Source organism: Anastrepha obliqua, chromosome 2, assembly GCF_027943255.1.
Source record: "Anastrepha obliqua isolate idAnaObli1 chromosome 2, idAnaObli1_1.0, whole genome shotgun sequence".
Lineage (NCBI taxonomy): Eukaryota > Metazoa > Arthropoda > Insecta > Diptera > Tephritidae > Anastrepha > Anastrepha obliqua.
The window spans coordinates 89,775,716-89,847,804 of NC_072893.1; the positions used below are offsets into that span (position 1 = coordinate 89,775,716).

The window sequence follows — 72,089 nt, forward strand, 5'->3', positions numbered from 1 at the left end:
CTTTGTTTGAATCACTAAGTGCTTCAGAACCTGTCAGCGCTCGGGGTCTCCAGCGAGCGCAGGACAGGAACAGCTGGTACGTTATTTTGGCCCCACATAAAGAAGAAGAGAAAAAGAAGCAAGGCAACACTAATGTGTGGCCTGACACAGCTGGATTTCAATAAATCGTGGGTAGGTGAGAATAAGTTCCCTAAAGGCGACTCTCTGCGATTTCATCGACTTCGCGACCGTCAAGGGTATTTCCAATCCTATAGCCACCAAGAGTTTGCTCTTGTGCCCACTAAGTCCAAAATTCAGTAAGTGTAATCCAGTCGTTTGTTTTCAATGGCTTTCCATTGGAGTTTGTGAAGGACTTTGTACAACATTTTGGACTCTGCTACAGCACACAACAACCCACTAGCAGGCAAATCTCATGAAATGTTTTGGTGAATGATTCGTTTTGGCCAAAACTCCTTTCCAATAAACGCAATAAGTATTTAATTTTTGCCATCCTCTATTTTAAGGGGGTATTCTAGTCTAGAAATTTGAAAAAATCGAAAATTTTTTTTCTTCAAAATTTGATAGTTTAACTATTCAAAAATATCTCCCTAAAAGGATTTTTCAAAATTCGAATTATTTTCGAAGCTACAACTATTTTAGTGACGCGACAGCTTGACTGGTTTGAGCGGACGCCGAACTTCAAAAGTGTTTTTCTGTGAGTATGAAGCTCGAAAAACTGGAAATTTAAATTTTTTAATATGTGTAAACAATTCGAGAAAGCTTAAAAATAAGAGAAAAATCGACCTCAATTTTTTGAGTAGCCGCCATTTTATGGAAAAATTTGTTTTTTCCGTTTTTTCTGGTTCATACGATAATGATTCATATTAATTAAGAATTTGTATTTTTTTTTTTCAGATGACTACAAGGGTAGAAATCGTGACGACGGGGACACTGCCTTTTTTTCCCCCCTTCCACTTCAAGGACGCATAACTCCATGAAAATTCATTTTTTTTTTCCAAATTTATTTTGTGTGCTCCTAATATATGAATAAATAAATGATAAAAAAATATCAAAAAATGCTCGAAATTCGGGCCTCTAGACTAGAATACCTCCTTAAAAAAGCAATTTTTATCGCCCTAAATGAATTTATGTAAGTAAAATACCATTCAATAAAATATCATATGCACGTTTATTCATTTCAAATCTCAAATACGTATTTAGTTTTAGAAGTTTAACAGTTTTCCTTAGGTGTCAAAATTAGGTTTCTCTCCTTTCGTTTTCAAAACTACTTTTCTAATCGTATCTGCTCGTTTTTTCTGGAATTTTTCAACCAGCTGTCGCTTACACTAAATTTAACCTAACAGCAATTTTGTATTTGGGGATACCACTAGGATATATGTGTGTATGTGTGATATAGTGCAATGGTGTGCACTTAGGACTTAACAGCTACCTACTCAGGGCATTTGTACAGGCGCAAGCACCCTGTATATGTACGAGCGAAGTACAAAACGAATTGGTTTTGTATGCTTTTTTTAATTTCAGTTTGCTGGGAATTACTCTAAAATTTATGCCACAAAATGTTCGTACATAAAATTTTGTTTTCTAATTCTTTTCTATTGGGACTGCCTAAGACATTCATTCAATTGGGCTTAATTTGTTGCTAACTTAAACTAAACGTTGGTAAGAATTCGTACCTTAGGTATTTATGTTTTTCATAGTATTAGCTAAGGATATTGGATTTTTCAACAGTTTTACGATTTCGTAATTTTTATTAAATTTTGGTACACTTTGAACTTTTCTTTGAAGTTTTCAACCACATCCACTGAGCTGGCAATAAACTCGTGCTTTGATATTAATTTTTTGTTTATTTTTTTTTGGTTTTTTTGTTTTTTTTGTCTTTTATTAGGAGCTTAATAGTCACAATTTGGGTTGGTTCTCGTTTGGTCATTTTGCAAATTTTACTAGTTCTTTTGCTAAGAAATTGTTTAGATTTCACATTTTTCGCATCCATTGTTCGTGCGCTAATTCTTGGGACACATTTGGTTGGTGTGTTGTTTGGAGTAGAATTTTGGTTCTAAATTCTTTTTGATTCGATTTTCTCCCCTTAGAAATTTTGTATTGGATTTTGATTTGAGTTGTTGTGCTTTGACTTTTGGAAATTTCGGAATTTCAGGTTCTTGTTGCTCGCACACTACACACTAACTAGGGTTCGTCCTATTTGGCGTGAAGTGTCATCAGGTGCTATCATTCCAGAATGTAGAACAGCCAATATCCCAGGTTGAAGGCTAAAAAGCTGACTGGGAACACCATGCGTGAATATTTGTCGATAATGTTGACATCTTTGATTTTTGGTATGGTGGCTTTGAGGGCGGATGCGCCACGTTTGAGCGCGTGCAGCATGCGTGGCTTGCCTGAAAGTATGTAAAGTGTTGTGAATAAATAAAATTTGGAAAATTTTCAAATGTTAAAAAGAAAAGATGTAATAATTTAGTGACAAAGTAAGTCTATATAGTTTATGCAATTTATGTGCTTGACAAGTATTTTGGATAAGTTCCAAAATTTTTCTAAAACAACTGGTTTATTTGTAGGTTTGGGTATAATAGTAAACTGGAAAATGTTTGAAAAATGTATTTTTATTATTATTAGTATTAATAGGCTACTGCGCACTGTGACCCAAAGAAATGTGTTGTACAAAGCCTGCTGGGGTACCCCATATTTAAGGCTTTTTAAAACGTTTAGCACATTCCGTAGTTTATTGTTCCATAATTTATATGAATGCACGACAACACCACCCAGTTGGTGTAGCCTTTTTCTGCCTAGTGCATGACATTCACAAGAATGTATTCTGAATTTTCAATATCCATTTCACAGAATCGACAGCTGTTGGTCTCAGAGAGACTAATTTTGTTAATCTCAGGCTATCGTGTAAAGTACCTGTAAAGCAACCAGTTAAAAGTCTGGGGTCTACTCTGCTGAGCGACTGTTAGCTTATCCAAATTCTTCTGTCCGGCGTTAGGAATTGTTTACTTGTCGCTGAACGATAAAATGTCGGCAGTATTCAACGAATTTTTTTTCCTCCCCCTTTCTGAGATATTCCTTAATGTGGCCTCTTGTAAGTCTACAGAAATGGTCAGAACCAATTAGAGGCATGTTTTAGCTAGATGATCAGCCATTTAATTTTCCTCAAATCCCTCATAGGCACTCAACCTAGTAATGTTGTATTGAAGTTCCCTAGCATATTGAGGAGGTTCAAACTGCCATTTACCATGGTGATTTTGGCCATTTTGAGGTGATTCCAGTTGTTAGACGCGTTTTCAATGTCGCTTCACTATCCGTAAGCATGTAAATGTGGGTTCCTCTCATTGAAAAAAGTTAATAATTTTGAGATTTATTCTATGTATGTTGAAAATTTTTGTAAGTAGTTTTTTAAATACAAGTACCATCGGTTCTTTTTAAAATTAAAAAAAATTTTGTATTATTATGGCCACGCTACCCTTTTATTTAATGAAATCATGTTTTGTAGTACAACTAATGTAGGTATGTACTAAATTTAAGAACTTTATTTCGAAATTGTGAATTTTTAAAATTTTTGTCAGTTTTGTCAGTGCTTTTGGAAGATATAGGGAACTTTTGCAATATTTTATGGCATTTTCAAACTTCTTATGATTGTTGAAAGTCACTGAGATGAACTGTAAACCCCAACTCTGGTGTGGAAAAGTATTAAAAAATATTATCGTAATTTTAGCTCAATTGAATTTCTTGTGAGGTCGGTAGTCGTCATGGCTTAAGCTTGCAGCCTGCTTAACGCACCTCGGAAAAGTTTGACTGTAAGTAGACCATTTTAAATTTTCAGTTACCAAACAAGCAGAGATTCGTGTGAAGTGAAGAAAACATAGCCGTTGCAGCAGCCAGTATCGAAGAGGACCTAGAAATCTCGATTCGGCGCTGCTCACATTGTGTTGACCAAATAATTAAAGTTGGATAACCACAAATAATGCCTTGAGTTCGCTAATTGGGAAATATGGTTTAGAGACCCCGGTTTTTGCCAAAAAAAAGAATCGGTCCCACTCATGACACATGCCCACCTGCTCAGCGGTTCACCGAAGCCTACATGCCCTTTTTGTGGCTCCAACGAATTTACTACACTTTATCTGATAGATACTTGTCCTTCCCTACAAAATATCAGAACATCCTTTTTCTCAAGCATCAAACCATCGGAACTCCTCAAACAGACAACGGTATGCAATTTAAATAAGATTTGTGATTATGTATCTAGATGTAAGTTAAGGCTATAAGACGCGCTGCCATTTTTATTATACTAATAGCCAAAGGCCATAGTAGCCAGTGCTTTAGCTCTTTAAGTGGAATAGTTATTTTTAATTGTTACTCTTTTAATAAATAAATAAAAATAAAAAAACGCAGTTTTAGCGCAACGGCTGTCTTAATAACCAAAATTTGCACTGACACAACCCACAAGTGTTCGGCCAAACATCTTTGCATCCATAAATATTGATTGCGAGTAATTTGATCTTATTTCTGCCGAAATGAGGAAGGAGGCACTGCTAGCGTTAATGGCCCTCAGTTAACCGACTTTCTGTTGAGCATATTGGATATCCCTGTATTTGGAATTAACCTTGAAAGATAAGATTTCGTTTTGACTCAATTTTCTGGGTCAACGTTTGGCCTTTTATGCACAGAAATTTATTAAACTTGTTTTTAATCATTTTTTAAGCTTGATCTTGGATCCATAGGTTGAACTCACATAGCCAGCCGATATTAAATTTAATTTTAGCTAATTTTAGTACGAACCTAGTCCATTCTTTCACAAGAACCATAGAACTAAGACCACGAAATTTTGTACAAAATTCAAAAAATTTCATCAAGTTTTCGACAAGTTCCAATTTTTAATAAGAATTTTTAGAAACATTCTGACTATACACATTTGTAGCTCATAAAAGTTTCGTTTTGTAAAGAGAAAGTTAAAGGTGAAAAATCGCGTTGATATTTTAACATTTTTTTTGGGTACGTTGTGGAAGGAAGTACATAGTACAGGGCCAAATTAGGCCTACTAATGTTAAGCATAAATATCTTTTTTATTTTTTAACATATTTATTTTTCTCTGTTTGTAGGTTATAAATGAATTATTGGAAATTTATTATGGAAACCAACAGTACAGCACAACGATAATTTTAACGATCGAGTTTTTCTATTCTTGTCAACGATCAATTGTTTTAACGTAGCGTAAAACATTTTAATTCCAGATCAGCTCCCACAGCCTTCACGATTAGTTTGAGTTTGGTCGGTCGTTTTGAGGAACTGGGTTCAGTGGCCGACCGTCCTGGACGAGGTGCCCATCGAAATATTCGCACTGAAGACAACGTGGAAACTGTGCGGCAGAATGTTGCAGATGATTCATCTGTCTCAACTCGCCGTCGTTCTAGCCTATTGGGCATTTCCAGAACGACATTGCACAGAATTCGAAAGTTGGATCTTAAGATGTACCCATACAAAATTCAAATTGTGCAAGCACTGCTACCGCAAAAGCACCAACAACGACTACAATACGCTATTAGTTTTACGCAATTAGCGAACGTCTGATTTCCAAAAATTCAGATTTCCCTTGGCCACCTCCTTCGCCAGATTTGACTGTGCCCGACTTCTTTTTATGGGGCTATTTAAAAGACAAAGTGTATCTTAATAAACCAGAGACTATTAGACAGCTGAAGCAAAATATTCAAGACGAAATACTGAGCCTTCAACCCGAAACATTATGTGGTGTAATGGAAAACGCGTTAAAAAGAGCCAATCTTTGTATCGAGAGAAATGGTGGACATTTGTCTGATGTAATATTTCATACATAATTTCCATAAAATATATTCAATGTATAAAAACAATTAACCAAAATAAATGATTACTGCAAAAGTTATTTGTATTTAACATAAGTAAGTCTTATTTGGCCCACCCTGTAGAATTAATGAAATATATTTTGTAAAATCAATGCAATTTTTGAGGAGTTTTACATTTTCTTTTTATTTTCCGAAAATTAATTGGACTGTTAAAGTGCGTACTGAAATATTTTCTAACGATTTTGATTAGCAGTTGGAAATTTTAATCAATTTTTCTGAATTTTATACAAAATTTGGAATTTTTGATACAAAATCACCAGAGCAGTTTTTTCAAAAATTTATTAAATTCACATTAAGAAAACTAAATCTCGAAATGTATAATCCCAAGACGTGCATAAGTTTTCTTTCGCCGGGTATATCTAATAAAAGGAAACACTTATTCAAGTCTGATTATCTTCAACAATATCCTAATTTTATAAATATTCAAAAATAAGCGCTGTTTTAAGACTTCAGCTCTCATTCGCAGTGCGTGGAACACTTTTAGTTAATGAAGTGCAAGCACAGGTTTCAAAAGTTGCGATAAAATATTAGAGAAAGGGCTAAAACCCCTACAAATTGAAGTAAAGTTTTAAAAACTCAGCAGCAAATAAAGAAAAACTTTAACAAATGTCCACTTTATGACCCACCTTTTTGACCTCTATAGCGCAAATGTGTACGATTCGTGCCATAGTTGCGTGTAATTCTAAAGCTCGGTGGAAACTTTGCCAGGTCCACAGTCTCGGTTCCTATGGAGCCGAGCGTGCTATTGTAGTTGCCTTTGCGCAGTGAGGGTATAGGACTCATGCGCACATCCTGCAACTCGATGATGTCCTCGGCTGTTGAACACGTTTCGGATTTGTCGCCTTTGCCTGGTGGAATAGTATTTGGTTTACATGCAAGAATACATATCTACACATACACAAAATAATAATATTTATTCCACTTTATTATTAACCTGTTTTTCTCCCTTCACCATCTTTGGACTTTTTCACTTTCTTTTTTGCCCGTTTGCCCCAATATGTGTAATTGACAGCTGCATATTCGAGTAGAGCAGCAAAGACGAACACGAAACACATCACTAAGTAGATGTCAATGGCTTTGACATAAGATATCCTTGGCAAGGAACTACGCACTCCGGTGCTAATTGTGGTCATAGTGAGCACGGTGGTTATGCCTGGCGGAATTAAGGAGTGAAATGCGTTAAAAGGTGAAATAAAATGCTAGTCCTTCGTCACGCTCTACTCACCTAATGCGACGCGCGCACTCGTTGCTTCGTGGTTGATCCAGAAGGATACCCACGAAAGCATCACAATCAATATGCTTGGCAGATATGTTTGAAATACAAAATAACCAATATTCCGTTGCAATTTAAAGGAGAGCGATAGACGCTGATAGATGCCAGTGGCCAAACGCTCTTTGCGATCATTCGTTCCATAGCCGATTATCGTGAATTGTGGCAATTCGGCGTCCATGACACCACGCACCGGCGTGGGTTTCCAATACATTACCACATCGCTGACGGTGTAGCCATCTGTAACAGACACAAACAAGCGCAAGACAAACAAAAAACAACGAAAACAACAAACAAAATTTTCTTTCTAAAAATCTACTAAAATCGTCTGTGTTGCGCTTCATTTACTTACAACTCTCAATTTCTACTGTACAATTCTGCGAATCCAACGGATAATAATGCAAATCCATCATGCAGGCGAGTGTTGTTGTAAAGCGCATGCCGTAAGTGACAGCGCCGTCGCCACCTAAACGCACTAATTTGTTACGCTCGGTGACGTCATGTAAGAAACTGTTCAAATGAGAGAGAGAGAGAAGTAATTTGTGAGCTTTAGTAATTAGTAGACGTTTCGATGAGTAACTAAATTCATGACATGCACCTATTTTTATCGTTCGCAAAAAATGTGTCTGGCACCCATATTTTCTCTGCGAAGTCCCCGGAGAGCGTCAAGACATCATTGACGCCATCATCGTCGGCATCGTCATCATAGTATGGGCCGTATGCATTGAATGCTAGTCGCTCGTCGCGCCAATACTGATTTAGATACATGGTGATGGTGTAATCCTGTATTGGAAAGAGGCAGAGTGCATTTATGTAGTTCAAATTATAAACAAAAATGTTAACTTGTGAATGTGTATGTGTATCAGTTTTGTGAGCAGTAGAATTTAGGTGCGATATTTCAGCGGTCGACAAGAACTGGTAAGAGAGTCTCCTTCTTTGCTGAAGCAGTATAAAAATGGCAGGACCTCCATTTGTAGAACTTCATTACATAACTTTAGATATTAAATTGGCCCAAGGTGGTACACAAGGCATACAAGGTAGTATCTATAAAACTGAATACAATTTTATTTAAGTGATTCATCCGAGTACCTATGTTTAATTTCAGGACAATCAAACCTAAGGTGGTATTCATGTCAATATGAAATTGATTCGTATCTCAAGCGCCCTATGCTGGAAAGGAAAACATATATGAATATGTACGTATATGTATATGTACGCATATATATATGTATATATATTATATTTATTTGTGCGCGAATGTACTTGACATCTTCTCCGACAAACAACTTCGAAGTAATGCTTTTAAACCTTTGAGAATATCAGACCAACCTTTCATTGGAAGCACTCAAAAGATTTGTATATTCCATAGGCAGGTTTGGTAAACTATATTTTTAGGCTACCACAATGAATCCCTGTACCTTCCTATTGACCTTTTTACAGAGCTGATCTTATAACTTAAACGGACTCATCAATGGAGTTCTCTCATGCAATGAATTAATAACAACGACTTTCTCCCGATCAGTCTCTTATAGGTTGTTAAAGGTTTTGTTTTACCCTCAAATTACCCTTTACATCAGGAAATTCCTGTTATTTCGACGATCTTCACACCCTGCGGACTACAGTCAAGCTATACATCGTGGGAGGAAAAGCAACCCAGTCACCGCTCCTACGCCATAACCCTTCGAAGGCTCGTATACTCTTTATCGTTTCTGTTATTACATCGCCTACTGCCACAAATATTTCGCTGATTCGAAAAATGTATTCAGTTTGTGTTCTTGAGGTGATCTTGAACGCCTGTGGGTCTGTGTGATAGTTTCAATACTGCTCAACCTACAGTAAAGGAGGATCAGTTAAGACAACTTTTCGTTAGTATTAGAATCAGAAATAGACATGACACCAACTCTGTATGCTGGAGGCGTTTGGTCTATTTAGAGAAAAGTCCGGTAATTGCCTTGTGCTAAGCAGGGAACGTATCACTGCTGAAGTAAGGAAAACTGCCAAATGCAGTTTTGCTATGAAAATTTACTTCACGCCACTTCGAAAGGCATACGCAGATTACGTAGTTATCCTAGGCACAGAAAGATCTACTCACTAAGGGAAATTAACAAAATTTCAAACCATTGTCGGATTTTTCAAGCGTTGTATTTTTCTGTGCAATTCTGCATAATTCATAATTCGCCTTTATTGTAGACAAGCAGGCTGCAATTAAGACTATTAGTCGGTAATGACTAATTCAATGCGAGTTTAAGAATGTCGACGATTCCTAAAATCTCTTCGTGAGTACAGCGTCAATTTGTGCAGAACGCAAGATGAGAAAAAAGATTACTACGCCAGGAAATGATCTGTGCAGGAATTCAATAATCGAAGCCAAGGATTCAGTTTTCTTTAGGCCACTTTTATTCTCAAGTTCAGGGAAAGTCTGAAAGAGCTACTAACAAGGAATTAGGTGGATTAATCCAGACATCTGCTCAATATGGACTTCATTTTGATCAAAACTCGACGAGTAAAGAACTTAGTTGTTACTTATTGAGGTTCTCAAAAATTAATATGCAATGGAGGGCCTGAAAAACTTCCTCAAGTAGTGTAAATCGGCGAAAAAGGAAATTCAGCATTTCTTGTGAGAAAGCCTGGAATTTCGCATAGATTTCGACAGAATCTTGTTTGTAGAGCTGCCTGATTTACGATAGTCTGATTTGTCCAAAAGAGAAAGATCGAAATGAACAACGCTTGCTTCTGGGTGATCTCTGTAAGAAAATCCCATTTAACTTAACTTCGTACAAGTATTTGACATAATTTTTTTTATATTACGATTAGCTGAGAAATGGATGAACTTCACTAACAGATGGGAGCATTTGAGAAGAAACTGCCGACCGAATTCAAGGAACCCTCCAGTTGAGTATGAATTGCAGGGCATAGCGAGAAATTTTTGTGTGAAGTTAATGAAGCTAGGAAAGAGCAGACTGTTCGCTCTCTGCCGGTGTGCTTGAGCGAGTGACATGCATCGACGAGTACCATTACGAAGATGCTTATTTGTTTTGATCACAGTAAAGGAAAACTTTTAAGGGTCTTTCTGCTTTTAGAGGGCGGCACACAGCTAAGTCATACAGCCCTTTTAGAGAAAGCATTACTTTGATTACATATATATTTATATTTTTTGGAGTCTTGCACACTTACCATATTTACTTCAGAGATAGCATCAAAGCTGGCAATGGTGAGGTCCATGCCCACATGCAATGGCTCACCTGTAATTTCAAAAGTGTTAGAATTGAAATAATTTTATTTACCATTTTCTAAGAAGCTTACCTCCGAAATTCGGACGCAATCGTATATCGTAACCTTGTAGAATTTTTGATATAGTTTGTGTAACATTCTCTAGCCGACCAGCTGCCATTTCTTTTCGCTTACATCTGCAATAGAAGATTATTAAACTTCTTACTGCAATAAATACGAGACGTTTAGATGCTGCCTTTCGGCAGGATTAGTGTAAAGCGATGCTGTGGAATTAAACAAATGTGGGGATTATGAAATTAAAAACAATTCTTGGAACTTTGCAGCCCCACTCTGATGATAAATCTATTCAGTGTGACAAATAGCGTTACATAAGTCAAGGTTACAAGTGATATCGTACAACTTTGCCAGCTCAAACGGTCATGAGTTTGTTAATGTGTAAAATGACAGTAAAGTTGGGCGCTAAAACGTTTCTTGCAGTATGTGTGTGTGTGTGGGTCTGTGACTCTGGCTTTTCACTTACCTCGCGCTGGGAATGTGTACTAATGTGAGTATGACTAAAAGTAATAGCGTGCAACAACCCATCCGCCGCGTGCTTATCACGCCACACTCACTGATGCTGCACTCATTCGATTTTCTTCTGCCTCTGCTGCTGTTGCTGCCTTTTGTTTTACACATTATCGTGTTTTTGTTGTTGTGCTTCGTTGTGTGATTGCTGAGTTGGTGGTCATACGTGAAATCCCAATGGTGAGCGTGATGAGTGATTTAGTTGTTGTTCCTGTGTTTTCGTTTTTTTTTCGTTTATTGTACATATGTCATGGGAGGAGCGCATTGAAGTTGTGTTGTGGCATTTTGTGCTTTCGAAACGGTGTACTTCGTGCTGCTGCTGTTGATACTTTAGTTAATTATTTTGTTGTTGCTTCAATGCAAGTAGACTCTGCGGAATAGATTATTAATATTATTATGAGGGGGTTTAGCGCTGCGGCTTGAGACATCTGTTGTGCCCCTTCATGGATTCAGAGTATTTCTCTGAGCCCAACTGCCTGAATCAATTTTAGTACTCGTCCTATTTAATTGAGTTTTGTTTCCTCCTTTGGTAAAATATGTCTACATATACGAAATAGATGGAGAGTTAGTAAATTTTTAAGAAAAATTTATTACTTTAATTTAAACGAAATAATGCAAGTTTTGTAAAAATAATTTGCGCTTAATAATACATATTTCTGCAAGGCCCGCGAACGCTAACACTTTTGAAATTTATTGCTTGGAGAAATAAAAAAAAGTATATATTTTCATACGAATTTGGTTAGGTTAGGTTAGGTTTGGCAGCCGTATCGCACATAGAGACAACGATGCCACTTAGACCACGAAATGGGTCCGTTGTGAACCACGGGGGCTGAGCTACATTTTCCTCTTCATATTAAACCATCCTGAGCTTTTAACAAAGCGTAAAAGGTTGTTGATACCTAAACTGTATAGATTATCTATATTCGTTAAGAAGTAGGATTTCAAAAATCGGTTCCTGCTTCTGGCTAGAGCTGGGTATGTGCAAAAAAGGTGTTGGATTGTTTCCAACTCCTCCTCATTGGAGGAGTATTTGCAGAAGAGATTTAGGGGTGGCAGATGTAGTATGCTATCCAAAGCCATGGATGGCGTGGTTTTCATGACGCCACATATTGCTAATTCCGCTGATCTCTGCACCTTATTCAATAAATTAGAATAGGTTTTTTTCTGCATAGCACACCACCAGATAACATTTCCATATAGAAGAATGGGTGTGACGACATCAGTGTAAAGCCAATGAGCAACCTTAGGTTTAATTCCCCAGGTCTTACCCAAAGCTCTCTTACAGGCATAAAAAGCTTCCTGACTCTTTCTAAGATGTTATGTCTAGTCCCAAGTATCATACTTGATTTCTTCCGAAATCACAAGAGCTTCCGCCTTGAGCATAATTGGACTTAGCTGAGGGATTCTATGTTTCCTAGTGAACAATATGAGTTGTGCTTGGTTAAGTGAGTTGATGAAAAGGTAGAGAATAGTAGACTATTGGCAACGTAACGTCGCTAGTCTGTAATTGTTTCTCAGCCCATTTAATTCTAAAATTTCTACGGCTTCACGTGATTTTACAAAGCGGCTTTACATAGTTTTGTTTACTGAATCATTTATGAGTAAACTTAAGCCTACCAGGAAGTTCTTAAATCTTAATGTTGTTTAACTACTTATTAGCTTGTTCCGTGAACTGTCAATCTAATGCGGCCGCTCTCTTTGTTACATATATTGGGTTGGGGAATAAGTTCATAGCGTTTTTACATTTTCCCTTATTTTACAACGATTTGTTTGCTGTTTGGCAAAGGGTAAGCATCCATTCGATAGAACTCCTTCTGCTCTAGAAAACTATATTATGTTAACTGTATTTTTGAGTTATTTAATTTTTTATTAGTTTTGAGGCTTAGAAATGGAATACCTATTAGGCAAAAATCAACATTTTCGACCTCTGCTCCTCTTTGCTTTTCATCGAGGTCAAAAAGCTGCCGAAGTAGCCCGGGCCCGGTAGCGGGAGGCCTTCTGAATTCGATAAAGAACGTCTCAAATCACTTTTGAAGGAGAATGGTCGCCATCCAGTCGGGAATTGGCAGAAAAAATGAGCTACGATCATAAAACGATTCTCAGTCGCCTTCATTCAATGGGGATTTACCGAAAAATTGGGAGCCTGGGGTGTCACACGAGCTCAACGAAAAAAACAAAGAAAGTCGCCTTCAAATTGCTTATCAGCATCTCGCCCGCCATTGAGCAACATGCGGTCATAGGAGATACGCCAAAGACAATAGTCAAGCCGGAGATCATGATGATCATTCAAAAATCATGACATGTGTTTGGTGGGACCGGGACGACTGGAAAGACATGATGGATATGGTCAAACTATACTCCTTCACAACAACGCCAGTCCCCATGTTGCACTAACCGTCAAAGCCGCACTTCAAGAGCTCGAATGGGAGGTCATTTAGCATCCGCCGTATTCTCAGGACCTTTCACCGACCCACAACCATCCTTTCGGCACCCTGTCAAACCATATGAAGGGCGTTACCTTCGATAACAAATAGGTCCTTAAAAATTGGCTCAACAACTTCTTTGACACCAGACTAGGCTATTTTTGGCGTTACGGTATCAACAAATTGGTCGAGAGGTGGGAAGACTTTGCAAACAGCATCGGCGAATATTAAATTGATTGTCTTATTTACATAATTATGTTTTTTTGTTTAAAAAAAGTCTTCGATAAAAACGCTACGAACTTATTCTCGAAACCAATATATGCGGGACAGCAGTAACAAGAGGGCTTGTGTAGGTCTGCAATTTTTAAAGATATTTTTCGCGGCTATTTTTTATTTCGTGACTGACCATGGGTAGGATATTTGTGAATGTTGCAGTGTTTCGTGTACCTTGTATTTTTTTGTTGGTAGCTTGTATGAAGTCCTTTGGCTTTATAATGGAATTAAACAATTGGACTTTGTGGACAAATTTTAACGCGGATTTGTGGTTCATTAGCCAATGTAAGTGAAGTTTTCAAATTTATTTGTACCTTTCTGGCAAGAATGTGTCTTTTCCAAGTGAGGGGTCTGTCTAGGTGAATATCAAGGCACACAACGTTGCTTTTTGAGGTATGGCTATGTTATTCAAAACTGGACATGTGATTGGCTTGAGCGCAAATGTCACATGTTTACATATTTGCTCATTCACTTAAATTGGTCAGTTTCTCAGCCACTCCTCTTCAAGCTTTAAGCGGCTTTGTAAAACGTTTGATGTCTCTTTGAAGTATTGCTTGCGATCATCTGGAAATAAAGAAGTTAACACATTTCTGCTTATAGCAAACTTTGTTGAGCTCGGCCACTTCGTCAATAAAGAAGAAGAAGGATATCAGATTTAAACAAAAGGAATAGCCATGAACTAAGAATAGCTCTTTAAGTCACACCAGCTGATATCGGAAATTCTTCTGCAATAAACCATTAACTCTTACTGTCAATGGTCAACTGCAGGCGGCATTTCTCTTACCAGACAGGTAGTTAAGGGCACTACGCAAGGCGGTGTTTTCTCACCCCTTCTCTGGGTTGTCGTTGTCAATGACTTGCTGAAGGAGCTAGTGAGAAGGGGCTGCAGGGTAATTGTTTACGCGGATTGTTAGAGGGAAGTTTGTGAATACTCTGTACGACTTGATGCAGGCCAATCTAAACGCAGTTGTTATTTGCACGGCAGATTGCGGCCTATCGGTAAATCCTCTTAAGACGAAGCTCGTCCTACGAGTATTAACAAGCCAGTATACAATAGAATAGCTCCATTCCCCTCAATAGTCGCCTTGTATGGATGCAAGCGCGCTATTGGCATTTGTGTAAAATCAGTAATGGAAGTAAGCATATACTCCGTTAGCCAAATGGCAATTAGGGCCCTGAGATCGATGATGGTGCATCCGAAATTCGTCAGGGAATGACTGACTTCACTTTTAGTCGCATCTGAATTCTTTGATATAAGGCTCATCTGCGTACCTGGTAATAGTGGCATTGTAAGAAACTGCGAGGCGGATGAGCTGGTTACACAAGGGACTTCTGAGGTGATTTTCACGGGCAAGGAGAGTATTGGGATCCCCTGGAATATCCGCGGTCTGTTCCTGGAAAGGTAGGCTTCGCGTCAAATCAGCGAGCTCTGGGCAAGTACACAAACTTGTAAAGTCACGAGATCTTTCTGACCACGTGTAGATCGTAGGCGTTGACTGAGGTTGACAAAATTCCAGCTCTGGAATTTTGTGGGCGCGCTCACAGGGCACTGTCTGCGGGGGATGCATACCACAAGACTCGGCATTATTTCGAGTCTTTTTTGCGTCATCCATATGGGGTGGAGGTGGAATCATCTCAGCAGGCCTTGATATTCTGCAGCTGATGAGCTTCATCAGCAAAATGAAGTGGTTAACACCACCGTAGCTCAGTGATCGTTCGGTCGTCATCCATAAATGCCCATAAAAGTTTCCAGAATCAAAACAGTAACCTGATTGGTATATAAAATGACAGCAGAGTTATATATTTTGCTTATGATACTTTGGGAAAATATCCGAAATATAGTATAGCTTCGAAAATATCAATGAAAAGAGGTTTAGGAAACTCATAGCCCTCCCTCAGGATAAACAACTCAGAATGCTCACGGTTATTCCCAGAGACCATTGTAGATTGCACAGTCATCTGCATAGGATTGGGATATGGTCTACTGACTCTCGTCGTTTCTTCTTGAATGCGTCACTTTAGCGCGGAGAAGGTTGATACATTTCGGTCAATTGTAGCCAGAAGAAAGGCATATACGCTTAGCCCAACCAAGACCGCTCTATTTTAGGTTTATTAAGGTAACTTTGGATGATTAGTCGAGGGCCAAAAGGCCATGAGATCAAAGTGCGAACCTCAATTCTAACTCTACTGCATATTTACAGTTCCATTTATTAGGTGTTTAACTGGGCTTCTTCTCCAATTTTTGACGGGTGTCTTGATGCTATTCTACGAATGAGTGACTTGGATCGCCACATCCCACTGGCATCTGTTTCGTATGAGAAGGTTTTTCATGGCAAATTACACTCATAGGTTTCATCTGAGGAAACCACCGTTCATTTAATTTGCTTATGTCATTAGACACTTCAAGCGCGAAGTGGTCGAGTGGTCGATAACGTGCAGGTATGGATGCGGAATTCCTTGTTGCACAAAATTTAAATTTAAAAATTTTTTAATACCAAACACTTGTTCTGAGCTATTTAGAGTCGCATGTGTGCATTCAAAATCATAGTTTAGATCCATGTTAATAATTCAATGAATGCAAACGCTATGTCCTGAAGATACACAAATATTTGGAGCTTGCGATGATTACAGTTAAATTGGAAAAGTGAATAATTGATGTATTTTTACAGTTATCAATAGTTCCAAAATAAACAAAAAACAATTAATTGCCATCTTTCATTGAAATTTTCTACTCATACACCTTGTCGGCCAATGCTAAACACAATGCCAATGCTCATACGCCATGGTGCCTCCCCACCAAAACAATGACAAATGAATAGGATCTCAGTCTACTTCTGCTGTCATCTTTTTACGGTTTGAAATTGCATTTAGCATACTTTTTCTACTCTTTCGTTGTGCATTTGATATTGTACGAGTACCTTTCATCGTTATATTTACATAGTTTTCACTGTTGAACAAAAGTTTATTCAACTTGTTCACTTAATGCGCTCTTATGCTATAAAAGACACTATAGAAAATGGTAACAAAATGCAAGAATAACAAGTAGGACACGTAATAATAATAGTGGGTGTAACAGAGAGGGTGGCAGAGAGAGGGACGAGTGAAGGCAACGCATTGTGCCACTAACAAATGCACTTGTGCTTGTTTTGCTATTGTTGTTGTAGCTGGCTTTACACAATTTCAATTAGGAAGAACCTTCAGAAAAGTGCATAATTGCGTTAAATACTAACACCCTACATTCCACAGCTGGCAGCAAACTTGCTGCTCGCTTCTCGCTTTACACCCCTCCACCACTGGTTTCTGCCAACGCTGTCGTGGCGGTTTCTGCTACATTTGTGTAACAATTTTGTCTTCTTCAAGTTTGCGAGTATGGTTTGTATAGTAAATATATATGTATATATGGGTTTAGTCCTTCCAATTGTTAGCATGTTTTGTTGTTGCCAGCTGTCAAGTGCACAAGTGAACGCTTACGCAATTACAAGTGGCTACACACAAGCTGCTGGTTGGTGCTTGCCAGCTTGCCAGTTTGCCAGCTTTCGAGCTTGTCGCTTGCCGCTGTTGGGTGAAAACAAAAGGCACTTCCGGTGTGCGTGTTATTATCAGTGGCAGCGGCGTCAATGGTTATTGCCGCTAGCTGTTGCCTATTTCATTTTGCCCCACCTTCGTGCCTCTCACAATTGTGTGAAGCGGAAAGTGTTTTTGAAAGTAAAACAAATGTAGTTGTTTCAGTTTTTTTTGCAGCCTCAGTCATGTGTGTTTGCTGAAATGCACCTATAGATTTTTCTAAAGGCTATCCATGTACTTTATTTTGTGGCAAAATGCCAAATTGCCAAATTGAAAGATTAGAAAGAAGTTTTTCCACTAGTTTTTATCTAAGCCGGTGCACAATTTCTGATCTTAGCAGCTAATCTAAGTTTATGCATTTTTTTATATAGTGCAATTTCGTGCACCATATTTAACCTCACTTAATATTCAGAAAGCAGAATTTGATAAACTTTCTGCGCTTTGTGAGGGAGCAGCTTTAGTTCTTTCACCGAAACTTCATGCAAAAAACTCCTGCTGATGTGAAATTGGGGCATCGTTTTCATAGTCGATGTTTATGGACACTATTGGACATCTGTGGCCACATCATCATTGTAAGTCGTCAGCCACTTCTTTCTACATCTCTGAGAGTCTAGATTGCACAGTTCGCTCAGCAAAATGCTTCATTGCTTGCTCAGATGACAATCCATCGAAGCTCACGCAGTTAAAAGAGCGAAAATTCGATGAATTAATTCAAATATTTACTTCTCTAACTGTCTGTATTATAGAAGTCTAAGCACAATGTTAGTAGGTTTCATTTACAAAAATTAGCGTTATGAAAATACTTCTGCTCCAACCTTTATAGTGGTTAGGTATTTAGCCGAGCTTCTCCTCCGATTTCTGGCACGCGCCTTACATTTATCGCAAAAATGCATTGAGCTACAGCTTTACGCCACCTCCGAGCAGCGGATAGTTTTTATAAGAAGATTTTTTATGGCAAGAATGCATTCTGAAGTTTGCTATTGCCTGTCGATGGGCGAAGGCTATTAAAAAGAATTTTAAGTAAATTTTTCATTGATGAACAGAAAGAGGTGTGCGACTAAGTAACAACGAAGTGTCGTTTTAGAACTCAGGCTAAGTTAAAATGTATAGTTCATAAAACTTCATATTCAGCAGAGATTTGCATTTAGGTCTCGCAGAGCGGTTCCCTTCTTCTTTATTACAGTTCAATCTCACATATAACCAGCTGTCTGTAGCTAATTTCAGCTTCTGCGCTAAACTTTTTAGGTGATAGTGATACTTCTGGCGTGAGTAATAACACACCTTTGGCTACATGTCACCTTTTAGAACCTATTGCTGACTATGATGGAAGTGAATCGCCTTGCTTATTCTTTCTATTGGTGTTGAGAGCGTTCCCCCACCTAGGATTATAAAATAGCCCTCAGGTGTTAACTCATTGGGTGCCTAATTTCGGAGGATATTTGGGCTGAATTAGGGCTCAAGCTTAATCTACTGATTGCTGATGCTAGCATCTTAAGCCTTGCATCGCTTTGTCAATCTGCATTTGATTGTCCAGCAGTTTGAGAAAATATTTAACACGAATCCAATTCAACTCTATAATGAAAACAGTGCTGTCTCGAAATCATTTATAAAATATGGTACGTGGGAGGATCTTCTCACTCTTTGGAGCTTTCATATATATCTCTTGTTATCTAGCAATAGATTTTTGCAATAACTTCTTCTTTCAGCAGATAATAGCAGACCTGCGAGTGCCGTATGGTGTGCCTGAAATGCGGATTGCTAAGGCGGAATGCCTCAAGTCCTATAGTCAGATTCATCGAGAAGTAACACGTAGTACCAGAAGCGAGGACGGAAACGGATAGGAAACTTGACCAAAGAAGCTGGAAAAGCCGCTGCTGAATACCGCATCAGAGAGACAAGACAACAACAAAATATGCGCGCAACAAAATACTTTATTCGGTACTACAACCAGAACTTAGACAGAAACAGGCGAGACTCAGAGCAAACTGTTCATGCATCGACCACAGTAATAGTCTCCGAGTTATCGTTGAATAGTCAATTGAGTGGAGGACTCCGCCTTATCTTGCCTTCGTTCACGCCTACGCAAGTGAACTTCCACGCCTTTCTCACACTCTTCTAGAGCTCTTTGATATTTAAGGCATTCATTGACATGAACCAATTCGCTTAGTGGCGTCCTGAAAATTTACCTCTCACACAGCAATTTTGAATAAATTTTCGATTTTCATCTGTGGAATGTCTCACGTGACCCATTTCTCGAAAAAGATCGTATTATCGTACAGTGTTGTTATAAAGGAACCTATAAAGAACTAATTTTATATTCAAAAATCTCAATTTCACTTAAATTCGTCCTAATGTCTCGCCTTCGAACCATAAATTCAGCGGAGTCGTGTTTAAATATATTACATGGTATAAAAAAGTTTTATTAGCAGATATTATTAAAAAAATGGAAATACTTTTTGCTATACGCCACCGCCCAGTGCGGCCGATTCCCAAAAAGCTGGCCAAAAGTCGAAAAAAAAAGTTTCTAGATAGAATTTTTTTGTCTTTGGGTTGGCTACAGTAATGCTTTGAGTAGTGAAAACCGTTCATAGTAACGTCCTGTACCCTAAGTATCCTCTGTATTTTCAGTCGCAACGTGGCCTTCGTTTGAGCATCGTATTACTGTCGATGAATAGTGAAAGTTGTATAAATTTGAAAGATTTTGTAATGGAGTAAATTGAACAAAACCAAATGGAATCATCTTCGGAAGGTTAGTAAAATACGAGAAATCTTTAGTACATATCAATACCTCGACACAAAATTTTTAGTTGCAGCAATACGAAGATACATTTTTTTTATAAAATTTGAGTTTTCAAACTGTATAGTAATACAACGCCGTCATATGCTGCTTTGAAACCTATTAAAGGTTACTCAAAAAAGTAATGGTTACTGAATAAAACAAGCTGCTACCACTTGCTACCTTGGCTTTTATGCTATTTTTTGTGCACAAGAAATAAATACGAAGAGAGAATGAATATACGCTATTTCACGTGAGGGGGTGGCCAATAGGGGTGGAAGGGGGTGGATTTTCAAAATTTTAAGATCAAATTCGTAATCAGCGACCCCGACAACCCCCGAGTAAGAAATTTTGAATCAATTACTTAATTTTTTGAGTTTTGGCCAGCTTTTCGGGAATCGGCCGCACTGTGCATCACGTATATGTATGTTGAATATTGTTTATAGAAACATATTTATGCCAGTTTCTAAAATGTTTGGCTTAAGACTTTGGCAGTAATTGAATTTGACTGCGTAATTCAAACATTTAACGATATGCACTAATTGGCTTCATAGTTTTTGTTTTCTGATTTGCTTTGCTATTAGAGACACCTGCCTTAAGCGAACATATGCCATAAGCGTCAAGTCTCAACTTGTAAGATTATTTAGTTCTCACCAAGAATACGGCATTATTATCGTCATCGAGATGTGGTGGAAATAAAACTTCTTCAGCGAAAAGTATTTTGACTCCAACATCTGCAACGTTTTTCGTAAAGATAAAAATGACAATTTAAGTGGATATGCTACAGGTGGATGGCTTCTAATCGCTGTAAAATGTAAGCATCACGCTTCTGGGGTTGCACTTGAAAATAAAGATGTGTTGCTTGACCAATACATTCGTGGTATCTCTCAAACTAATTTTGTTTGTGCTTCGTATATTTCGCCCAACAGTAACTACGACCTCTACAAAGCCCATGTCCACAACATTCTTTCTTGGGCTTTGAATACAGTTGGCGATGCAAATCTTTGTGTTCTGGGAGGCTTGTCAGCTGGTCAAGCACTTTATCCGAATCAGATCTTATCGCCTGCAATGTCAATAGTTCTAGTGAAATGTAATTAGTTGATAGTTTTTTAAGTATTGACATCTTGCACGTTCACTGCTTTCCCAACAAATTTGGTTGCAATTTACATTTTATATTTTTAAGTAGAAACGTAAGGTTTTCCGTACTTGGTGTGCTCTACCTATTACAAAATCGGGCAAAAAATAAGGTGAATTTGGTTGTAAAATGAAAAATCTTTATTTATTCTTGTAAATCAATTTCATCCTCTTCAAAATAGTCCTCTCTCGATGAAATACACTTATGCCTACGATTTTTCCAATCCCCGAAACATGCCAAATAGTCCATTTCCGGTATAGCCATCAGCACCTTCTTCGATTCAGCTTTTATCTCCTCAATCGACTCAAAACGCGTTCCCCGGAGTGGTCTCTTGAGTTTTGGGAATAGCCAGAAGTCACACGGAGCCGAATCAGACGAATACGGTGGTTGCGGAACGAGATGCGTGGAATTTTTGGCGAAATGGTCACGAAGAACGAATGCAGTGTGAGACGGTGCATTATCGTGATGCAAAAACCAAGAGTTGCTGACCCATAATTCTGGTCTTTTTAGACGAATTGCTTCACGTAAACGACGCATAACGCTCAAATAATATTCTTTATTAACAGTTTGGCCAGGTGGAAGGAATTCATAGTGCACCACACCACGAAAATCGAAAAAACCTGTCAGCATGACCTTTATGACCTTTGACGTGCTCTTTTCGGTCTGGCCTCGCCTTTAGCACGATATTCACTTGATTGGTCGGTTGTTTCAGGGTCGTAAGCATAAATCCAAGTCCCGTAATGGTGCATTTGAGCTTGTCCTGATAGTCTGAAAGCATTGTTTCACACACATCAACGCGACGACTTTTTTCCAAGAAATTGAGAGTTTTCAGTACCAAACGAGATTTGACTTTTCGTAGGCCCAAATGGTCTTTCAAAATGGTTTTCACAGATCCTTCTAATATTCCGAACATATCAGAAAGGTGTTTAACAGTCAACCGACGATTTTTGAGCACTAACTCCTTCACTTTATTGACGTGTTGGTCATCTGTTGACGTGGATGGTCGTCCGGAGCGCTCCAAGTCATCAACACGTTCTCGACCCTCTTTGAAGTCTTTGTACCACTTATAAACATTTTTCTGCGACATGGTCGAATCACCAAATGCCTTCTGCAACATGCTAAACGTTTCCGCAGCCGAAATTTCATTCCGCAAACAAAATTTGATGGCACTTCTCTGCTCAATCAAATCAGACATTGTAAAAATCGAAAAATGCACTCTTGGTCGTTTGGTAAACACAAGCCTAAATGTGTTACTGTTAATGATATTCACATGAAAGTTGTCCCAGATGTTATTGACAGTGCTGCCAACTCATGAAAAAAAATAACTAGAGCGAAATTTTAATCCCGCGAAGTTTGACAAATAAATTCTCGTTACTTTTTGCCTACAGTATTACATCAAGAAACTCTAATTCTTCAACTTGAATTTTATGAGTAAGCTAAAATTAGACATCTTAATTCAAATTTGTCGCTCAATTTTAAGCTATGTGACTTTTTTAAACTGAATAATCTATTGCTGAACATTAACTGGGATTGCTGGCTTCATTATCTGTGCATTTCTAAGTGTTTCGAGATTTTTAGAACTACTGTGGTATAAGTTTGTAAAAGTGTTATTTCTCCGATAACAGAAAAGCAATATAAAGTGCGTTGCCACAATGCTGCATTGATTAAACTTCGAATTGATTGATTGATTTTTCCATTGATTTTTCCACAGAAACTACATTCTAAGCTTCTAAGAAAACCAAAAGCGTTTTGGATTTTTCTTTGTTTCCAATATATCGTCCGCTCATTTCTTGCTGTTAATTTTTCTGCTGATGCCGCTAATCTCTTTTCTGAGTTCTTTACGTCCAATTTTGCATCTGGCACCGACAGTGATGAAAATGTTTCTTTCGATATACAGAGTTTGATTGAAAAGTAATGAGCCTTCCCGGGCGGAGCGTCTGTCAAGCGATCAACCGAATCGGCTGGTGGGGGAAAATGATCGTTGGACCTTCCCCTTCCACTAGAAACCGGTCCCAGTTCGCTGGCAACAGCGGTGCAGTCAACATCGCTCCGCGCGTGAAATCTGTTTTAAAAGTGTGCTAGAATTTTGCAGGAGCAACGTTACTCGATCAAATTTTGCGTAAAGCTCCACACAAGCACGTCCACACGCGTCATTTTACAAAGAAGTGCTCCTTCGGCTGAAAAACCGCGTCGCCCGAGTTCGACCCGACCTCGTCAACAATGCGCCGGCGCACACCGCCTTCCTCTGCACCTCTGCATTGGCCAAGATGGGGGTTCCGGTACTTCCCCACCCTCTCTACAGCCTAGACTTGTCCCCTCCGGACTTCTTCTTGTTCCCGCGTCTGAAAAGAAAGGTGAAGGGGAGGCGTTTCGACTCCATCGAGGCGATCCAAAAAACTGTGACAGCCGAATTGAACGCGATTCTGGCGGATGAGTTTAAAAAATGTTTCCTGCAGTGGAAGGACCACTACCAGCGGTGTATTGACGCTCAAGGGTCCTATTTTGAAGAATATTAGTTGTATAAGCCAAAAGGTTTAATAAAACTGCTTAAAAAAATAAGACTCATTACTTTTTAATCAAACCCTGTACGACCAATATCTATTCATTTTGGCAAGCTAGTATTGTCCACTGAAGATGTTTTCAGCAGCATTATTGGGTTTAATGTCTTCAGCGGCATTACTGGGTTCAAGTCAAGTCTCACACACTGATGTTGATGATTCGCCTGCGGTTTTGTTCTAGCAGTGTGATTCTTTCATATACCCTCTGTTGTTAATCTTTAATAAATCACTAACTTCGGTCAGTTTATTTCACTTAGTTTGAAGAGCGGTAATACAAATGATATTAGCAACTGTAGGCCCATTTCAAAGCTTTCCACCACCGCAAAGTTCTTTGAATGCACCATCCTTCCCGATGATTGATGTCTTTTCGGATTATTACATCGCTGCCTTCCAATTAGGGTATCAGGTTGACACCGTTAATACCAACTGCTCTAAGATGTTTGATCAGATTTCCCATGTTAAAAGATTATCCTGCATTGGCTTTCACTCAGCCTTCTTGAGATGGATCACATCTAACTTGCTCAAACGCCATTGCTTGGCTACCGCCAAAAACGTTGGGTATCTTCTTTTCGTTGCGTCCTCTGGGGCTTCTCGGGGTAGCAACTTCATGGTTTTCGTCAGCAAGATTTCTGCGATTCAGACGATCCCTCGTTTCTGAATTGATGCAAATTGATTTAGTTTATTTCAGTAACTGGTGCATTAATAATCGTCTGTCGCTGTCGCTGAACATAAATAAGGGTTTTCAAATTACCTTTTCTAAGCGTGCCACTGTCATTGACATCTCTTATCGTATACCTAGCACACCTCTGTCACGGGTAAGTGAAATTTAAGGCTTGAGTGTAATATTTAATCCGTAGCTTACTTTTGATCGACGTATAAATTTTATTATTACCAAATCTTACGCCATGCTTGCTTTTGTTAGGCGTCATAGCTCCAATTTGTCCCACTCTTAAATGCTGAAGCTTCTGGTATATGGCTTTTGTACGTTCCAAACTTGCCTTCGTGTTATACGTGCCATGCTGCTAGAATTGAACGAATCCAGAAAGTGTTCTTACATATCGCGATGCTTATTGATTAACTGAAATTCGATGCAGAACAGGAGAATAATCTTATTTTTGTCCTTCAGTTTTGATTTGATCCGCGGTTCTGTTGACTGTCCGGTTTTTCTTTAATATTTTGGCCTGAGAGTCCCACAGTTTGAGGGTCTGGAGAATATTTCAAAACTGGATCTTCCTGTGCTGCTTAGATTTGTTAAAAGTGTTGACATGTCTACTTTACATCTTCATAGAAGTCAGCCAGCTGGGTTAACCTAACCTAACCTATGCCCCATAAGTTTTGTTTTCGATATAAGAACTAATGAAAGGTTATATGTAGGCCACCATTTATTATTACCTTGTTTTTACACTTTTGTCATAAATTGTGATTTGTCAAATTTTTCAGTCTCTTAAGATAAATATTTTATGTTATCTATGATTTTTAATTCCTTCTCATTTTCTACCATCTCTGCAAAGTAATTATTTAATGTTAATCGTTTAGGCAATCAGTTATACTAACAGTCTTCGTTAGTGTAAATTCAGTTTCGAAAATGAATCGAATCGCTTTCAGCACCATTCCATTTATGGCAACAACATTCATATTCAAAAAATGCCAACACTCTGCTATAGCACCTTTAAGCGTCAGGTATTTGCATATATTTTTTTTAACTTGTATTCACCCCTTCTCGTTTACATGCATCCTTTACTCTGCTGCTACTTGAGCTGCGTCGCGTCACGTTACTTTGTGACGTTGTCAGCGCATCATTATAAAATTTAGTTACTTTAAAGTGATTACGCCTAAAAATATGCACCGCACATAAATGAGAAAGCAAGCACGCGTAACGAACAAACGTAAAGGATAGTGTCAAATGAAGGGAAGAGAGGCTTACGATAATACAATGAAACTGCAGTCTCCAACAAGACAGCAAAGGCAGCAACAAGAGCAGCAGCAGCTGAAAAAACTGCACCTATCAACCGAGACAGCGAAATTCATTTTGTAAATGACAAGCAACAAGAGGATACTCAAAGAGTGAAAGAGACTAAAAAATAAAATAAAAGCAGAAACAACTGTAAATGGCAGCACTGCCGATGGCAATGCGAAAGTCAAGCTGCGCTGCTCTCATTGGCATCATCTCCGTTGATGTTGACGTCGCTGTCGCTATTGCTGAAGTCGACGATGCGATGCGACGCTAAGCGAAGCGTTTGCAAATTTGACCTATTTCGGGATTGGAATTCTTTTCTTACTCGCTTTTGATTAACATATTTTTTGGTTGATTTTTGTTTTCTGTCTTTTTTATGACCGCACATTATGCACTTTTGCTCCTCGAATAGTGCTTGAAGGACGAAACGATGTTCAATATTATTCAAGTGATCACTGCATGCGCACCGATACTACAGCATGTGTATCTCACACAGCCACACACATAAGTTGTACATATGCACACATGCACATACATACATCGGTTTATATGAATGTAAGCACTTGCATATGCATATGACATGCATAAAGTATAGTTGTGCATAATGAATAGTTAATGTGTGGCATCCTCGCACACACACACACACAGACTCAAACATCAGCACATAAACTTACACACCAGCAAGTAATTTTCACAGTATGTGCTCGCGTGTGTACATTTTTGTTGCTCTTTGCAACCCCCCTCGCGCATATAATTAAGGACTCGCCACAAACGATGCTGCAGTTTTTTGTTTGGTAATGCTTGCTGATTTCCGTTGAACTAATTTTACAGTGCAGTGGAATAATTAATTACATTAATTTTGTTTTTATTAATTTAAAAATGTATTGGTGAGTACTTCAAAATTCACTTGCATTGAGTTCCATTTTCACGTTAAAATGACTTAGGAAATATTTGTTAAGTCATGATTTTTCTTAATTTTTTTTTGTCACACTCAATCACCTCATTAACAGACTTGTACGCTTCATGCTATTCCATTTGTTGTTTTTGACTATCTTTAACGACCGACCATTCGACACCATTAGCACCACCTCTACTAAACACTACGATCCGATTACAAATTTCAACTTCAAAGTTGCAGATGAAATTTAATTTCACTTTTCGCATTCGTTTGCATCACCCCTTGTATCCCCAAGAGCCCCATTCACTTTCACGGTCCGCCTGCTGCTCCTTCTTCTTCTTGCGCCTTTGTGTGTAAGTGTGCGCGCGTATGTATTGGCACCTTGGACCAATTCACAGACTACGCGTTAATCCGTTCAAGCACACGAGCTCTCGTACACAGCCAACAAACGAATGCCGATGAACTCAGAAGAGCGCTTAGCATAAGGCTTTGGGCTGTTTGCCTGGAATCCTCGTAAATCTGATTAGAGCATTTAATGAGAGAGGCAGCAAGAATAGCATATTACAAAATGCAGCTAAAAGCCACAAGAATGTAAGGAGGTAAACAAGGAGCGTAATACCGCTGACTGATTGAGCGGATGCTGTGCTCGCTGAGAGTTGGTTCATTTGTTGGATGCTGCGCAATGATGAGTGTGGTAGGAAACGCAGTTATTAAATGTGTGTATGAGGCAGAAGCGACACCTATCTGCGAAACTAATTTGAAAGGAATAAAGACTTTATACCAGTAATCATTATTTAGTTGAATTAAGTCAACAGGAAAAAACTCAGGAAACCGTGAGACGTGTAAGCTTAGTTTTAAGAACTGAAAAAATGTATCCTCTCTAACTGAGCTAGGGCGAGTGATAGTGAGGTCTATTGTGAAGCTATGATCTAGACATTGGGTCGCTGACAGAACTCAAATCAATGTAAACGAAATAATTTAGTTATCGAAACCAATTAACGGACCCCATGCATGAAAGTTGTTCTTAAACGCCACCTCAAACCCCTAAGGTTTCTCCTAGAGCTTCATTTTATTACTTTTTTATTTCATAATTTTATTATTATTATTATGAGGACATTTAGCACTGCGACGTAAAAGATTTATTAAGCCTCCTTCATGGATTCATAGCATTTCTCTGAGCCCAACTTCTCCAATAAATTTTAGTATGCGCCTCACTTCATTGAGTTTTATTTCATCTTCCTCTGTACATGACCTCCTAGTGCCATTAGAGTATATTCTCAGGTTAGTAAGATGATGATTCAATGTAAAATGCCCTCTTATTATATTAATGATACCTCTAATATTATTATTATTTAATTCTATACAATCTTTCAATCAGCTTAGGTTAAAGCTCCTTATCCTTGATTTTTTATTGCGCTGAACCTAGTAGATTGTGCCAGTATGATCTTTGTCTTTCCTCTACTTTCTAAATAAGAGAGAAGTTACCCTTTCTCAGAACATAAAATAGCTCTGGGCTTCTAAATGATTGTTTAATCACAAACATTTATTTTGTCGCCTTCAAAATAGGCTCGCTCCATTCGAAGCAATACACATATGTGAACGATTAGTACAGTCACCAAAGCACCTTTTGAACACGTTTGAAGAGATCTTCTTCAGCTCTTTCAGTGAATTCTCTTTAATGGTCTTTATCGGCTCAAAGCGGCGTCCGCGGAGTGGCAATTTAAGTTTTGGAAAAAGGAAAAAGTCGAAAAGATATTTGTCGAGTTTTTGGTCAAAAAAATGTTCACAATATGAGCCCTGTGAGACGGTGCGTTATCATGGTACAAGATCCATGATTTTTCTTTCCACAAATTGCGCCATTTCCTACGCACATTCTATCTCAAGCGTCGCATAATTTCCAAATAATATTCTTTATTTGCCGTAAAACTATTTGGAACGAGTTCCACATGCTCAACACCAGGATAATCAGAGAAAACGAGGGGCATGACTTTCACTCTTCACCGACTTTGACGTGGTTTTTTTTGGCTTCGGCTCATGTGGATAGCGCCATTCAACTGCCTGTTGACTGGTTTGCATGCCAAACTCATATGCCCACGTCTCTCCACCTGCTGTGATGCGCTGGATAAACGATGGGTCCGAATTCACTTGCTCAAGCATGTCTTCAACCACCTTCTTCGATGAATTTTTTGAAAGAAATACAACTCTCTTGGAATGAGTCGAGCAGCCACGCGTCTCGTGCCCAATTGATGGTGTACTCGTAAAATGTTGAGAATTGATTCGTGAGACACGCTAAGGTCACGAGCTACCTCCCTCAAACTTAAACGATGGTTTTTCAGCATCATTCCCTTGACTTTGTCGACGTTTTCATCTGTTGGAGCCACCTTACTTGGTAAGGTGTTTCGAAGATCCTTTTATAATTTGTGGAACGCCTTTTAGGCGAGATGCTTCGAAAAGTTTGTCAAAGCGAATTATTTTTGGTTTCACTCTTAGAAAAAATGTTTTCTATCATTTCAGGCCCATTGTGGTTTTTGTCCAAATGGTAGTCACGCACAAATCTCTTTGGCAACGGTGGTCGTTATCTATTATCTTCTTTCTGCCTTTCTCTTCCTCTGCTACCACCAGCTGCTACCATATCGAATATTTTCAGAGCCGGAGCGTTTGTATCCCTTTGGACGACATGACCTGACTATGTCTATGTTTCAAAAGTTCATACAGCTCAATATGCCATCGCGTGCAATACTCGCCGTCGCCAAAGTCCAAAAATTTTCCTCAGAATCTTTCTGCCGTTATCTATTAATATTACTTACATATTTCCAGATCAGATAACCTTTTTTCTTTATTGCAAAAGTGCGACGTTACAAAACATCTGGGAAGTGATGTTGTTTTTCTTGAAGGTATTGCCGATTAAGAAATGTAGCCAAATGAGGAATTTGTCCAGATGCCCCAAAATCCTGGCTTACATATCGTTGCGTACTTATAAGACTGCAGTTTATTTGATTATCAAATGATTTTCAGTTTGTTACCACATTTAAAGTGGAAAGTTGAAGCTTTCCAAGGATATAAAAATATTTGAATTAAGAAAATTTGGCGCATCCTCCAAATATATTCTTGTCTGAGTAAAATAAATATTTGCTTTCAAAAATCGTTTTAAAATTTACTAACATATTAAAATTTTCATGAAAACAAAGTTATGGCGCCGTAGATAGTGAACTTAAATAACTTATATATAAATATTGTAAGGCTTTGTTAATAACTTTAAAATGTATAGCCAAAAATTATATTGCTCGGGAGTGTTTGGCAAATTTCATATTTCATTTCCTATTATACTCGAGAACAACTTCAAGAAAAATAATATAACTGTCATTATCTTTTGAACAACTACGTAATAATGGATTTATTGACACATAACAGGTGAAATACTTGAAAAATGCAGTAGAAAGGGTTTGAGAAAAAAAAAACACGAAGGAACAGTGGAATCAAAATTGCTTAAGCAGATTGGACCTTTCATACATTTTTTGTCATAAATATGAAATCATATTTACTAAAAGTGGCCAACGCTATTTAACCAGATACAAAGAGACGCTCTACCCGCTTTAAAATAAATTCACTCATTACTATTTATTTATTTTTGAAACTCAATTTCAACAGCGCAGCCGAAGTAATCACCTTATAGAGTAGCATCAAATTGGAAGCTCATAATCATTATGGCCCATAACGGGCTTTAATGTTTCCGGTGGCTGGTGATAAACTCGAGGAAATAACTACCCCCTGTCTGGGTTCTTAATAGCGCGGCTGTAAACGAGGCACAGGTGAGAAAAGGTGTAAATTGTGTATTCCATATGAGCATTCGTATTTACTTACTTACAATTTGCTCAATATTTGCCTAGATTTTATAGATGTGGATGCATGTTAATGCAAAGTTGACTTAAACCACTGCCTATGTCATTTTTGGGGTGTGAAAAGGCACACATTTACTATTGTCTACATTTGTGTGTGCTCGTGCATACGCATGTATGTATGTAATTGTTTCTAGGTAAGTATATTGGTCGATGCAAACCTTATATTTATTTTTTACGTGCACACATACATTCATATGTGGATATTTTTCCTTTGTATTTATTTATTGAAATGTAGGCTAATATTTATTTACTAATCAGCAAACGCTTAAAAGAAAGCGATGCATGCAAATAGAGAGCAGTTTTAGAGGAAATCAGGATATCTAAAAATTATGCCCCTTAAATGTAAACATTGACTCCGTGAAACAATCACACATATTTTTTCCTTTGATTGCACGAACTTAGTTTTACTTGTTTACACATTTATTTACATAAGCAGGTATGACGGTATGCATATTTTATAAATACATGTGTATATATCTTAATAAGAAAATATTTAAATATCAATTTTCAAATGCCATTGTATTTGTTCGTAATCAACTTGCGATTTCTTTTCACTCTTCAAAAATGATTGTAGGCTAAATTTATTAATTTCGCGATGCATGAAATATTTACCTCTTTTGATTCACCACTTCTCTGCTCACTAGAAAATCTTGCTGCTCTCCAAGCGATAGAAAAAATTGCCTACAAGTTATATGCCAGTGATTCCAAGTATAAGTAAGAATAACTTTCTTATTATAAAGGGTGGTTAAATTTCAAGGGCCGATGTTGAATGTGAACCACACCTAAACATTAATTTTTTTCTGTATTTCATTTGACATTTTTGAAGTGAAAACTTCTTTAGAACCGTTGGGAGTGATTTGAGACTCGATGAAACGAAAAAGCGACACTGCGAAGCGTTATATGTATGTTGATATACGTATATGTGTGTGGCTGCGTACTGCTGAGCCACGCTAGTATAGTGAGTATTGTAGTATGTATACTACACTGCCTATTACTTGCTTTGGTGTTTAGTTTAAGCGTCTTACGTATGTATGTTTGTATGTATGCTAGTACGTATGTGTGCGCGCCTGCGTATTACGGAGCCACGGTGAGCGAGAAGGCATTATGTATACCTATACTAGACTACCTAATACTTGCTTAGACCAAGCGTCCCACGAATGTTTGTGTGCATGTTAGTACGTCTGTGTAATATACGCGTTACGACGCTCAAAATAGCAACCGCGTGTGCTGTATTGCGTCCGTATTTTTATATTCGTAAATATTTTCATTTTTAAATATTTACCGCAATTGCAGGCGGTGTTGCAATATACCACAATCAAAATGACGGTGCTCGTATTGTAACTCCACAGATAGATCTGAATGCACAGCAACTAGAATCACTGTCTGTTCAGCTCTCTGTTCAAGCTCTGTGCATGCGAAACCAGTTGAGCAATGGAAAAACAGTTTTAATTGTGGCAATTTATATTTCACCGAATCAATCAATAAATAGCATCACAGAATTCATTCACGAAAATTTAATAAAGTATACACCAGAAGTATCGCGGATACTTAGAAAAGATTACGATAAAGTTCCAATGATTTTAAGTGGCGATTTTAACGTAAATTTTGCATTGGACACAGCGGTTCCTTTAATTGACATTCTCAATACGACATTCAATTTAAAAATGTGTAACAATCGCACTGAATCGACAACACGATCAAAAACAACAATTGACGCGGTATTTCAAAGATATGTTGACAACATCGAAACCAAAGCATTTGTATCATATTTTAGCTATCATAAGCCACTCGTATCATTTGTTGAAATTGAAAACATTGAGGATGAATAATAATAAAATGAAGAAAATAAAATATGAACTTTATAGCAATATTATAATGAACCTATAATTATCCCGCTCCTAATGCTGCTTTCGTGTCATTGTCTCTCAGTTTGTCTTACGGAAGGTTTTTGGTATTTTTTTAATTTCATACTAATTCAATTGGAACCATGGAAAGATACACAATCGAACAACGCGTTAAAGTTATTTAGGCTTATTATGAAAACGGCCGTTCAAATCAAAATGCATATCGCGCACTTCGTGATTGCACTGATGAGGCACATTTTCACCTCAGTGGATTCATCAATAAGCAAAATTGCCGCATTTGGGCGAATGATAATGCAAGAGTGATTGCCGAAAAGCCAATGCACTCACAAAGAGTGACTGTTTGGTGCGGTTTATGGGCCGGCGGCATCATTGGGCCTTATTTTTTCCAAAATGAGGCCGGTCAGGCAGTTACTGTAAATAGTGTTCGCTATCGTGAGATGATAACGAACTTTTTGTGGCCCGAATTAGAAGATATGGATGTGGACGATATGTGGTTTCAACAGGACGGTGCCAGTTGTAACCCAGCTAACGAAACAATGGCTCTTTTGCGCGAAAAATTTGTTGGCCGAATAATCTTACGTCGCGGCGATGTCAATTGGCCGCCAAGATCATGTGATTTGACACCGTCGGACTTCTTTCTTTCAGGTTATTTGAAATAAAAGGTGTACGTCGATAAGCCAGCAACAATTCAAGAGCTAAAGAAAGAGATAATTCGGCACATTAACGGCATAGAACCTCAATTATGCCTCAGTGTCATCAAACATTTGGACCATCGGATGGAGGTGTGCCGCCGAGCCCGCGGCACCGGATCTTGAAATTTAACCACTCTTCATACTTCCCTTTGCATACTTTCAGGTTCAATACTTCGAAAAGCAATGAAAATAAATAATAGTTTGACACGACTTTTGACCGTCTTACGACGGGATGAAACCATTTTGCATACTTTCAGGTGATACGTTTTGAAAAGCAATGCTGTTGAATAACAGTTTGTCAAAGCGAAAAACATACAGAGCTGCCAAATTATATGCAAAGTTCGAAACTAAGGGACATTCTTTTTATTGCTTACTCCCTAGTTAGTTGGTGAATCGGGATCACCTATTAGTGATAAGATATACTTAAGTTTAGCGATTGATCAATAAAACAACGAGTAGCTTATTATTTGCAGACTAGTCACAATAATCGAATTTCAAGTAATATCGTCATATAAGGAAGACTGATAACTAATTTAAGGACTTTAATCAAAGCATGGTGCTTTAAATTTCCTCTATTTCCAGTTACTTGTGACTTGGTTTGGTTGCTTGTTTCCCTTAGTGTTATGAGCCAGCGCTAAGTATCAATCTCGGAAAATTAGCATCCACCCCTCGTACGTTCTTTTCTCAGTATTAGTATAGTATATAAAAGAATTACAAACAAATAAAATTTCATAGAAAATAATTTTTTATTAATAACCATAGTATTACAATACCCGGCTTCCGTTGCTATGCCTCGTTGAATAAAATCAAAACAACCAATCTCAAACCGTTTTTGAACTTTGCATTTGGGTCATAGTTGAACAGCTTATGCGGATTATGAAGTCTAGAGTGTGCTATAAATAGTGGGAAATAGGAAAAACTAAGATTTTTTATATTAAATTTAAGCAAATATTCGATTATTAATGACGGATGAGTGGCGCGGCCTTGAGGCTGTGGGAAGGGAGTTCAATCATAAAAACATGCCTATAACCTTCATTGGGTGAAAATATGAATGTATAAAAATTTTTACGTCATTTGGTGTTGTCGTTTCGTAATGATGTGCGGACAACGTACAACATTCACCTTTATAGAATAGAAGATATTTTCTTTGAGCAGTAAATATTCATGTGGCATGGGGCATGTCAATGCATTCCTTTAAAAAAAAAGCAGCTGGTTATACCTTTTTCCTCAAAATACTTTTGATCTGGTTCCCAAGGTGAGGTAGATTCTTTTCTGACTAACTATTTCCTCCATGCTCGGAAGTAAGTTAAACATTTTTGGTATGAAAAACGTCTTTGAATGTCAAGACTGAGTTGTCACATCTCTGTCAAATGGGGAATGACGATCCACATTTTATCCACTTTTTTCATGCTAAAGTTTTGTGCTTCCCCAAGTCAATTGCACACAACAAGTATAAGACTTGCGACGTTTGTATAGAACAACCCGCAGAACCATCTTTCAAGCTTCGAAGCGTTCTCACAATGCTTAGCTATATTTGACAGGGAATTTAGCTTTATTCTTTTAGCACCATCGGACGCCATTAGGTATGAGTTATTTCCTCGAGTTTATCACCAGCCACCGGAAACATTAAAGCCCGTTACGGGCCATAATGATTATGCGCTTCCAATTTGATGCTAGTCTATAAGGTGATTACTTCGGCTGCGCTGTTGAAATTGAGTTTCAAAAATAAATAAATAGTAATGAGTGAATTTATTTTAAAGCGGGTAGAGCGTCTCTTTGTATCTGGTTAAATAGCGTTGGCCACTTTTAGTAAATATGATTTCATATTTATGACAAAAAATGTATGAAAGGTCCAATCTGCTTAAGCAATTTTGATTCCACTGTTCCTTCGTGTTTTTTTTTTCTCAAACCCTTTCTACTGCATTTTTCAAGTATTTCACCTGCTATGTGTCAATAAATCCATTATTACGTATTTGTACAAAAAATTATGACAGTGAAGTTATTCTCGAGTATAATAGGAATTGGAATATGAAATTTGCCAAACAGCCCCGAGCAATACAATTTTTGGCTATACATTTCAAAGTTATTAACAAAGCCTTACACAATATTTTTAAATGAGTTACTTAAGCTCATTGCCTACGGCGCCATAATTTTGCTTTCATGAAAATTTTAATATAATAAGTTAGTAAATTTTTGAGGAGACCCGGTGCTCTAGAAATTTCAAAAAATCGATTTTTTGTTTTTTCGATATTTCGAAAGTATAGTATTTTAAAAATATACTGTAAAATTTCGATCCGGAAATTCCCAATATTATAGCTGCTATAGCTCATTAACTAGATTGAGAGCGGTCCGCGTGCTCCGCGCACTCGAAGTTATTTTTTTCGGCCTGGTGTTGTCAAACTATTAAACCGAATCGTGTGAAATTTTAATATGTTGTTCACAACATCAATGGCTATCGCCCGTACTAGAATCATATTATTATTTTAATTATTTCGTATTTTTTTGATTAAAAACCTTAAAAACAAAATCCCGATTTAGCAGTGTGAAATTCAAAACCGCGCCATTTGGTAATTTTTTTATTATTCTAGTACGGGATATAGCTACAGTCATAATGATTAGTAATTTTTGGGTTTTGTGTTTCAGATAAATAAAAGAGCCAAAATGAACAACACCGTCAAAGGTCAATTTTTCGGGAAGGCTGCGCCGTTTTTAAAATTTTTGAAATTAAAAAAAACATCATTTTTTATGTTACATAAAAAGCCAAAAAAATTAAATATCGTTTTTGATTTTTTTTTTATTGTAAAAAAAAAAATTCCTTAAAATACCCTAAATTTTCGAGCTCAAGACCACCGGGACCCCTTAAAATGTACTTCGTCATAGAATTTTCCAAATATTTAACTTCGCCCACCCAATGGGTAACTTTTGACGTCATTAGGTTCTTGTTTCACTATAATATAAGCTTTATATAATTAAATAAATCTTTTTGCTGTTTTTACTTCCTATTTTTTTATTTATTTTCTTCTAAAATCAACTAACAACGCCAATGCAACAATTTATTAATAACTAACACATTTACACACACTTCGCTTAAATAACGACTTACTTTTTAGTATTTGTATAATATTAATAATTTATTTAAATTTGTATTTGTTTGCTTTGTATACATAAGTAAGTGTATGTATGTTTGCTTACTAATAATATAAGCGATTATAACTATAATTAAATATTCACTATGTTGGCTAATTAAATATAAAAGAAGCTCGATGTTGATGTGTTTGTTGTTTTTATTGCTCTGATTATGTTAACTAAGCGTTGACGTTTGTTTTTATTTGCTTTCCTATAGGTATTTGATTTTGATAAATTGCCCTCGAATTGATTTAACACTCTTTGTGAGTACATACATACGTGTATATGTACGTATGATATGCTTCCCTACTGTTTTTTTATGATCCTTGGATTCCTAGCCCTTTATTGTTGACCAAGTGAACTCCTTTTTGTACATTCCATATACTAACCAATAGAGCAGATTAAAGAACACAAAAGACATGGGGAATGCAACGCGAGCAACTCGATCTATAAGTGAGACGCTGTTGACATAACGGGTGCCTGAAAATGATAGGGAAAGTATACATGTTAAGTATTTATTCGTTATACTGTTTTTGTAGGCGAATATAATAAAAATAGTAAAAACCATTCTAAGCAAAAAATTGTAACAAAAATTACTGAATATTTATTATCATTTTTGAAATCACGTTTATTAAAATCCCAAATGAAACTAGTAATATGTGGCTAGGAAAATTTTTTAGTGTAGTGTTCAAATGTGATAAGACGAAAAACTCAATAATTGAGAAACTTTCCATACAAAAATTCTACATAGATATAATGAAGACATTTGAAGCTTGAAAGCTTTCGAAATATGTGAGTGATTATATTCCCGTTACTAAAAGTCTGCGTTGAGTGCTGTCTCATTTTAATGGCTATCGAAATAAATTATCCAGAAGCGATAGTCAAACTGTCTACGCGACAAAACTGCAAACATTTTTTGAGGTCAGTGTAGAAAAAATTTGTTATTGATTGTTTTATTCAAAAAGAGTGCAAATAAACTGAAAAGAAAACAGAATATGTTTGTTCCAATTGAAAACTGTTTCTTAACAAAAAATCAAAATAGTGCAGTATGATCTGAAAATTACTGCTTACTGGCCAAAAGTAATTTTTTAAAGTTTTGATACATTTTGTTTCCCATCTCTAAATTAATTTTCCGGAAAAAGGTGTATACTCATTTTTTTAAAGCTTTTAAATTTACATTCCTATAAACAAATTTCACATACAGCATCCTCGTACTTCGAATTTTAATAATTCTTCGAGTAATTCTTCGCCCTTCAAAAGGAGAATAGAAATTAATAATTGTCTGTGTGATTAACAAAAATATATATATATATAGATCACCAGCTATGTTAAATAAAGGGTGATTTTTTAAGAGCTATAGGAAAGTTTTTCAAAAAAACACACGTAAAATTCAGAAAAATGCATGAAATTTTTATTTAAATCGATAGTACAGTCCATATAATTTAATGTTTGAAGATTATTTCATGCAAATGTTGACTGCGACTGCGCTTCAAATGGTCCAACCGCTTAGTCAAATTTTGGCATACTCTTTCCAATGTTGTGGCCGGTATCTCACATATAAATGCTTTAATGTTGTCTTCCAATGCGTTAATTGAAGCAGGCTTGTCTGAAGAGAAATGAGCTTTAACAAAAAATAATCTAAAGGCGTTATATCGCACGATCTGGGTGGCCAATTGACAGGTCCCAAACGTGAAATAAAATGTTCACCGAACTCGCCTCTCAACAAGTCCATTGTTACGCGTGCTGTGTGGCATGTGGCACCATCTTGCTGAAACCACATGTCATGCAAGTCAAGCCCTTGCCTTTTGGGCAAAAAAAAGTTGGATATCATTTCACGGTAGCGCTCACCATTCACAGTTACGTTACGATTCGCAGCATCTTTGAAGAAGTACGGTCCAATGATTCCTCCAGCCCATAAACCGCACCAAACTGTGACCTTTTCTGGATACATTGGTAGCTCTTGCAATTATTCTGGCTGATCTTCACTCCAAAATCGACAATTCTGCTTATTTACGTACCCATTGATCCAAAAATGAGCTTCGTCGCTGAACACAATTTTTCTATAAAAAAGTGGATCTTCGGCCAACTTAAACTTTCTTAACAGAACACGCATTTTATAATAAAATTCAATGATTTGCAAGCGTTGTTCGTTTGTAAGACGATTCATGGTTAAATTATAGACCAAACTGAGGATGTTTGACAGTGAAACATAACACGAAACGTGCGTCCGCTGTTTAAACCAACTGTTTAAAAAGATAATAGCTAAAAAATCACGCGTTAAAAACGAAAATGGACTCTAATTTAAGTTAGGGCTATAAAAAATTGCTTTGATTTGGTGTCTTCAAGCCGTGTGGCATTAAAAATGTTCAATTTAAAGTTTATGGGTTGAGAATCATATAGCTTTTCCTTGCACTTTTTGAGTAATGGGTTTTTTTAGAAAACTTCCAAGTGTGTTTTCTATGTTTGGCAAGAAGCCGCCAACAAGATGCAAAGAAGGCGTTTTTTGTACTTCTTCTTGCAAAATATTATTGATGATATTGCATACAAATACAAAGCGCCTATACAAAAAAAAGAGCAAATACATAGATGAAAAGTAGAGAAATATCACGACAGGGCGAATATTTTTTAAGGTTAAGTGCTAAATGAAGAATCAAAATCAATAATTATAAAACCTATTTGTTTTCTTTACAACATCGAAAATGGGTCGCAAACCTCTTACTTACATTAAAAAACCAGCGACTTTGACAACTCCTGCTACATATATATATAAATTTAGGGCAAAAGGGTTAAAAATATAGAATTTGAATTCTTAAAATCTGACAACAGATTCGAAATCAGTGACTCCAAGCTCCAAATTTGAAATCAACTTGTTTATTTGACGACTTTTGGCCAACAAATAGTAGTCGCCAGATCATAATGAATGGGGATGGGTTATATTATATATATCACACTCACTCTATTAAGTGGAATTGGAAAAACTATGTAACAATCGCAACTTTTTTATTCATTTTTCATTTTAAGAGCAAATTTGCTATTTCTTCAGATTACTTAGGCAGGTTTAAAATATCATCAAGAATTTTTTCTTTCTCGTGTTCGCAATTGTAATCTGGAATCAAAGGCAAAGCTTCCATCATCTGCTGCCCCCCATTGCATTGCAAAACGCTATAAATGCATTGGAGAAATGTGTTTCAAGACAGAATAAGATTATATAAAGAATTCTCTTACAAGTGTTCTGATATCAAATAGTTCGAATCTGATGGAATCCGGTGGACGAAAACTCATCATAGGTTGCCTTTACTGTTCATAGGTGGTACTATCTAATTTGCTCAGGTAGTTGCTTATTATGTCCCCTACATTCTGTCCATTACTGTAAATGCTACCAGTATTTAGCGGAAGAAGGAAGTGTTTTCTTATGTCTAATATATGTTTTGAGAAGACATTTTTAAGGGCTTTGCCAACTTCTGCAAACCGTCAAACTTTCTATGCTGACTTCTACTTTCACCGTATCTTTCATTTATGTATATAATTATATACATTTATGTATCGGTTGTTTTTTTAGCTTCATAGCAACTGTCGATATCGATGACTATGATTTGACAGCTGAGAACGACAAACTGACACCGTTTAACACCAGAACAACGCTTCCAAATTGTGGAAATTTATTTTGGAAAAAAAACAAAAAATTATCTGTGCGCGTGTTGAAGAAGACGCCGTAATATCGATTCGTCTTCAACTCTCCACTTTCTTCGACTATGTGGAAAATTTTAGGATCTTGGCTTACCTGCCTACAAAATACAGCTCGTGCAAGAATTCAAACCAAATGACCATCGTTTGCGTCACATTTTTGCTGTTTGGGTTCATATAGGTTTATTATTCAGATTTCTTGGAAAAAGTAGGACAACCGGACTGATCGAATGGAAAATGTAGCTAGTTGCCATGGCGGACTTATGCCGTACATCATATCCAAAAAATAAATGTCCTGAAATTATCTAGCAGATTATATTTATTTGTTTTGTTTGTTTATAATTCATTTTTAATTCTGTCTGTACTTATAATTTATAGAAGACCTTTTACAAAATTTGAATTCATTTATAAAGTGACATTCATTTAAGTATTAGGTTGGGAAATAAGTTTGTAGCGTTTTTACCGAAAATTATATATTCGCCGTTGTTGTAATCTTTTCCCATCTCTCGACCAATTTTTTCATGCCGTTACGCCAAAAATCGCCTGGTCTGGTGTCAAAAAAGTTGTTGAGCCAGTTTTTAAGCACCTCTTTGTTATCGAAGGTAACACCCTTCATATGGTTTCACAGGGAGCCGAAAAGATGGTTGTAGGTCGGTGAAACGTTCGGAGAATACGACGGATGCTGAAGGACCTCCCATTCGAGCCCTTGGAGTGCGGGTTTGACGACTTGTGCAACATGGGGACTGGCCTTGTCGTGAAGGAGTATAGTTTGTCCATATCGATCAGGTCTTTTCAATTGAATAACTTCATTTACGCGGTGTAGCTGGGCAATGTACAGCTCCTTGTTGATTGTGACATTCTTTTCGAGCATTCCCCTCGGTACCATGCTCTGCCAGTCCCAAAAAACACATATCATTATCTTCTTTGGATGAAGATCCGGCTTGACTAAAGGCTTTGGCGAATTTCCTTGAGCCACCCACTCCTTTCTTTGCTTCATACTGATGTATAAGCACCATTTATCTTCTCCCATGACGATTCGGTAGAAAAAGCGCTGTTTATGACAACGTGTTGCTCGATGGTGGGCGAGATGCTGAGAAGCAATTTAAGGGGGGAGCCTGGTTTATAAGGTCAAAAAAATCAATTTTTGTTTTTCGTTTTAAGCGATTCCTAATATATTTCAGAATATTCACACAAAGTTACAGAGCCTAATTCTCAATATTTCCGTAGATACAAAGCCAAAGGTATGCGAGCGTTAGATAGTTACGCTGTGACCGGACAGCTATAGTACAAACTTTATCTTCTTTTCTCGAGTTTTCATTTTTATGATTTCTTTGAATTGGCGTACATGAATGAAAAAAACTAATGAACCTTTTGAAATGAATCATAGCTTGTTCCCTTCAGTATTAAATTCACTTCTATTTGAACTAACAAAATAGATTAAAAAAAAATTTTCAAGATTTTTATACCAAGTTGAAGTGAATTTTTTTTTTATAGAAAGGCATTTTTTTTTAAAACCTCCAAAAAGTTGAAATTTAGGAATTTCTCTCAGTTTCCTTAGTTCATCTAGAATAAAAAATCATGATAATTAGAAATCCATTTCAATTTTTTGCTTTAGATAATAATTACGAGCAGTATTTTGTACGCCAGTTGGGAACTCCAGCGTTGCAGCGCTCTACTAATTTCTATGTTAAACATTTTTTTCAACTTATTTTAGCCAGTACAAACATTTTTTATACTTTTTAAATGTTCATTAAAAGATAGAAAAAACCTTTGCAGTGCTAAATTAATTTTTTCCTTAAAAAAAAAAAAAATCGCAAAGAGATGCAATTTTTAGACCTCAGAAACCAGGCTACCCCCTTAAACGTGACTTTCTTTGTATTTTTCGTTGAGCTCGTGAGGCACCCAACCTCCCAATTTGTGGGAAAATCGCATTAAATGAAGGTTATTGAGAATCGTTTTATGATCGCAGTTCATTTTTTCCGCTAATTCACGACTGCTTTGGCGACCATTCTCCTGCAAAAGTGATTTGAGATGTTCTTCATTGAGTTCAGAAGGCGTCAAAGTCGTCATTTTTGAACTTTGCGAACCATTTCCATGCTGTAGAATAACCTATGACACCTTCTCCTTAAGCGTCGCAAATGTCCCGGGCTGCTTCGGCAGCTTTTTGATCTCAATGAAAAGCAAAGAAGAGCAGGGTCGAAAATGATTTTTGCCTTTTGGGTATTCCAATCTTAAGCCTCAAAACTAATAAAAAAATTAAATAACTCAAAAATACAATTAAGATAGATTTCTAGAGCAGAAAGAGTTGTATCAAATGAATACTTACCCTTTGCTAAACAGCAAAGAAATCGTTGTAAAATAATAGAAAATATAAAAACGCTATGAAATTATTCCCCAACTCAATATTTATGGGATATTTCCTGTGAAATATCTTTTCTGGTAAAAAAATTTCAAATTTTATAAGCAGGTTTTAGATTTTCTGGACCGGTGATTTCCTTTTCAACCTTAAAAAGATACGTAATGGTGACATTAGAGTAGAGGTCAGTCCACTTGGGTATGATTGAAGACCAGTTTACAATAAAAAAAAAACATTCGAACAATATTTCTGTAATCATTTATCAATATTTGTATAATCGTTCTCAAGCTTTTAAAAAAATACCCCACATATAATGACCAATTCAAAATATGCGCACTTTACTTAATTCATTAATTACTTGGAAGAAATGTTCAGTACGATGGTTACCTTTTATGATGAGCTGAAAATTCTATATTTATCGACAAGGTTGGAACTTATTTTGCATAAACGTGCATATAACGTTTTCATTAAGAACTTTATTTCTTCTTTTGCTAGTGAGTTCCAAAAGATGGAATTAACTCATGAAAATTTTCGATTTACGATTTCTGGTATGACCCAAAAAGTACTTGTGTTGATTGGTTTAACAAAATGTTGGGGAAATTCAGCCGCGGTGGTTCAAAGCACTTATATGGCATCTTAACAGATGACAACTCCGGAATCTGTGCATATGAGCCGGAAACAAAACATCAGTGTCGAGCTTAGCCCAACAAAAGTTGTTCGCGTACAATCAACTCAATGCAAATGGTCGCTTTTTTTCGGAAAATCTGATCATGGCGCAACTGTACCATTTCTTTGTCAGAAGTTTTCAGGGAATTAAAGAAATCCAACTATAGAAGGCGAAACGTTATTCATCACGACAATGCGAGCTCTCACGTATCGAATTACATAAGAGAATTTTTGAGCACGCAAAAGATCAAGCACACTGGGTCATCTGCCCTACCTTATAATTTCTTTTTGTTTCCGAACATCAAAAATAAAATGCGAGGTCGATGTTTTTCAACTCTTGCAGAAACGCTTTGAAAAGTGGTTCAAGCTAATGGACGAGTGTATTCGCTTAAAATGATTTTCATTATTATTTTAATGTGTTTTCACTATTGGGCGCAAAATATGGTATTAAAGGCAAACCTCGAAGAACTAAAATACAAATGCACCAATACAACGCAGAGGGTACGGCGTTTTTACTTTCTGTAGCATGTTACAATTCTTAAATTGAATTATTCAAATTATGCATCCTTTAAAGAATTCAAAAAATATACTCTTTATTCAAATGAGTATCTACCCGAAATTAGGTCAATACTCGGATATGAAATTGGGTATCTGTGGGTAAGTACCCAGGTGTAAACCTGTCACTATTCAGGTTATTTGCCCATTAGGGTGTCCGTTATTTACCAATTTGATTATTTTTTTTGCGACGCCCTCTAAACTTTTAGTTTTCCGTCTAAGAAAAATTATCAGATCAAAATCAGCTCTTAATATTCAGAATAAACCTTGCCCCAAACACGATATATTTCCCATATAAATTACATGGGATTTTGCTACTTTTTGGAATAAACTTTTTTTTACAGCTATGAAAAACACTTATTCTGATGGCAATTTTAACTCTCTACAAAAAAGATCTCTTAAAATTTTTCGATAAATTGACTCCTTTAAAAGTTATTCGAAGTTAAAGTTGAACTGTGTGTAAATTTCAGATATTTTCACTCTTGCAGCAAAATAATCAAATTGGTAAATAACGGACACCCTATTGCCCATATATTCGCGTAACTCTTTAATACCTTTTGCCACAGCTGCATCGCGTTCGCGCTGTTTTCTAAATTTCTCGTCCCCAATAAAACAAAGCCACATCTGTCGTGCCTTGGAGATAACTGGTGGCTCGGTTTGCGTGGTACGCTCCATGGTAGAGGCATGCGAAGATGGTGCCGGATATATTTGTGCTGGGTCCTGATGAAAGTAAGGCAAGAAAACGCAGCATTAGAAGAAAATTGCTGAGCCATAAAAGAGTATTAAAATGCGAATAAATTAAAAACTCACATTATAAATGGGACATATCATCGTATTGCGCTTGCAAAAGTTGCCAGCCAAAGGATGTGGTAGTTCACAAACAGATTCATTGCTGCGTTTTATTGAGCAACTTTGTATATCTTCTTCTCCCTCTTCATCAGGCACACCATCGTCAATGTCTTCCCATTCGTCCTCACTTATGGGAATTTCACCACTGCCAACCTTAAAAGATAGCGGCATAAATACTATCAATTCCTCGCAAAACAATTTATTGACTAACACACCTTTGTAAAATAATGCACACCCGCAAACTCCAACAATGTTGCTATGCAATAAAGGAAACTCATCAACAGAAACCAATCCAGAGCTGTTGCGTATTTTACTTTCGGCAAATCGGTGCGCGAGTCCAAACTAATGGTGGATAGGGTGAGTACAGCAGTCACGCAAAGACCCACACGATCGCTAGTGGCTTCACGATGTATCCAGAAGGAGACCCACGACAAGACCACAATCAATATACAGGGTACATAAACCTGAGAATGTTTGAGAGGTTGACTGAAAGTTGTTCCACTTTTCTTTTATTTATTTACTCACCTGAATGAGAAAATAGCCAGTGTGTCGTTTCAAATTGAAGGCGACATGCAGCACGGAGAAATCTCCCTCGCGCCTTGTATAGGTGAAATTACGGTGTTTCATACTAATCAAATCGAATTGGTTCAATGTCATACCGGGCACAAATGACACCGCGTCAGCCTCGCCCTTCCATTCGTAGACTAGTTGGCGATTTGTATAACCATCTGTTTTGGGAAAAGGGAAATAGATTTAAATTTCGTTTGTGGATTTTTCTCATTTGACTTACAACTGCCGATTATTAGTGGACACGACTGTAAATCCATCGGGAAATTTTTTAGTTCCATTGGGCAGGTCGCTTTTATCGTGAGTCTGTGAAAAGAACAAAATTCGAAAAAAAAAATCTCTCAATATAAGCAAATTGATATTTTTAATTCAAACTGATGTATCTCTATGAGATTAAAATTGTTTTTTGGTCAAAATACGTAAGAGACTGTATTAGAAAGTTGTAAAGGGCTGGAGAAGTATTAGAGTTGGTTCGAGCTAGTTTTATTGTCATATCTATACTCATAGTTCTAAAAAAACGTGGACATTATGGAACGAATGCGATGTTCTTGTCATGCAATGGAAGAATCCAATTCAGAAGCACTTGTCTTTATTGTGAGAAGGTGTCCTCCTTTCTGGGTTTTTTGATGTTTTGTATGTTTAAGGCACACCTTATGTGGGTCCGCAAAATATTCTTTTGTCGGACGTAACCTGTAAACTCAGAAGATTTTTGTTTCAGCAAGAGACTCGACACTGTTTTGATAGTTTTGGTAACAGGCCATGTACGGGTCAAAGATAGATGAAAACGAGAGTTGGTATATAAGGATATAAGGAGTTGTTACTAAACTTCACGGTAGGCAAATGGCCAGCCGTGTTCAAACTCACATACCGAGGGGCAACCGTTTTTAGAAGAAACTTTTTCTATCATTTGGTGTTTCATGCACGATATTTCGATTCGCTTTTTTATTCTGAGTACTGTTAGATAATTTTAATGTCTGAAATTGTATACGGTTTTGCTAATTGCAGTTTTCACAGGCTCCCATTTTACATACGCATAGGTAAAGACACATACGTACATAACTCGCTCAAAAAATAATTTATGATATTTCCGTGAATCTTGGTACGCGCATTAGTCTTTGTTCAAGGTAAATCGGTTTTGAAAATGGGCAGAATCGGCCAATAATAACGCCTTGCAAATAACGGTAATTTTCATAAAAAAAACGATATATTATGTATAAATAGGTAGGTCAACGTCCACTTTGGGTTCAATGCATGTATCTCGATGACGTCTTATAAAACTCGCCCAAACTTGGTACAGGTATTTTTATCCACCTCATTTTAATTTGCCTTAATTATTACTGAGATCGGATATGACCATGCTCACTTTTTTATGTTAGGACTAAATTTCCGTCTGCTTACTTGATGCTAGAATAGTTTCTAATACTCTTTTGTGTTTGAGTTTTTTGATTCCAAAAATCAATAGCCAGCTCAAATAAAATTTTGGTAGAATGTGCGCGGGACTTATAAATTTCGACCCGGACGAGATTTAACCTTCTTTACGTGCTCATAGTGGATTTCAGTTATTTTTATTCGGTCCTCGAGAGAAGCGGAACACATTTCATTCACTTGCAGATTTTCTATTTGACATTTGCCAAAAGTGACGACGTGGAACTGTGATAGATGTCAAAACCAAATACTGCTAAAAAATAATATAAATTCAACTTCGACAAACTTCTTTTCTAAAAAAGTTGATTTCAGCTCAAAATGGCAAATGTTTCAAGTCATATGTCGCGTCACTCAAAGATATGCCGCTGAAGCATGGGTCTACTCTGTTTGAAGACGTAGATAACTCCAACTTTCTTCTTCTTCTTAATTGGCGCCATAACCGCTTACGCGATTTTGGCCGAGTTTAACAAAGCGCGCCAGTCGTTTCTTTCTCGGGCTAACCGGCGCCAGTTGGACACACCAAGTGAAGCCAAGTCCTTCTCCACCTGATCTTTCTAACGCAGAGGAGGCCTTCCTCTTCCTCTACTACCACCAGCTGATACCGCATCGAATACTTTCAGAGCCGTTTGTATCCATTCGGACAACATGACCCAGCCAGCATAGCCGCTGGATCTTTATTCGCTGCGCTATGTCTATGTCGTCGTAAAGCTCATACAGCTCATCGTTCCATCGCCTGCGATATTCGCCGCTGCCAACGTGCAAAGGTCCAAAAATCTCTCAAACACTCCAAGCGTCGCTTCATTGTATGTTGTCATCGTCCAAGCTTCTGCGCCATACGTTAGGACGGGCATGATGAGAGCCTTGTAGAGTGTTAGTTTTGTTCGTCGAGAGAGGACTTTACTGCTCAGTTGCCTACTTAGTCCAAAGTAGCAGTAAACACCAGCTAAAAAAATCGTGTGACTTTCGGAATGCTCGCTTTCTTATGCCGTATTGTTGGAAACGAATACGGAAAATGGGCACGTCTATACTCTTGCACTACTTCTAAATTATATACAAAGAATAATTTTCGAGTAGACTACCCATAATCTGACACTGAAAATATTGCGAAAAAACCGATTCTGGGCTGAATCACTTAATAAAATTGAAATGGAATTTAATTTAAGATGGGCTGATAGAATCCATACCCAAAGGTTTGAAAAGGAAACTAAGAACAACTTATAATGGTGAGTGATAATTAAATTCGAGATAGAATGTGGTAACGGTCCCAAAAAAGTGCAGGAAGAATATATAAACGTTTAGACTAGCATAGGAAAATCTTACTTCAATGACAAAAATGGTAGGTACAAAATATCCGTTATATTTAAAGCAAGATGCAATCTTTAAAAGCTTAATGGTATATATAATAATAATTGTACACCCTGCAATTTAAGTGACGAAGAAGACGTTGAACATTTTATTGGAGGATGCCCAATATTATCAAAATTCCTTGATATAGTGAATGTGTTGAATGGAAAAAGTGATGAGTCGCCAAAACAGCTAGTTTCTTACATAACTGGTGCTGTAAGTACAGAGAATTATTTTTAAATGAATTTACGTGATACGCTAAAAATATATCGCATATTGCAGCCAAGCACCTTTAAGACCATTGCCGTATATTCTTAATTTATTTGTTTAAAAATTCTATTTCTTAGTCTGTAAGCAAATATTGTGAACTTTAAAAATAAATAAAGGGATATGCTATTCAATTGCTAAAAAGAAAATCGAAGTTGAAAAACATTTTACAAAATCTACTTTGAATATTATTTCGACCGTAATTTCGCTTTAAAATTCCTATAACTACGGCAACACATCCATTCACTTTGGAAGTAAATTTTCAGGATTTTTAAACTTTATAGAGGTTCTGAATGCGAACAAATTGGCAATGCCCTGAATGCAGCTGATTTAGAAAGAAATAATGGCCTGATCTTTTTTGGCACTTAATTTATCTGTAGGTCAGCATTTAAAGCTTTTTACCCTTGGATAAAAATGTTACAGGTACATTGAATCAATACCTACCTCATGGAATATAAGATGCCACCATTTTGATCCAAGCGCAGCAATTTATTCGGCACAGTGATGGTGTGTATATGTGAGTGTTTCCCATTGAAAAAATACGTGTCCGGCCGCCAAATCTTATCCAGCATCTGACGTGAAAAAGTAATTTACTTAAATATGTCTGAATTATTTTTTTATTTTCTCTTAAAATATGTAGATTTGTTAGTAGTTTTCTTCTGTATTATACAAGTAAAAATTTTATACTCTACCTTAATGCTCAGAGAAAGACTTTGTATGGGACCCTGAAAGCTCAGCCGCTTATCGTGCCAATACTGTCTAAAATAGCAATCCATGGAGTAGTCCATATCCAATTCCGACACTGGCCCCATGCTGCGTATAAGAATGTTGGTCCGCACCACCGTTGGCACACCTTTCAAAATTATTTCACTTAACTTATATATTTGAAAAATTGTTTTGGTAAAGGATTTTAAGCGCCCAGCTCCACTCACCTTGTCCGTGTGTTGGCAGTTGTGACTGCTCATAGCTTTTAAGTAGATTTTCCAAAATAATGGATATGTTGCGACTCAACATGTCTGCCGAGGCCGTGCGCTTACGCATATTTGTTGCTGTTGTCACATTGGCGTCCACACTTGTCGCTGTGGTGGCTCTCGTTGTCGGCCATGCAGTGGTTATGCTTGTGTTTGTTGTTGTGGCTGGACTGTCGTCCGTTGTTAAATCTGACATCCGTTTGAAACGTGGCGGACCTCCAGTAGAGTGTAGATCCATCTCAGGCAGCGCGCGAAAGGATTCGTAAATACGTGCCACTTGCATTGCAGGTGTAATGGTGGGAAGTGGGTGTTGTTGCTGATGCTGAGAAAAGTTCAATTGGTGATGAAAACGTTTGGCTGGTGCCCCATTGCCGTTGGAAGTGGCGGCGGTGGTGGTGGGGGTTGCGCTGTCAGTTTGCGTGGACCCTTTTAAACTAAAAGCTACATCAGCTGGTAATTGACTAGAAAATATTGAAAGTAAAGCGTACATTTGGGCTTTCAACAACTTTCAGGTTTTATAAATACTCATTAAATTTTGATTTGCCATCGAAAAAAATTTAAATTTACCTCATCATTGGTGACACGGCAATGTCGATGCTGTTATTTGTGGCAAAGGAATGTTGCTCATATGTGGTGGCAGTTGTTGCAGTTGCTTCTGTGCCCACCTTCCCCAGACTTGTTCTAGTTGTTTTTGCTGCATTTAGATTTTCGTGCATTTCACTTGCATAAAGTGTTCTTTGCTGGTCATTGCTTCTGCTGAGTGTCATTAGCTTATCTTTAGTTGCGGTCTCATTTGTTGTTGTTGTCGCTATGGTGTGATTTCCAGTGGCAGTGGGCACACCATGGCAGTGTAATTTTAGTAGTCCAACAACCATTACCAAACTGAATTTGAAAAGCAAGAAAAAATCTTTAATAATGTAGCTTACAAAATCGTTCAGTAAGACTAAACTGATATTTATTAAGCGAAATTAGCACTAAAATATTGTATTACAAAAATCCACGAGCATTTTCTCCTTAAAACTAATTTGGAGACATAATTTGCGCTTTAGTAATTATAATGTCAAAGTAATATAAGCAATTCCATTCGAAAACCTGATGGTTCATACACCATTTCCAAATCGGAAACGTTTAATGCTCTACTCTAAACCCATTTTCCGGGTAGTAGAACTCTCTGAAGTAGAGAGTCGCAAGAATAATAACGGTAGCAACGGTGGAACCTCTAGGTACAGCTGGTATATTGCTAGTCGGATAATGACAAAAGAATCGATAAGGTTTTCCTTGTCGACCTTTGAGAACTTTAAGTTCCCTGGACCTGACGGAATATATCCAGCGATGCTTAAAAAAGGAGGAGACAAGCTGAAAGAGGCCCTGAAAAGAATCTTCACAACCTGTCTTGCACTTGGTTATATACTATCCCAATGGCGACGCGTAAGAGTAGTATTTATTCCGAACCAGGAAAAGACGACTATTCCTTCGCAAACAGTTTTAGACCAATCTAGAACGGAGAAACACATTCGAGTATTGCCGAGAAGTCCACTTAGTAGAAATCAACACGCTTACCAGAGTGGAAAATCATGTGAATCAACCTTACACGATCTTGTTAGGAAGATTGAAGCCGGGCTGGAAGCTGACGAATACATAATGGGCGTGTTCGTGGACATTGAGCGGGCTTTTGATAATGCCACTTTCGGCCCAATATCTTCTTCTGCTGAACGACACGGAGTTATTCAAACCATTGTAAAATGGATACACTCCATGCTCTCTGAGAGGCTGTTAACCGCTGGTGAGAACAGTGACGAACTAATCACCGTCAGGGCCAAGCAAGGATATCCCCAAGGGCGTGTTCTTTCTCCGCTACTGGGGTGCTTGGTCGTAGACTCTCTACTAGCTGAGATGCAAGAACTCGGTTTTCATGTCCAAGCATATGCGGATGATGCCTGTGCGCTAACATCGGATAAATCCTTAAAGAGGCTTTGTACGAAAGTGCAGAGGATTCTGGACCAAATCGATGACTGAAGTTTTTGCCATCCTGAAAGTAGCCGAATGGATAATCGAGAGGAGATGGAGGGGGATATAGATTGGAGTTTTCAGTGACAGTCAGGCTGCACTGAAGGCCCTGGAGAACGCGAAGCAAACCTCAAAGATTGTTCAAGAATGTAAGAACAAGCTCAATTCTGTCGCAACACAAAACAGGTTTGTACTTATATGCGTTCCGGTACAATAGGTGGCCAAGGAAATGAAATCGCCGACGAATTGGCCAACCGTGGATCAGCGGTGCCCCCACAGGGGCCAGACCTAATAATCGGAATCAGTTTCGCAGGAATCAAGAATTGGATTCGTGATTATGTAGGCAATCTACATAAAGAGCGATGGTCCGGTCTAGAACGCTGCAGAACTGCAAAGGGTTTTGTGCCAAGTCCGAACAGAAAACTGTCAAACTTTCTACTAAAACTTAGAAGGAAAGACGTTCGGTTGATGGTCAGTATCATTACAGGACACAACCCATGGGGTCAGCATATGACGACCATTGGAAAATCAATGAGGACCCAATGTGCCTGTCATGCTTGGAGGAGGCGGATAGCACTCAACTCTCTGGAAAATTTTCACAGGAATAACTATCTCTATCTCTGTCTCTATTCTTTCCTATCTCTTTCTCTGATACTTTTATCCTTCCCTCCTTGACTATCTACCCCCTTTCCAGAGTTTTAAATACAATGTGCTTTTTAGCCTGAGTTGTTTAGGATTTTAGGAGCCACCAAATCTCCTGGTGCCCCTTCGCTCGACCTTTTCAAATTTCAATTTTTTCAATATAAACAATCTCCGAAGTGATGCTGCATAATTACTTTGCGCTGTTGTAATGGGTGCTATGGTGGAAACACCGATTTGTTTTAAATATGGAGTTATTTTAGAAGAAAAATTGAGAAATTTGTTTTCTTTATTTATCTATTTCGCTTAGTGTACTCGTCATGTGCTTTTGCTACTTTTCTTCATTTTATATACATATACATATATACAGGGTGTATACGGTATTGGAGGACATGCATATATGTACATATAAGGATGTGACTATAACTTCCCGAAACTATTATTTTTATTTTTGCTCTTTCTCAGATATAAGGGAGGACTACAACTTAACTCAGGAAAGGAAAAGACATAGAGTTATGGTCTTACCGTTGTTGTGTGCACAAATCACACCGATTTAGAAATCTCAAATTTTCTTAAGTACGACCGTTTATTTGCTCATAAGGTTCGTTGTAAATTGGATGCATCACGCGGTGATGCAGAATCTGTTGCAAAATAATATTATAAAAGAAATGATCCGATCTGTAGAAGTTATTCAACGAGGGCAATCGATCATTAAGGAGAACCCTTCAAAATCAATGAGTGCCCTTCTGAGGGAGTTTAGTGTTTTAAGAGTCAAAGAGTTATCCGTCGAGCTGTCTCTGAAAATCTCCGATATAAGTCCTCCGTTATGCGCAAAAGATCAAATCAAATCAAATATCCTACACGAAATTAAACAACCTAAAGCGCCTGAAATGCGCCAAGACCGCAGAAGTGACAGATGGCCATGTTCTAATCCTACAGAAGTTCCTGTTGTTATGCACACAAAGTCTCCACCCACTGTTATGGGTTTAGGTGGACATGCCATGCCACGACACTTCTTTACTCAAAGATTTCGAGTCACAGTGACAGCCCATACACCTTTCAGCAAGACTCTGCTCCTTCACAAAAAAGCGATGGCGGCACAAGATTGTATGACTAAAATTTTCCATGACCACCTAACACCGAACTTATGGTCACCTAACTCCTCACACCCTAATCCCCTGGACTACTACATGTGGGGCGTAGTTGAGCGCGAAACCAATAAGCATCCTCGTAAGACCACTTCTTGTTTCAAGGCTGCACTTAGTACCGTGATGATCATAATGAATAAGGAGCATTTTATTCGGGAATGCAAACGTACACGGATCGAGGAAGTTATTGCAGCTAATGGAAATTTTATTGAATTATTTTACCTATATGTAGATACACAATCAGTTAATGTTGTGTAAAAAAAAGTTTCATTAAATTTTATTAAAAATAAAAGCTTATTTCATTTTACTCTTTAGTTGTTCTCATATACCGCTCATGCCTGTATATATATTATTATTGGCGCTCACTCTTTTTGTTGTTGGGTGTTTGAGTGGGATCCTCCTCCTATTTGTGACGTGCGTCCACAAATGGAGAGCATTAATACTTTGTGCCGCCTTTGAACGACAGATGGCTTTTTTATAAACTTTTTTATGGCAGAAATATACGTGACAGTCTGTAATTGCCGTTGAGGGCCGACCGCTATAGAAAAAACTTGGAGTTTCATGCACTTCGGCTGCGGCGGCATATATTAATAACTATGATTTGCTATCGAACATAGTTGAGACATTTTATAATCCTTTTCTGCCTTTAAGTCAATTTTGCATGAACTTTCTCAAGATTTTATTCTGGTTAAGAAAATTAAGCTGTAGGTATAAATAGGTTTGGTACTCAAAGGATTAAACAAAGGAGATTTTAAAAACAGATTTTATAATTTTCACGAAATCATCTTTGTTTCGTTCAGATTCAGCATTTTCTTAAGAGATTTTGATTTATTAAACAAGTCTCTTTATAGTAATTATGTTAGTTTGTATTATAGAGTTTAACATTAAGTGTAATCTCAAGATGTCTCGGAACTACTTAAAATCAAAAAGGCGTTTCTTTTAATGAATTGAAAATGTTTTTTATACGACCCACCAGTTACTTTGTAATGTTTAATATCGTGAAATATGTTGGTGAAATAAAAGACCTATGAGGGATAGGTCCTCTTTCAATAAGCATATACATTAGGGTGGTCCAAAAATGCATGGGAAAAAAATTTTTATTTAAAATTTTTATGCTGCCGCCCCCCATAATGGTAAAGAATGAAAAATAAAAAGACCCGTATTTTTTTTTTTTTTAATCAGACCATATTTAATGGTGCCGCCGGGGCTTTGAAATATCCCATGTATTTTGCATGGGAAAAAAATACTTTTTCGTAGATTTCATGTAAAATCCTGGAAAATGAATATATTTTAACCGGATACCTCAGTTTCTCTTCATAATGGGTCAGGGAATAACAACCAATTATGAAATAATTAATTTTTTTGTATTAACTATTTTTTATAGAACCCCAAAAAGCCCCCATAAAACAAAAATCTAAGAAAAAATCGAAAAACAATATTTTATATTACTTTTATGAAAATAGTTAATACAAAAAAAATTAATTATTTCATAATTGGTTGTTATTCCCTGACCAATTATGAAGAGAAACTGAGTTATCCGGTTAAAATATATTCATTTTCTAGGTTTTTACATGAAATCTACGAAAAAGTATTTTTTTCCCATGCAAAATACATGGGATATTTCAAAGCCCCGGCGGCACCATTAAATATGGTCTGATTAAAAAAAAAAAAAATACGGGTCTTTTTATTTTTCATTCTTTACTATTTTGGGGGGCGGCAGCATACAAATTTTTTTTGGACCACCCTAATATACATATACCTAAATATGCCGATGTCTGACCTACTGACATAAATTAGTGGTGTACAATAGCGTTGTAATCCATACAAACCGTGAGCATAGCCTTCATTTTTGACTGAAAACGATGTATTTTTAGGTCTTGGTCCATTCGGATCTCTTCACTTATTCGCCTGATGTCTGTATTGAGTTTCGTATGCATAAGCCTACGTCTCGTCTCCAATAAAGAGTCAGCCTTATAAATCATGCATTTCGCGATATTCAAAATCAACGCGTTCCCTTTTTTGCATGAAACGCACCAACACTGCACAAAGCCACTGAGCGGATCCATAACTTATGCACTTCCGAATGCTGTCCATGCACCAGCTCATTCGTATATGGCGGTCATTCCAGAAATATACTACTGTGCCAAAAAATAAGGTGAATTTATTTGTCAAACTTCGCGGGATTAAGATTTCGCTCTAGTTATTTTTTTCATAAGTTGTGTTGTGTGAGCACTGTTAATAACATCTGGGCCAACTTTCATGTGAATGTCATTATCAGTAATATATTTACGCTTGTGTTTACCAAAAGCTTGTGTTTACCAAGAGTGCATTTTTCGATTTTTACAATGTCTGATTTGATTGAGCAGAGAAGTTCCATCAAATTTTGTTTACGGAATGAAATTTCGGCTGCGGAAACGTGCAGAAGGCATGTTGCAGAAGGCATTTGGTGATTCGACCATGTCGCAGAAAAATGTTCATAAGTGGTACAAAGACTTCAAAGAAGGTCGAGAACGTGTTGATGATTTGGAGCGCTCCGGACGACCATCGACGTCAACAGATGACCAACACGTCAATAAAGTGAAGAAGTTAGTGCTCAAAAATCGTCGGTTGACTGTTAAATACCTTACCTTTTCTGTGAAAACCATTTTGAAAGACCATTTGGGCCAACGAAAAGTCAAATCTCGTTTGGTACCGAAAACTCTCAATTTCTTGGAAAAAGGTCGTCGCGTTGATATGTGTGAAACAATGCTTTCAGACTATCAGGACAAGCTCAAATGCATCATTACGGGAGATGAGACTTGGATTTATGCTTGCGACCCTGAAACAACCGACCAATCAAGCGAATATCGTGTTAAAGGCGAGGCCAGACCGAAAAGACCACGTCAAAGTCGTTCAAAAATAAAGGTCATGAGGACAGTTTTTTTCGATTTTCGTGGTGTGGTGCACTATGAATTCCTTCGTCCTGGCCAAACTGTTAATAAGGACAATTCGTTTAAAAAGACCAGAATTATGGGCCAACAACTCTTGGTTTTTGCATCACGATAATGCACCGTCTCACACTGCACTCGTTCTTCGTGACCATTTCGTCAAAAATTCCACGCATATCGTTCCGCAACCACCGTATTCGCCTGATTTGGCTCCGTGTGACTTCTGGCTATTCCCAAAACTCAAGAGGCCTCTCCGGGGAACGCGTTCCGAGTCGATTGAGGAGATAAAAGCTGAATCGAAGAAGGTGCTATACCGGAAATGGACTATTTGGCATGTTTTGGGGATTGGAAAAATCGTTGGCATAAGTGTATTTCATCGAGAGGGGACTATTTTGAAGGGGATGAAATTGATTTACAAGAATAAATAAAGATTTTTCATTTTACAACCAAATTCATCTTACTTTTTGCGCACAGTTATATAGTATTATACAAATAGAATCTTACACGCCAGAAGAAAAGCAGAATATTAAAAAAGGTCCAACAAGCTGAACTCATTTCAATAATTTTCGGTATAACACACAACTTGCCGTTCCTCCTGGATGTAAGAATTGTCTGAATGCTGCCCCGATTCCCGAATCCCGCAAATCAATATAAATTTGGACCGTGTTAGGACAAATAACTTTCTGATTTTGTGTTTAACTTAATATTACTGCTACACAGTTCAGCGGCAGGAGAAAGAACACTTTTTGAAATAGCTTTACTAACAACTAAATACAGAAACAAATTTAATATTCAGACAATTATCATGTTTGCTAAAGAGTTGTGGCGGTAAAAAAAGAGACCGCTATATCTGGTATCCTACTGAGTAGTTTTGAACCGCACTCGATTTTAACAGATGATCTCAGTATAACTTTAAGTAACATATCGCGCGATTGCTGGAAGTATGGCATATTATAAAAACAAGCTTTAGTTATGAAGGAGAATTTATCCGTTTTTTTACTGAACAATTTAAAGTTGTAGCTCATTAGAAGTTAATTGAGTTGTTTGACATTCCTCCATCTAAGGCGGAAAGAATGTGAACAAAATTTTGTGTGTGTTGACTACTCTAAAATGTGAACAACGCAAGAGAGCTCTATAACATGAACAAAGAGCGTTTCAAAGTTTTCATGAAGTTCGCATTGAGCTCAATTAATTCCGAACTTGAGGAATCCTCTAATCTATACCATAAAGGTGAATGTCTGTACGTTGTCCGCGCATTACTTCCAAACGACAGCACCAAATGACGTAAAATTTTTTATATAGGGGGCTTCAATAGGTGCGCTTCAATTTTTCTCAAATAGGGAGGGCGAACGACGCAATATTTTTTATTTTTCGCTTGTCATTTGTAAACTTCATTAGTATACATTTCATCATGGAACGCTACACACTTGAGCAACGATTGAAAATCGTGCAAATTTTTTATGAAAATAATCAATCTGTTTTTCAATTGGCGCGGGTCGATTTTGGCGCCTGTGGCAGCCATTTTGTTTTAGTGACATCTGCCAAATCTTTTTTTTATTATTCAGTTATTTATGCCAAATCATCATGGCAAGTTACACGATTGAACAGCACGTTCAAATGATAAAACTTTATTATCAAAATGAGTGTTCATTAACGCAAACGTTGCGCGCATTGCGCCCATTTTTCGGTAGACGTGGTGGCCCTTCCAATTTCTTATGGCCCATATTGAACCATATGGACCTAGACGACATGTGGTTCCAGCAGGACGGCGCTACGTGCCACACAGCAAACGCCATTTTATTCAATATCAACATCTACCCGCCCTTATTGAAAAACCCTTTACATTCATATTTTCACCCAGTGAAGGTTATAGGCATGTTTTTATGATGCCCACAGCCCCCAGGTCGCGCCACCACTCTCATTCGTCACTAATAATCGAATATTTGCTTAAATTTAATCTAAAAAATCTTATTTTTCCTATTTCTCACTATTTATAGCACACTCTAGACTTCATAATCTGCATAAGCTGTTCAACTATGACCCAAATGCAAAGTTCAAAAACGGTTTGAGATAGAAAATTAATAAAAATAATTTTGCTTCATATTTTTCTGATTGGTTGTTTTGATTTTATTCAACGAGGCATAGCAACGGATGCCGGGTATGGTAATATTATGGTTATTAATAAAAAATTATTTTCTATGAAATTTTATTTGTTTGTAATTCTTTTATATACATATCCTAAATCCCTTAAAACTACTCCTACGCGAGCGGGGCCGCGGGTCAAAGCTAGTAGACAATAATATTAATTAGGAGGATGAATTGAACGACGGTGACTACAGCTCAGAGTCACCGGAGAAAATTAATGCAATTGAAGCTCTTGAGATTTTCAACAAAGCGTTACAGTGGGCTAGCTTTATCCGATTAAAATGGTATGAATGTGCGTATTGAGGCGTCTAAGAAAGAAAGCTGTGTTTTAAGGGGTTAGTCTACTTTGTCACTTTAAAATTTTTCAATTTTTTTTTTTTGCATAATTTGAAATTATATATATCCAGAAATATTGTGTAAAAATTTTAAGAAAATCCGAGCACTCTAACTATTTTTTTTTTACCTGAACATCATTTCGTCTACCTGCGCGTATAGCGTGCATTAAAAACTTTAAACGCGTTTTTCTCAAAACAACGTTTTCAAAATCTAGCTCCACTGTATCTCAAAAACTAATCAACCGATTTTCATAAAATTTGGATCACCTATTCTAGACATAATTTGCACCAAATTGACGCTCGGGGGTTTTGAAATTTTAAATTTTTACTATATATTTTTTTTAAATATGCGAAAAAAAAAACCGTTCTATCAAAAATTTTCCATTTTTATCAGCCATTTTTTTTGTCTTCATTAAAACCTAATATCCGAGGGTCATTTTGTAGCCAGTATCTTACTGAATCTGAAACATTTTGATTTTTTTGTTTCAGACAAGCCGTTCTTGAGTTCTGATGGAGCTGCCTCACCAACCCATGTTTGAGACGTTACGCTTCACTGCTATTTTTTTACTAAAAATACTATAAAATTGAATAAAAAAAAATGTATTTCTGAATTTTAAGACTTTATTTAATAAATCAAACAAATTTTATATTACTATCATTTATAGTTTTCTCAAAAAAAAATCACGAATATAGCCTTTTTTTCGAGTCTCCAAAGTAGACTGACCCCTTAAGTGCTAGAAAAACCGAAGATACAAAAGAAGGTTTTAATTGATGTGTTTTTTTTTTATAAATAGTTCTTTGAAATTTACATTCCACATCATACAATAATAAACTGTGAATTTAATTGCGTAAGTATGTATTGGTTTTAATTAGTTTTTATAGTTTAAGGTTTTTTGTTTGTTTTTGTTTAAAAAGTTCTTATTGCTGTGGCAACACTGGGGCACACATTTTATTAAACACATTAATGATTTTTTTTATTAGTTTAATCATAGTCTCACTTGGCTTCCCTCTGCCGAGAGCAGTTTCCTTAAATTTTTTGAATTTATATTTTCAATTTATATTTAATAGCTCTAATTTACTTTGTACGCGCCATAGCCTGTAATGTTGTTAACTCATAGACTTAATTGAACGAAATAAAAGAAAAATAATTAAATTTGACAGTTAACATATCGACACAAAAGTGCCGCATGGTAATAGTAAACGATTCAGTCCATTTCCACGTATGTAACCATTGATTGTGTAACTCACTACACTCCATCAAATACTATATACATATACTCGTATAGTTTCTTAACTAAATTGCTGTAAATGGTCGTTTGCTAACGTTTAGTGAGTTCCTCTTAGAAACTCCTTAATCTGCTCTAACGGAAGCTGCTGAGGCATGAAGTGTTTAAAAGTAATTTAATGTCTTGGGGTGCCATGCACGTAGTTAGCACGTAAACTAGTGGCAAATGAGGCTGCAAAATGGAAGCATTCTACATACGTACATACATACAGTATACCACATAAATAAGTTTACACCTAGCCAAAATTTATATAGTTTGTTTAGTAATTGAAGGAATTGATATGTATTTTCATTAATTGAACTCATAAAGATCATTGTAATCTAAACTGCTAAAAGATTAAAAGTATCTCGAATCCCATTAAAATTAAATTATTCTTTCAACAAAAAGAGACGTGCAAAATGTTTCATTGTAAGTTTCCATTTACGTATGTATATTAGTAGCTGCAATTAGAAAATACATCTTGGATATACAATTATTTAACGTATTGATAAGCATTTTACATTCATCCAATTTATTCCCAAGCTTCTTAATTCGCTTCTTCAATTCGTTGAAGTTTTGAGGCGCTTGTTGCGGTATGTGCGTTTCAAAATTGACCAAGTGTTTTCAATAAAAATGCGTGGTACTCTAAGTTTTGGAATATTTCAAGAATTATAATCTAATAAATTTACTTTGACTCTATGGAAACTTGTTTATGTGATATGCTGTATTGATATGCATACCGTATAGGGATAACGTAACTAAGAGACGAACATTTCCGGTTCGCAACAACATACATGCAACGATGTGTTTGATGTTAGCTAACGTTTATCAACTTGGAAGTGATGTTTTAAATAAAATCCGTTATCTTGGCCAATATAAATATAAAATTAATCACCGTATCGGAAGATTTATAATTTTTGCAAATTACGTCGTACGTCAATCATATTTGTCACTTGTGAACTAAGCAGCTGCAGCATACAAATAGACAAGCAATGGAGCGCTTAAAGGTCAAAATAAAGGTTTGCATAATTAAAAATATTTTTTTTTTATTTGGTAAAAAGGTCCTTGTAGACGGGTCAGTGTGTACTACAACAAAAATTATTGAAAAAGTACTGTACGAATATTTTCTTAGCCCAATTTACTAATTGGAAATTAAACAAAGTAAGAATTCAAATAATGACCCCAAGTTTAGTGGAAGGGTAATATAAAACAAAAATTCCTGCCGGGTATATACTCAAAGCCGCATTAAAGTATGTGCGTGGTATATTACACGCGTAACACATATTTACATACAGTATTGCTCAAAACCGAAGCAACTTTTTCTTCTGAATTATGAACGCCACAACTTTTCGAAAACATGTTTCTGATATTCACTGCGTGGAGTGGTATTTGTCGTATTTGCCTCTGCTCTCATATGTGAAAATTGGAAACTTCTCGTTAAATTTTCCATAAACTATTTCCATGCAATGCACTAAATATTTAGTCTGTTGATGATTCCTCATAACCTCCTTAAAACTAAAATGCCCCGAACGAGTAAACAATAAGCACAATTATTTGCTACAGATAAGCATTAGACGTTGAACTAAGTAGTTCGAGAAGTTTGCTTTCAGATGATGGAGAAGGGCAGAAAAAAGGTGATGATAATTTCTGATCGCATAGGTATTCTTTCACTACTTGACAATTTCAGAAGTATTTCCGATGAAGCAATAATTAAAGGTGATGTAAGTTGTCAAATTTTCACCCTGTATTAGCCATTTTGGGCTACTTAATAAATCCCTGATGTTCTCTTGAAAAAGCTACTTTTTATTTCAGAGCAAATTCTAAAGGAAAAGTACTCAAAAGTGTAGAAATTAAAACTTTTGCTAACAAGTTAGCATTCGATACTCCTTTCTTGTGCCACAAAACATGGTCAACAGAGGGCGTTAAATTTGTTCATGTCCCAAAAGGCAAACTGAAAAAAAAGATTGGGTAAATTCGTGTAACACAGGTACAGGAAATATCCAAAATTCGTATATTGATTAACATAGGTTTTCCGCAAATAGGAAAAGTATAATTTTTGTGGAGACTATTAGTTTTTAAGATAAAAGTTATCAAAGCTTTTGTGAAACGTACCGCAATTTGCAGAAATTGTTAAAATAAATTCAATCACATGCATTGCCGATACACCGATATATGATAAATTCGCAGGAATGGGCAAGTTAAAAATATAAATAACTAAGTACTATTCATAAAATAACAGAAAATTATTCTATGGCTTACCATCTTTGGCACCACCTTTTTTCAATTTTTTACTATCTTTTCAGAAAGGGGATAAACGTATGCCCCTTTTCCCCTTGCTTCCAAATTGCATCAATGAATTAGGTAGGATCCGAAATCAGTTGTCAAATATTACATTCAAACATACATAATTGGAGCTTACAATTTTTTTATGCATTTGTCCTGTTTGTGGCGAGACAAAAAGACCTACCGACTCCGAACGGCAGATATTTTTATGAGGAGTTTTTTCATGGTAGAAATAGGGTACCCGGAACCTGCGCACTTCCTAATGGTAGTCACGCTCCGATCCATTCGGTTACAGTGGCCGCCTTGTATTTCCTGTGGGTTGTCAAAATAGCTTTACACCGAAATAAATACATTAAATTAGAAGATGCACCTTCATAATTTTGGTTTTATTTTAGAGTGTTTTTGTCGACAATAGTAATACTTAAACGACCTCCGAGGCCGAGTTGAGCTTGTGTAACTATTACTGGGTGGTTTCACGTTCAAATCTTATTGTAGAAAAAGATATTTCTTGACAGTCAGTGGTCATTGCCAGCAGAAGGGCTACTGCATTTTAAAAAACGGCGCCTATTTGGCTTTTCACGTGCGTAATGGGTTTCAAACAGTTTCGATAAAAATTTGCTTTTTAATCCTTAATCTTAAGATTTGGTTTATCGGTGTTTGCAGTTGAATAAAGCTCGATTAAATGACACCTTTTACCTTCTGCTCAAATATGAACGAGACGTTATCAATAAAACGGTCCGCGGATGACATATGGCAAAAATAAATTTTTTGTTTTTTGGTAGGACTGTTATAAGCTTACATGGCAAATTTCAGCGTGATATGTCACATAGTTTGTTTTCTGTGCTACTGTAAACAAGTCAAGCTCGAAGTATTAAAAAATCTTTAGCAGTTATCTTTCATAGGAAAATTTAAAGTTTTTTCCAAACAAAGCTTATAATTATAAATTGCGTCCCCCTGCCGATGACGTCGCTATTGCATAAAGAGGCTGGTTTCCGCAACCACTCAGAAATCTGAAGCAGAGAGCCCTTACAAAATTTCGGGGTGGACCACTCCTAACCTCAGCAAAGGTAATGTGGAACTTATCTTCTTTATGAGAAAAATTGTAAACTAACAATATTTGCTTTGAGTAGCTGAATGAAGTGGCTTGAGATATATTAAATAATAAAAACTGTAATTAACAAAAAGTTGCGTAGAAGAGTCACGACCAAAATTGATGGTTACATATACATACTATAAATTAGCATAAGTTAATTAGGTTTCACCCATCCTCTTTTATTTAATATCTACTAGGTTCGCAACTAAGTTTCCGGTGTTTGTCAACAGATGCCGCCAGCAGCGTGCGCTAGTCGATTCTAACATAACCTAAACGTCATAAAGCAAGCTTAGACATATGGTACTTTGGCATCATATACTTTTGGTTTTGTGAAAATGTCTGTCGCCTCGGCCGAGTATTCACGCTGCTAAGGTTATGCTATGTATTTGGTGGGACCAAGTTGGTGCTATTTATTATGAACTGTTAAAACCAAGCCAAACCATCACTTTGGATCGGTATCGACTTCAATTGATGCGATTGAGCAGAGCACGGCGCGAGAGGCGGCCGCAATACGGGGAGGCATGAAAAAGTGATTATACAGCATGACAATACTCGGTCTCACGTTGCCAAACCCGTTAAAACCTATCTGGAAACACTGAAATGGGAGATCCTACCGCACCCGCCATATTCTCCACATGGTCTAGCTGACCAGTAGTTCCAATCATATGAAGACATCAAAAAATGGCTTGATCCGTGGATAGCCTCAAAAGATAAACAGTTTGGCGCGACGGTATACGAGATCTACCAGAAAGATGGGAAAAAGTAGTAGCCAGCAATGGGAAATACTTTCAATGATTAACTTGTAACCATTTTTTCAAAATAAAGTTGCATTTTCATCAAAAACTTAGAACTTAGTTGCACACTTAATATTTTTGATTAAATTACTAAAATGCTTAGACTTTTATTTTTTAAACTGTTCCTATAATAATAAAATAAAAAATATATCAAACACTAACAACTAAAAGGGTATGAGGGACAAGACGTGTTATTTTATTGCAGTTGAGCAATTAAGCCAACATTTTTAATACACGATTTTTTTTTAAATGGAGAAATTTTTGAGGAAGAAAAAACTGTAAAAAATCAATGGAATTTTTCAGCATCTTCAAATTTGCAGGTTATTGCACTTAATTTAATAAGCTATCAAAATGCATGCGAAAATTTTTTCTTGAAATTCGAATTAAAACCCGTGCAACTGATATGACAGTTTGTTGAATTTTTCTAATTTTTGCATCAAAAAAACGAATAAAAAATAGTCAAAATGATCTGAATGTTGTTGTGCAAGAAGCACATAAAAGCATCTACCCTTAAAGATACTTTGCATTAGCTTACAAATTATCCATCAATTTGTAAAGGAACATAATGTCATATATATATGAGTACGTATACTACCGCTTCGCTAGAGCAGTATTTTACACCGATTTTTCTCTGGTTCACTGTACGTATTTGAATAAAAAACTCGGAAAGTTATGGGAGTTGCACTATCAAACTTCAGGGGTAAAAATATTCACAAAAATTAAAAAAGTATTTTTCCAAAAGCATTATTTTTAAAAGCTATAGATACTTTATTCCATAAATTAAAAAAAAATCTCAAAATTATAAAATTTGTATCCAAATTTTTTTAGTTTACTTCTTATACAATCAAGCCTACAAATAAAACAATTTTCAAGAAAATTACGACAGTGTCCAAGCTTCTTAGGTCATTTGACAGCGCGTAGATGTAAGCCAATCTATAACTGTAAGATAGATGATGATTAGTTTCTGCACAGCACTGTATATGCTTATATTTATATCTACACACATGTATATATACTTATATATAAAGCCACATGGGGCTCATAAAATTGGTTGACAGCTTTTTTTATACTTTTCTAACACATTTTTCTCTCCTCTATGCATTTGCCATTTTGCACGTTTGCTTGTGCTGGTCACTTTGGTATTTCTTTATTCCGACATTTGACATTTGTCTGTTTCCTACGTTTTCACTATTTTGTCTCATTAAGTTAAAATGGCAAGATTTGTTAAAGGAAAGTGTAACTACATATACCAGTATACAGTATGTGTGTGTGTAGGAGCGCAGAGAGAATAAGATATAAAAAATTACGATAAAACAATAGCGGCTGCAAAGACATTAGTACCCAAGAACCAGGCCACAATTAAACCACACATATTTTCACTATGCACAAATACATACATGTGCCTTTACTTATGTAAATATATGTATGTATATACCATCCCTGCAGTAAGATTAGGAAAGTATTAAAAAAATAGTTTCTCTCTATCTCGGAACTAACGCTTTTTTACTAATATTGAATAATAAATCGGCGTGTATCGTTGGGTATTGGATACTGAGATATTCCCTTCGGCGCACATCATTCCCAAAATCGAACTACAGGGTTTGATTGAAAGGTAATGAGCCTTATTTTTTTAAGCAGTTTTATTAAACCTTTTGGCTTATACAACTAATATTCTTCAAAATAGGACCCTTGAGCGTCAATAAAACGCTGGTAGCGGTCCTTCCACTGCAGGAAACATTTTTTAAACTCATCTGCCGGAATCGCGTTGAATTCGGCTATACGTTATTTCAGGAAAATCGGGTAAGTCTTCAGCCGCCTCATCACCCGGATGAGTTACTGTATAATATAAATATACCTATTTCTCTTTTTACGCGAATTTGATTTATATCTATATATAATTGGCGCGTGTTTGGCCGAGCTCCTCCTCCTATTTGTGGTGTGCGTCTTGATGTTGTTCCACAAATGGAGGGACCTACAGTTTCAAGCCGATTCCGAACGGCAGATATTTTTATGAGGAGGTTTGCCATTGCCTGCCGAGGGGCGACCGCTATTAGAAAAATGTTTTTATTAATTTTGGTTTCACCGAGATTCGAACCTACGTTCTCTCTGTGAATTCCGTATGGTAGCCACGTACCAACTCATTCGGCTACGGCGGCCGATTTCATTTAACACGAGTTAAAAAAAAATATCTTTTTTTACAAGATTTTTTTTTATTTTAACACGATTTTCAATATTTTGTGAATTTTGCTTGAATCTAATAAAGCAATTGGGGTGAGTCTCAGGAAAAGCCTCTGAGATTAAATGAACCAAATAAATTCTTAAGTCAACTCCAAAAAGAGAATTTTGTAATATTGTTTTCACCAATTTTCTTTTTAGATGAATGTTTTTTTACTCGAGTTTTTTGGGATCGTATCTATCGTGTAAAGAAAGAATTAGGGGTATATATACGTATTCCGATCAATTTCAATTGGCGCTTACACCCTTTATTGAGTGTTTGACCGAGCTTATCCTCGTATTTGTACTTTGCAGTTGATGCTGTAGCAGTACACTCAGAGGTTTGTCATTGCATACCGTGAGGCGACCTCTATTAGAAACGCCCTGTAAAAAGGAGACACTTACATTCAGTAGATAAATAAATTTTCCTTTTTTAGCAAAAGTTTAATGATCTTTACTAGCTTTAGTTTATTGACACTAGGGTAGTACATTAGGATGATAAAAACGGAGATTGGGTAGGTAAGTTCTTAAATAGTGCACTTAAGGCCAGTGAACTTTGGAATAGAAAAAATTGTCTTTTCGGGGCAAAAGCAGCGATGTACTATACCATACTCTAAGATCCGACTGCAAACGCTGATGATATGAAGAAAAAGACAAACAAAATTTGTATTCGAAATCGTTTAGCAAATTAATTTAAGCTCGGACACCTCTGTGGAATTTTTTTTTGTTTTTGTACTGGTAGGGTGTACGATCTAAAATACATATATAATACATTCTTCGCTTTTACTTTCAAGATATGTAGTTCATGGTTATATTAATATCAAAGTAATTATTTTTGAAAAATAATTAATAATGCACCACTCCATTTGTATTGCTTCTGACAAACCAAAATTAAATTAAATAGATTGGAAAAAAGTTATAATAGTGAAAGTATACTCAAGGCACTCAATGTTTTCACCGGAATCTTCTCCTGCAGTTCATCATAATTTTACTGGGCCACGTTTTCCCTTAGAATTCCTTTCATGTCATTTAAAATCCCTGTTAGTCCAATAATCTTTCTTATATTAGAAGTCTGATAAAAAAAAATAAACTTGTAATAAAATTTTATTAGGCCGCCCTCATATTGCAAACTGGTCTGAGTCACCTTCTTTTGGCACCTTGTGAAACCTCAAAATCGTTTTGCATCCTTTGGTTTAAATTTCTTTGCGAAGGCCATTTTAAATTTGCAATATTTTGCTTAAGTGGTTTTAGAATAAATGGAAAAAATGTATTTAAAATACATATCGGAGAGAAATATACGAGTATTTATAAGGTACGTATGGAAAAATTTTACGAGGAATAATTTTGCAGAACATTTCAAACCATTAGCTCTCTCACGAATGGGCTATTTTGGCCCTTTTTTCCAAAGTCTGAAAAAATGGCATTTTGTAGGTCGACATCTGTCTACTAAGAAAATGCCTAAGATTACTTAAGAAAGAAGGTATCGTCTAGGAATTATTCACTACTGATATCTAGGTTCCACTTTTGAAATACCATATAATTTAAATCAACTCGGAAGCAAATTAGAAAAACTTCAGTATAAACAAATTGCGACGCTTGGGTGTAAACGGAAGGTGGTCCAATATTCTATATCTCTTTCGTTAATCTAACAGCCAATATTTTAATGCTGTTTTTTATAATTTTGAGCGCCTAAATAATATAATTGTGTTCCGACTTAGTCCAATTTGTGAATTATTTTCATAAAAGAATAAATTTTCCATACAGACAAAATTAATACGACTTTTAACAAATAATACCATATTTTTGTAGGGTTTTCAGATGGTAAGGCAATAAGAAACAAAATTTTTGTTTGTATTTTCAGTATACATGGAATATGATAAAATTTATTTATAAGTAATATTTCGAATAAATTTCCACTTTATGAAAAAACTGCTATTTAGACCAGTTTGCACTGCATAGTTAACTAATTAACATTCCACAACTAGTAGTTTTTCATTAAAAAAAATTAAATTTCGGTGTGCTTGAATTAGTTTTAATTAAAAAATTTTCTTATCTCCGATTTTGTTGTTGGAAATGATTCTGTGAACAGTTGGATGTGATTCTATGCAATACAATTTTGCCTTCACAATCAACATCGGTTAACGGGTCGTAAAATTTTTACTATATGAAATACGTCACATATATTAAAATTGACTCTTCTGACAAGGCTCCCGTTTGCCAATTTTAATTTTGATAGGAAGTAGGATCACACCTACCAAGAAAATCCGGAGTTTAAAAATTTTAAAATTAAACTTGGTTCAAGCACGTCGGGGGCCAAATATGAGTTGGCTTTTGACTGAACCACGTTTTAATAAACATTTTAGTTAACGTTTAGCTTTACTATTAACTTGGGACTGCTTCTGTTACAAACTGAAATTTTACTAATTAAGACAAAAAAAATCTTGCAAGTCAACCTCTGTCCCCGCGATAGCAGTAGCTGTTGTTAAAAGCTAAAGAAATATTTTCAGAGAAATAACAATAACATGAAACCTATTGGCTCTTCCAAGGAATCACGAGGAAGTTAAGAAATGAACAATGCGCATATCGAAAGTTCAGTATTGGCTTATCCAAATGGAGCATTAAATTTTTTTAAAAAGTGCAAAAACATAAAACATTCTTTTATAAGGAAATTACCTCGTTCACTGACCAGCTTTCTTACTTTTTTCAGTGGTGAAACTTCTTGCTGGTGGGTTGTTTGTATAAAATACGATCGTAGTTGCTTAGTAAGAACTGGCTCAGGATTGCTGCAAAATTTGTGCAAAAGGTAGTATCTGCTATACCCAGCAAAATTACTACAATAAGAAGGTGTTTTAAAGTATTTACTTGTAGCTATACATTAACCTGGAATTTGGTAGCATCACGACAGGCTGCAAGTAATCCGATTTGCTGCAGGGAATACTCTTAATTTGGGCCTGCCACTCACAAAAGCGTATGTGATAAATTATTTGGCATCTAAACACAATAACAACTATCACCTAGTGTTGTGTAAATAGTTGCTAAAATATTAATATTTAGTCATATATTTGTATACATTTTTGTTTTGTTGCTTTTACAAGTACATATATACATATGCATACATATAATCCACTTCACACGCATTGTTTTGCCCCTTAATTGCCATAAAAGCGCAGACACATTAAATAAAAGTGAATAGGAAAGTAACAAGTAAATGAAAACAAAAATGTACCGTTAAAAAGAACTTAGTGTATAGTGGACCAAAGCACCACTTGTGGCGACCGTGATTCTTTTACCGGCATTCACACTTTTCACTACGTTTGACGCGCACATCAATTAAATTCTTCAGAGAAAGTTTTTACAAAATACAAAACTATCCTCTTGTTGCTGAATCCACCGCTTTGGGTAGTAGTTATGCATACACAGTAGTACATCTGTACCACAACCTGTATTCGCATGTTTAGTGGACAAAGGTGGCCTAGAGGTAAATTGGTAACAACCGGACGGTTTCCTAATTCACAGAGGAAAGCAAAGTAATTTCTGCGCCTGCTATGAGTAAATTTTTTTTATTTTAATTTTGAATATTTACTAGAGAAAAATCCTATTTATTTACGAATATATGTATGTACACTTGGGCACACATATGTACCTATTTCAATCACTACATCTTTTTACAAAATTCGTAACATGGCAAAGGAAGACTTTTATATATACAATATATATAATTGGCGCGTACACCCCTTTTGGGTGTTGGGCCGATCTCCTCCTCCTATTTGTGGTGTGCGTCTTGATGTTGTTCCACAAATGGAGGGACCTACAGTTTCAAGCCGACTCCGAACGGCAGATATTTTTATGAGGAGCTTTTTCATGGCAGAAATACACTCGGAGGTTTGTCATTGCCTGCCGAGGGGCGACCGCTATTAGAAAAATGTTTTTATTAATTTTGCTTTCACCGAGATTCGAACCAACGACCTCTCAGTGATTTCCGAATGGTGATCACGCACCAACCCATTCGGCTACGGCGGCCGCCAACCGAATAAAAAATCGAAAATTCTTTCTTGTTTAAACGATTTATTTTTTCTTAAACGGTAGAAAAAAGATTAATAACAAAATTTTTGCTATTCCTATAATATATTTTGTTTTTTTTTGTGATTTTATATGAATTTATATAGTTTAAAGTGTGAAAAAAATGAGGACACTTCATGAAATTTTAAAGCTATAAATAACTTAAGTAAAACTAAATAGATATTTTAACTGAATATTGTTGCATAAAGCCTTAGTGCCATATTAGTACTTTGTTGCGGACCTTTGTTATCCAGAACAGCAGCACATCTTCTAGGCATTGAGTCGACCAAATTTTGACAAACATGTACCGGTATTGCGTTCCACGCATCCTGAATAAGATTCCAAAGCTGGTCGCAACTTAATGGACACTCTCCCCTGGTTGCCCTCTTAACTTCGTTCCACAAATTTTCTATGGGGTTCAAATCAGGGGATTGTGTTAGCCATTCTAAAACATTGATTTTGTTGTCCTGGAACCACTTCTTTGTGGACTTTGCCGTATGTTTTGGGTCATTATCCTGCTGGAAGACCCATATGAGTGGCATATTTTCTTTGGCATACGGCAGCATTGTATTTTTCAAAATTTCAATATAATCAGCCGATTTCATTATGCTCTGGATGCGATATAGAGGACCCACACCATAATAAGAGAATGACCCCCATACCATGATGCTACCACCACCGTGTTTGACCGTATTTAAAGTATATTTTGGATTGAATTCTTGATGGATAGGCCTTCTTACATGGTGGACACCTCTATCAGAAGAAAACAAGTTTACTTTTGTTTCATCGGACTACAGAATGTTACGCCATTTTTCTTTAGGCCAATTGATATGATTTTTAGCAAATTGTAATCTTTGTTTTATGTTCTTTTTGGATAACAATGGCACTTTTCTCGCACTACGGGCTCTCAATTCCTCACCGATGAGTGCTTTTCGAATCGTTGATGTGTCAACGTCAATGTTTAAATCATTTTTTATTCGTTTAGATGTGATAAATGGATCTTTTTTTACGCATCCAATAATACTTCTCTTTATAGTAGGTGTAATTTTTGGTTTTCTACCACGGGTTTCATCCTTGGGAATCCATTTAATAGCAATTTTTATGTACGAATTTCCGCTTTTACTTAAATTTTTAATATTATTTCTAGTAGCGTGGTCGCAGTGCGTATTTCTACCCATATTTGCCTAAAAAGTTACAAAATTGCAATTTATTTAGCAATTAATGTGAAGCTGTGAATTTGTTTTACGCACGTACTTAATAAAAAACAAGTCTCTCTAATTTTTAGTATTGTATTTTTACCAAAACGAAAAACTGTTCTTATTATTTTTCACAGCAGAAATCGCGCACTTCTTAAAGAAAATAATTTGTTATCTAAACGAAAGAAAAAGACACACAAATTGTAACGGGATTTCTCAATGTCGTTTACAAGCTTTACTATACAACTCTCTTTTATCACAAATTCTTTCATTTTACATGAATTCGTAAACACAAAAAACGGTGAATACAACTGTCCTTATTATTTTTCACATAACTGTATGTATTTCAATCACTACATCTTTTTACAAAATTCGTAACATGGCAAAGGAAGACTTTTATATATACAATATATATAATTGGCGCGTACATCCTTTTTGGGTGTTGGGCCGAGCTCCTCCTCGTATTTGTGGTGTGCGCCTTGATGTTGTTCCAAAAATGGAGGGACCTACAGGAGGAGGAGCTTTTTCATGGCTGAAATACACTTGGAGGTTTGCCATTGCCTGCCGAGGGGCGACCGCTATTAATATAGAAAAATGTTTTCTTAATTTGGTGTTTTCACCGAGATTCGAACCGACGTTCTCTCTGTGAATTCCGAATGGTAGTCGCGCACCAACCCATTTGGCTACGGCGGCCGGAAGACTTTTATATGGAAGAAAATTTTCAACATTGTATGCACAAAAAAAAAAAAAAATAAAATAAACGCGATTTTCGAGGAGTTCAAACTTACATTCTGTTATAGTAAAATTTAATGGGCTATAAAACTGCACACCCAGAAGCTTTTTAAAAATTCTGATTAAAAAGTCGAAGTTTGTTGAATTTTTCTGAGTTTGACATAAAGTTTGGAACTTTGCTTTGTAAAACTTTTGCTGTGCAATAAACTATTTAAAAAAATAAATGTACGTAAAAAATATATTTCGAATATTGTAAAAAAGTAAAGTGTCTTAATTATGTGAACACAAGTGTAAGTTCCAGTTTTAGTGCAAGTCCAATGAGTAGAATAAAATGAATGAAATTGTGGAAAAAATGTAAAATGCACATAATGTTAGCTATTTTTTAATACATGGGCTTAAAACATTTTTCAATATTAAGCGATAGTCGAAAGATACTACACCAAATAATTAAACTC

The 72,089-nt window shown here is 36.6% G+C and overlaps 1 protein-coding gene across 1 annotated transcript; it reads right to left on the reverse strand.

Annotated features, from left to right (window-relative positions):
- Nucleotides 1-1,149: 1,149 nt before the first annotated feature.
- On the reverse strand, nt 1,150-49,674 carry LOC129238256 (uncharacterized). The gene is made up of 19 exons (XM_054873296.1): nt 49,365-49,674; nt 48,759-49,258; nt 48,519-48,679; nt 48,271-48,398; nt 45,014-45,096; nt 44,749-44,951; nt 44,439-44,687; nt 44,185-44,376; nt 43,929-44,094; nt 36,453-36,593; nt 10,907-11,144; nt 10,459-10,562; nt 10,330-10,397; nt 7,754-7,938; nt 7,508-7,665; nt 7,111-7,395; nt 6,820-7,038; nt 6,512-6,733; nt 1,150-2,390 (listed from the first exon to the last, which is right to left on the reverse strand). The coding sequence occupies exons 1-19, from the start codon at nt 49,670-49,672 to the stop codon at nt 2,224-2,226; spliced, it is 3,777 nt and encodes a 1,258-aa protein (XP_054729271.1). The 5' UTR covers nt 49,673-49,674; the 3' UTR covers nt 1,150-2,223.
- Between the last annotated feature and the right edge of the window lie 22,415 nt (nt 49,675-72,089).

Coding starts and splice junctions, on each gene's coding strand:
- LOC129238256 (XM_054873296.1), bottom strand. CDS start 49,672: ATGGTTGTTGGACTACTAAAATTACACTGCCATGGTGTGCCCACTGCC. Junction 45,097..48,270: donor GGCATCTTATATTCCATGAG/GTAGGTATTGAT, acceptor TTCTTTTCACAG/ACTCACGATAAAAGCGACCT. Junction 44,095..44,184: donor TGATATGTCCCATTTATAAT/GTGAGTTTTTAA, acceptor TACTTTCATCAG/GACCCAGCACAAATATATCC.